The sequence below is a fragment of the Diabrotica virgifera genome, chromosome 3 (assembly GCF_917563875.1).
Source record: "Diabrotica virgifera virgifera chromosome 3, PGI_DIABVI_V3a".
NCBI lineage: Eukaryota > Metazoa > Arthropoda > Insecta > Coleoptera > Chrysomelidae > Diabrotica > Diabrotica virgifera.
The window spans coordinates 34,223,330-34,295,418 of NC_065445.1; the positions used below are offsets into that span (position 1 = coordinate 34,223,330).

Below are 72,089 nucleotides of genomic sequence, written 5' to 3' on the forward strand. Positions count from 1 at the left end.
TACAGTTCGGTCCAGTAATAATAGTAAAGGTATGTATTTTTACAATTTTTATGGATAAGTAACATGATATTACTTACCTCTGCAATATTTTCAATTTGTATTGATTTTTGAAGCGTAAATACACTGAAATTCTCTAAAAACTATGAGGCGTTTATGCCAAAACCAAATATTTACATCGTGGTTGACACGAGCGCCATTCCTCAATGGTATTCTTATGGAGGTTTCTTATTTAAAAATTGCGCAAATAAAAAGTTTATTTTAAAATTTTCTATTGTAACTTTGTACTAGTGTGATGAACAATTCATTTTGTATTACAGCATATAGTCCAAATCAATTTTATATAGCTAAAAATGGCGATCGATTTTTGGCGTTTATGCCATTTTTTTGTTGCAGATGAATAGCAGAAGTAAAAAAATAATGGCCTTAATAAATGACAATAAAACATATACCGAAGCAGTAAAAATGATATACAGACTGACAATAATTCCCCTATATTCCTCTTAGAGGTTTATGATATTTATAATGCCAACATTGCAGAAGATTTTAGCAATGACATTATCATCTTTGAGGAACCACCAGACGTTGCAGTAGAAGAAGAAATATTTAGTCACGATCTCACATCATGTTTCAACTTAGCAGCAGATAATGGTTTGGGTGCCGGTATAAGTAGTGATCAAAATAAGGAAAATACAAGCAATCAAATCAATAATGATGTTGAACCAAATATTGACTGTGATTATGAATTAGAATCCGCTATTATTAGATATCCGCTCCTATTTGCGAATTATTTACTTTTAAGTATTTCATCCTAGCATCAAAAACATGTTTAAAGAATTTAGGGTATTGTTTTTAACTTAGAATGTATTTTTGGTTTAAAAAAATAAAGCCTATCAAAAATCTTCCTAATTTCATAATTTTTCTGGTTGGCATAAACGACAATTTTTAGTTTCCGTTTTTTTTTTTTTCATTAATGGCATATATCCCTTTTAAGCGCCATATTGGCTAACCTTACAACGATGCGATCGACACAAACGCCAGAGGTAAGTTTGGCATATTCACCAATGTTATATCTTGATTGGACATAAGCGCCATTTTCTAGTTTTTAATTTATTTCAGACAGTATTTTCAGCTACATTCATGTTCGCAAAATATTAAAATTTGAAAAAAAAATCATCAATTTTTTTGAGTCACTATGCAGATAAGCAGAATTGGTAAAAATAAAAATAATCAGTTTTTTGTGTTTCCTGAAAAATCAAGTTAATGTCGTTTATGCCGTTTTGGCTTGACAGCGTCGACATATTTTACCTAAAAACAACAAATATGTTTTTAGTTTGTAGATACTTTATATAGTTTCTTAAATTTTTAATTTTTTAATTTTATTTCTGTATTTCATTTATTTTTATAATAGACCTGGATCGCGCGTACCAAAAAAGAGTTGATTAATAGCAAGCTGAAAATTCACGGTGTCTAGTCGGACAAACTTTGATGTATGGGAACACTGTATATATAAAAATATTTATAAAATACTTCTGGTTTTGGTAACACTTTAGAAAAAGTCACGCGTCGCCACTGATAAAGAGGTAAAATTTAGAATTGAGATAGCCCGCACAACATTTTTAAAAATGAGGTCATTCTTCTGTAATGATAACTTGCAACTTCAACTTCGAAAGCCTATGATTAAATGTTACATTTGGTCAGCCCTCTTATACGGTGTCGAAGCATGGGCATTAACAATATCCACCATTAATCGTTTGGAGACCTTTGAAATGTGGCTGTACAAACGTACATTAAAAATACCATGGACAGCTATGCTGACAAATGTAGCAGTCCTTAAGAGAACAAATGCTACTCGCGAGCTGATTGATAATATCAAATGTTGAAATATAGCCTATTTTGAACACGTAGTAAGGTGAGATCGATATAATATTCTTCAACTTATTATGATGCGTAAAATCGAAGGACGTATGTAACAGTGCGCCTGTGGCAGTAATCGTAGTTATTATTAATCGAAGGCAGTAATCGAAGTTAAAACGTGAAGTAACATACAAATTAATAAGATAAATGAAGCAAAACAAACACACAATTGAAGAAAAAAAAGAATGTGTGTGTACTTTGTACGCACGTAAGAAGTTATACTTCTATTATATAATTTTAACGAAGTAATTGTATTCTATTTAAATATTAAACTAACTTTCTTATCTACCAATTTCAAAAAATTTTTATTAAAACAACTAAAAAAAAATGAATCCTAGAGGATTGGAACCCGGGACGTTTCGAACTCTGACCGAACGCTCAACAACTAGACCACCGAGGTCATGTGATTGACACGTACGTTTCGGATATAATTATGAGTGCAGCTGATCTCACTACTACCAACTTTGTTAAATTTCGAAACAGTAATTTCACTTTTATTTAATAGTGGTACGGTAAACAATCCTCATTTTTTAATATATTATTCCTTACAAAAATACCTTTAATCTAAGCACAAATAATTAAAAATCGTAAATTTGGGTCAAAAGTTATTAACTTTTTAAGAATTCCCATAAGAGCCCATGTTAAAACTTAACTTTGACCCTTAATAGTAATTAAACGGCATGGTAAAACATTTTTTAAAAAATCAAGTCTTAGTTTTTTGAAGTAAACTATAACATACTAAAATTTCATGCAAATCCTTAATTCTTTGCCGAAGGTGTAGAACGTCATTAAACTTGTGATATTTTGAAAATTGATCAAATTATTTTAATTTTGAATTGAAATGATTTAAGTGCACTTTACATCAACAATAAATTGAACAAGAAATTGACAAAGTTATTCAAGGCCAAATTTGACGAGTACAAAATGTATGGTTTGTAAAAGAAAATGAAGGAATTTGATGAAATAGAACAATTGGATATGTTTTATTTTGTCAAATTTCTTTATTTTCTTTTTATTCACGGCAAAATTGGATGTCGAATTGTGTTTTGTATAAGCCAAATTTGACCTTGAATAACTTGTTGTCAATTTCTTATTCAATTATTGTTGATGTAAAGTGGACTTTAGAATTGAAAAAATACAACAAAACATATAGTAAGAAAACAATATATTAGGTGAATATTGATGGTAATCAAATTATATAAATAAAAGTATTACATTATTACATACTATGTATTTTGGCAGATCAAACAGGTAGGTTTATACCCATGATACATTAACAATTATTACGTACCTGTTGCTTTTAAAAACTATTTAAAAGTCACTACAATATTATAAACTGTTTTGTTTCTGTCCGCACAACAATAAAACTAATATATTATACATTTGTTTACCTTTACCTTTTCCTCCAAACCACAGCTGTCCTACAGCTGCCATATTGGATAATTTTTGACATGTCATTTGAACACCCAATCAGAACAAAGTTATAATGCGCGTATGCGCCTGGGTGATGCGTATGCGCCTGGTTTTAACATATAAAAATTCACCCTCATCGCGCGTAAAGAAGTATAACTTCAAAAAAATGGTATTATTCTCTGTTTTTTTTTTTTCTTCGAATCTGGGGCCCCAATCACTTCTGCACTATTCCATGCACCAAATCAGCAACTTTAACCAACTATTTTCAATGGGAAATAAGCCACAATTTTACCAATAAAATGATTTTATTAACGTTTCGACGCCCAAGTCGGGTGTCGTTGTGAAAATACAAAATAATACTAGATTAAACAAAAATGTTGTTGCTTAGCAAAAAATTCTTCTAATAATTTATTTAATCTGACTTATTTATATCGGCAATTCAGACAACACTATACTTTAAAATGATATTTCCAATATTATTATTGCCAATATTGCCATTATACAAGTCTTCTACTTTAAAATGATATTGCCAATATTGATGAGTTGCGTTCCTGGGACGACTTTACTAAAAGATAATTCATTCGATTACATGAAATCAACCTCAACTCAAGAATATCCGCCACAAAAAAATCATAGCATGTGATCTGTCTTTAAAAAGACAACCAAATGCAACGGTGGCAGTAAAATTCTCGCGCTAGAGATTCCATAGTAAATCACGAGGGAAAACCAGGAAAAAACCTGTGGTTATTATATTAAAATTGTGGCTTATTTCCCATTGAAAATAGTTGATTATAAAAATGTCACAAGAAAATAGCTTCAGAACAACAGCAACTTTAACGATTTTTGTATCATGCCGATGATTGAATTAGGCGAAATTTTTGATACTCGCGGCGCGTACGATCTATTCTATCTCCATTTTTCCAATGTCTCGTTGGCTGGTACTCTTCGGCTTATGCGCATTAATAGTTATTCCATACCCTGCGCACTGAAATACCATTTGTGTTTTTTAAGTCTAATTTAAATATTTAGCGGCAAAAGTGGTTTGCGCCAACACCCATAACATACAAATATGTAAAAAAAATTTTGAAAAACCTTAAGCCGCTAACAACATCGTTGTTGGGTGTTCATTTCTGTACATTTTCTTAATAGTCTTTTTTTGAAAACCATTTTCAGAGTCATGGTAACGTCAAACATTATTTAAAAATGTAATTTTCATTACAATCAATAATTGTGGCTTAATCCCATATAAACCTTATATTTAAATTAGACATTCCACGATAAAACCCTTTATGGTAAATAATATTTATAAAACGACAGAATAGCATAATGCAATTGCACATAAATATGGAAAATACCATATTATTGGAAAAATCCGTTATAACACTATTCAATAAAAAAGCAGATTAAAAAAAGCTAATAAGCTGGGGGTTTTAACCATCGTGTGTAGCTTTAATAATATCGATCCGTTAATGCACAAATGTACTGCGTTTAATATTGATGTGAGATAATAAGTTTTGAAAATTTAAACGTCTAGTAATCCAGTAGAATTAGAATAAATCTCAGTTTATTTCGTAAAACCTGCCAATTAGTAAAATTCAATTGCTTTAGTTGTTTTTATTTCTAAGCCGTTGGACAACTTTTTTTTAATGTCAATCTCTTTTTCTCTTCAGTCTTCAAAAGTCATCATTTCAGGCAAGATAAATTTAATTTTTTTCTTAAGGCTATGGGTACATAATTCGCAAATATTTTACGTCTATCCCTACTTTTTCTGTCTTTACACGGCAAATTACGTGTAGTAAAATTCTCACTGGTATGGAAACTGCAGATGTAAACATTAGGTTGACAGTGACATTGTCATTAGAAAGGTAGAGATGGCTATTTCGGTTTCGTTCAGTTTTTTAATGTTCTTGGATAACCTTTACTTGTATAAATGATAGGATTATTTTTTCACTAATTATGTATTCAGTGGTTACCAATATTTATATACTATACAAATAGTCGAAAAAGAAAAAAAAGTTGTAAAGTTATTTTAATAATGTCCTGTTACCATGGAAAGCCTAGATAAAGTTTGAACATGTGAAGAACTGCGTTGTATAAATGTAGTATTACTCAATTAATTTATAAAGACTTTATTTATTTCTTTATTTGCGCAAATTAAAATATGGGACGTTGTTACAAGAAACGTGTTACTGAAAAGCGAAGAAATGGACAGTTAGCTCAATTGAAGTAAGTACTTTTTACATAAATCAAATTAATTACTTTTGTATTTTTCAATTTATAGTGAAAATATGATCTATAAAATCTATCGGTAAACCAATAATTTTCGCATTAAATTTTATTCTCGTTTCAAGAAATAAACTACATGTTGGATTGTTGAACGGGTATACTCTCGGCGAAGTTACTTCGCCAAAGTTGACCGAAGTCCGAAGTACCCTCTCTACACACTCGTTCGAAGTGCGATACCGACAAAGATCGGTACGATACTGATAAAGATCCCTTTGACCAGACCGACAGATTTCGGAAGTAGAACGAAGTCAGACAAGGTTACACAAGGTGGCATTCTACACTCTCGTACTTGTTGAACCTCGATCGACTTCGGCGAGAGTGAACTGCGGCGAAGTTTTTGCCGATTGTAGATATGTTTGTGGTCATATCAAATGATCACATCAAATGATTTATTACTATGATCACTACAAAGCGTAGCGCCAGCCGTGTATGCATTACACCAATCGTGATGGATAGTTTTCCATGTGCTTGTGATTTGTGAATTCACATTTTTACGTACCAAATTATTAGAATTGTACATGAGTAAAAATGAGTGACTCAGATCCGAAGCGACAAAAGAGTTACGCGAGGATAAAAATGAACAATTGTTATTTGTTAATCTTCTTCACAATTATTAAATTTTATTTGATAAAAGAATGACCCCAAAAATTAAGAATCATCTTCTTAGTTTGTAAATTTTTCTATGACACACATTCATAAATGCTGCCATATTGTAACAAAAAAATACCTACGCCGAAGACGTCCACCCACCAACTTCACTTAAACTGAAGCAAAATACTACTAAACAAGCACATACTTCAAAAGCGTAGTACATTCTTCTATGTAGGCTGGTAAGTAGTAGCAAATACTACGGAGAAAAGCAAATGCTTTTTAAGTGTAGTGAAATCTTCAAAAATGTAGTACGTACTTGAAGCATTAGCATTTACTACATTTTATGCCGCCATGGGCACTTTACTTTATAGCTAAACTCGTACCTATTTACGGTTATCGGAACAAACTCTTATAAAATAATACTTTTATTTGAACTTTAATGACTTGAAATACTTGGATTTTCCATAAATAATATATAGACAATAAATAACTTTTTATTAATTGTACGCCTTAATCAATTATTATTTTTCAAATACACTATCAATACTATTTAATAAACAACTCTTTGATTGATTTTATTATCATCGTAAAAGCGTTAAAAAGCAGTAGCAGAATGAACTGCTATATCAAAATAGCGGGTCGGACACATCTCTACTTGTCACTGTCTTGAGTCTTGTCATAACATTATATTCCAATGAGTGCATTGTATGACAAAGATAGCGAATGTTCGATTTCCACGGACATGGTTCCATTTTTTCGAATCCTGAAAAAACTAATATATATTTTTAAAAAATTTAAACACAAAATGAAAGACTAAATTATTATCGAGGGCCAAAAGTCCCTTAGAATATATAAGAGGTTTCTTTCGAATGAGATATTTGAAATTAAAAATCACACTAAATTTTCTCTTAGTTTTTCACGCCTGTAACTTATTAAAATAAATAATATAGAAGTTCTCAGGGACTTTCGGCCCTCGCTACTAACGTGATCTTTCATTCTGCGTTTAAATTTTTCAAAAATACTTATTAGTTTTCTCAGGATTCGAAAAAAATGAATTCCCATTTGAATAGCATTGCAGCCGAAAATACGTACCGATCCTCTTAATTGGTTTGAACAATGTGAAAAACTAGCGAAAAAAGCAAGAACTTGTTAAAATCAGGTATTTTTCATTTCTGAAACTGCTTTCTTGTGGCATGTTAAAGTATTATGTTATTATGTGATTAAGCCACAATTATTGGTGTAATGAAAATTATATTCAGCTAATGTTTCAGGTTTAAATTTCCACTCTGGAAATCGTTTTCAAAAAGATTATTTCAAAAATTCTGGGAAGATGTATAACATGTAAGACATACTTGGCCTAGATCTTGTATGCCACAGCAAATGTGTGGTTGAAAATAATATTGTATTTATTTTTATTTAAAAATAGTATTTAAAACATTACACATTTATTTTTATACTTTTCAACCTACACGCATAAAAATATTGAAGTGATTTGATCATGAAATATCTGATAAGGTTACCTACTAAATAATTCATCATCATTAATGGTGCTACAGCCCTATGAAAGAGCTTCGACCTTCCCAAGTCTATTATACCAGTCAGTCCTATCCATTGCCAACCGTTGCCAGTTTTCTGCGCCTATTTTTCTCCCATCCTCATCTACACCATCCTTCCATCTAAGTTTTGGCCTACCCCTATTTCTACTTCCCACATGTTGTGACATAAGGATTCTTCTAGGAGGGTTGTTATGCTGTGATCTTGTTAGATGTCCTGTCCATCTTAGTCTTCCTATTCTTATAAGAGATACTACGTCTTTACCACCAAATATATGTTTATATCTGTGGTATACCTCGTAGTTGTACCTCCTCCTCTAAATAACATTTTCACAGATGCCACCGAATATTCCTCTCAGGATCCTTATTTCAAATATAAGCAGAAGGTTTTCATCTGCCTTGGAGATGGTCCATGTCTCCGATCCATATGTCAACACTGGTTATATAAGGGTTTTGTATATGGTTATTTTTGTTTTTAGGCTTAAGTTTCTGCTTCTCATATGTCTACTCAGTCCAAAATAGCATTTGTTCGCTAGGATTATCCTTCGCTTGATTTCTTCCGTCATGACGTTCTCCTTGGTGATCAGGGAGCCTAAGTATGTGAATTTGTCCACCACTTCAAAGATAGAGTTATCAACAGTGAATTGGTGACCAATGTTTCTGGCTCTATTGTTGGGTGTTGATGCCATCATCTTAGTTTTCTCCTCGTTTACTTTCAGGCCCATATTTTTTGAGGCATTTGAGAAGGTGGTGTACATTTCTTCTAGTTTGCGTGTTGTGCGGGCAACTAGGTCCACGTCATCTATATATGCCAAAATTTGGGATGATTTATTAAAAATATTTCCTCTGTTGTCTATTCGGGCATCTCCAACTGCCTTTTCCAGAGCTATGTTGAAGAGAAGACAAACTAGCGCATCTCCCTGTCGCAGCCCAACATTCGTTTCAAACGCCTGTGATTGTTCGCTCTGTATTTCGACTTTGCAAACGACTTTAAGCATTGTAGCCTTAACCAATCTTATCAGCTTAGCAGGAATGTGGAATTCATCCATGGGTTCATACAATTTATTTCTTAGGACACTATATTATGGGCCGATTTAAAATCTACGAAGAGATGGTATGTGTCGATATTGAATTAATTTGATTTTTCCAGTATGTGCCTTAGCACAAAGATCTGGCCTGTTATTAATCGACCAGGCCTAAAACCACATTGATATTCTCCAAGAAGCTCCTCTGAATGTGCACTTAGGCGACCATATGAGATACTCGAAAATATTTTGTAAGCTGTATTAAGGAGGGTTATTCCCCTAGAGTTTCTACATTTCAATTGATCACCCTATTTGTGTAGCGGGCAAACGATTCCAACACACCACTCTTCCGGGATTTGTTCCTCATTCCAGGCTCTCAGTATTATTTTATATATTTGATTAGTCAGAGTGGCACTTCTATATTTAATAAGTTCCACGGATATACCATCACTTCCTAGAGATTTATTATTTTTTAGGTGTTTTATTACATCCCGTACTTCTTGAATTGATGGAGGCTCTAATGGTGTATTGTTGTTTGCTCCTAGGGGTGGTTGATTTGGATCTTCTACTTCGATGGTAAGTAGTTCTTTATAGTGTTCCACCCACCTTTTCAATATTTCTTCTTTTGTATTGAGTATGTGCCCCTACTTATCTTTACATAGTCTTAGCCTTGGTTTGAATACTTTTCTTGCATTATTCAGAGTTTTATAGAATTTTATTGTTTGATTTTCCTGTTTTACTGCCTCAAGTTCTTCCAGTATTCTATTTTCATAAATTCTCTTTTTTCTTCTATGAATGCACTTCTCTTCTCTCTTAAGGTCTTTATATTTTTGTTGTTTTTCTCGGGTTTTTCTTTGCTGCATCTGTTTATATGCATCGTTCGTTCTTCTTGTAATGTCCTCACACTCAGCATCGAACCAGCCATTGCGTGACGGTGATTTTTCTTGCCCTAAAATATTATTTGCTGCGTCTTTAATATTACTTTTATACATTTCCCATTGTTCGCTGATTGTTAGATTCTCATTAATTATGCAGTTAGTTTCGATACAGTTTAGAAACCTTTCTACCGTTTGCGGATTTTTGAGGAGTTCAATATTAAGGCGCGTTGTTTTGGTACTTCTCTCCTTCTTCGCGTTTGAGATTCTAGCTCGAATTCTTGTGCCAACTAGAAAGTGATCTGAATCAATATTGGCGCCTCGATAGGTCCGGACATCCATCAAGTTTGAGAAGTGTCTAGCATCTATGATCACATGATCAATTTGGTTGTTCGTTAATCCATCGGGCGAGGTCCAAGTTCCCATATAATATGTATTTTTTTGTGTAGAAAACATGTGCTTCCTACGATCATGTTCTTTGCTGCTGCGAAGGTGACTGCTCGGTGTCCATTCGAATTGGTATTTTACCGATGTGCGGTGTAGATATACTTCTTCCTTTTCGATTTTTGCGTTCAGATCACCGATTACTAATTTAATGTCACTTCTGGGACAATTGTCATATTTATGCTGTTTCTAATTCTTCATAGAATTCGTCTTTTCTTTCGTCTTTCTTGTTCTCTGTTGGGGCACGTACATTAATAAGACTGATATTAAAAAACTTGCCCCTGATCCTTAAGCAGCTTATTCGTGGATTAATCGGCTTAAAATCTATAACCAAATGCTTGACTTTATTATTGACTATAAAGGATGTCCCAAATTCATGTCTAGTTCTATGGCAACTATAGTATATGTTGTAGTTTGTTTTTTGGATTATGCTATGATCTGTCCATCGTACTTCTTGTATCGCAGTAATATCGGCGTTATATTGTGCTAATATGTCGCATAGTTTGCGGATGTTTCCAGGTTCGTTGAGTGTGCGATCGTTCCAGGTAAATACTTTAAGATCATTGTCCTTGTTTCGTTGCATAGGTCGTCGTTGAGATTTCCGTCCGGTATCTTTAACTTTGGATTTCGTAACTATGGATTTTTACGGGGTTGGGTAGTTAACCCAACGCCAAACCCCCTTCTCGGAGGGCCATTTCACCCGCTCTTGTCAGTTCTCGACCCAGCTTTCCACCTGGGTTGGATACTGGATCTCCAGATTGGGTTGCTCGGTTGCACTGAATAATTATCTAATTGAAATAATGCCATACAACCAAATTCAAAATTCAGCAGCCCATTTATTCTGCGAAGCACTTAGAGCAGCTGAACATAGAAACCAATGGAGAAAATGTGTTAAAAGTATTAGAGAATATGAAGATCCTTAGTAATGGGGGAACGACAAGAGGGAGAGGTATATACTTATAAGAGGGGTACATATTTTGAAAATTCCGTTGTTTTGAAAAAAAAACATACCGTTCCTGAAAAAAGTTTTATAAAGTTTCCTCCAGTGTCCAAATTTAATAGGGTGTATCTACCGGCAAGTTGGACGACAAACAACGATAGCATTTAGTAATATTGGCAGAAGTTGAGAGACAGTCCCTCTGAAACGGAATGGAATATTAACTGTTTTTATTTTCTTTTTAGTTTTATTGTTATCTGAGTGCAAGGAATCAAAATTAGATGGAATTTTACCTATATGAATTGACGGGACGTGAAATGCAATCTTTGATTCACCCTAGTCTGCTTTATTCATCCTTCGTTTGCTTGTAAATTTTAGAAGGCACCAATTCAGGTTGTCACCGTAATCTTGGTTCCAATGATAAAAGTTTTAGATTTTCAGATCTAAGTCCTCTCATTGTTTTAAATAGATGTGTCTACTGCGTTAAGAGCAAACAGTAGCGATCAACAGGTAGCAGTAAACGCGTTCCAAGATTGCGGCTCTAATTTTGAATATTTTGTCGAGATATTTGGCACACATATTAGTAATATAATAAAGAATGGCGGTACAGAGCCCAATTTCAGAAATATGTCAGTATGTGGAAATTACTCTATAACTAAATAAAATATTGGAAAAAGCAGCCTGTACCGCCATTAAGAAAGACAAAAAAATACACTTTCTTCAAACAAAATTTTTTATCCTGTGCCTAGATTTTGTGTCACATTGGAACTACTAAAAATCGATTTTTTTATAACAAGAAATCGAATGTCACTGGCTTGGCAACATTTCGCGCCTATGTGTATAAAAATTATTGTTTTTGATAGTGTAAACGTCACTGTCAGTATCGAATTTCCCACGCACTGTTGCCTCACTTTTGAAAGTTCCCAGAACTTTCGCAATCTTGGACCGCGTTTGTTGCTACCTGTTGATCGCTACTGTGTGCTCTTAAACAGCAAATTATTTCATATAATTTTGCTTATGGTAGAGGAGCCCAAGCGGAGATTTTTGCAGTTACTCGAGCGCGTCAGATTATCATATGGGGAGAAACCTGGTGCCCTGCAGATGTATCTCTATTACCATAATATATTAGCTCTTAACACAGGGGAGTTCGTTAAGAGGGGCCCGAAAAAAAAATCTATCCTTAAAAATACTCGAAATTGTCAGATTAAGATAAGGTAAGTTAAGGACATGCAAAACAGTGTATATTTCAAAAATCTACAATTTGAGGGGGGCGTAAGGAAATGGGCGAGTTAAAAAGTTTCACAAAAAAATACGAATATTTCGCGAAATAAACGATAGATCGAAAAATTAAAAAATATGTTTTCAATATTTTTCGAAAATCTATCGAATGATACCAAACATGACCCCCACGGAGAGGGGTGGGGGTAAATTTAAAATTTTAAATGCAAATCCCGCAATATTTCGCAAAATAAACATTAGATCGAAAAACTGCAAAATACACTTAATCAATATTTTTGAAAAATCTATCGAATGGTATCAAACACGACCCCCCACGAAGGTGGAGTGGGGGGTTACTTTATAATCTTAAATGGGAGCCCCAAATTTTTATTCCAGATTTGGATTCTTTACTTAAAAATAAGCAACTTTTATTCGAAACATTTTTTCAAATTATGGATAGATGGCGGTATAATGGAAAGTCCCCACTAAAATGGAAAATTTTACTTAACTCTTTTTGGTTTTAGGACCTACTCTTCACAACCCAATAGGTTCCCAAAGCGCTCGAGTGACTACACATTTAGCATACTTCGCTCCCCTACTATAAGACACACGTTATATATTTTTTTTTTATTTAATGGCATAAACATTAGTCATTCAGCCAGTTGCAATAAACAAAATACAATCCTAATCCTAATACAAAATAAACAGAAACAATATAGTAACACAATAAATAATACAATACAATAATAATACAATAAAAACAATAATGGAACTCTGATAAAGTGATAAAACATTTATGACAAAAAAAAAAAGATGCAAATCTGAACGCGTTATATTAAACGCCCAATTTATCAATAGTTACTGAAATTTAATTAAGAAAGTGTTTACACTTATCTACACCAACTATATTAGTAGCTTAGACCAAATTTTATTGAAATTAGATAACGTTACGTTGCGGAACCGTTCCTGAAAAAAGTTTTGTAAAGTTTTCTCCAGTGTCCAGATTTAATAGGGTGTATCGACCGGCAAGTTGGACGACGCGCAACGGTAACACTTGGCAATATTGCCAGAAGTTGTAAGTAGTAACTTGATATCACCGTTTAAATACAGAAACTTCGCCTCTTAAAATATATTCCCGTGTATTTTGTTTTCAGCGCTAGTGTTATTGCACAAACAGTTTTAAAAGTTAATGAAGAATATTGAGGACATAAAATATAGAGAAAAACATGTAACAGGTGTTACAGAAGTAGAATATTTTAGTTTACTTAAAACCGTTATATGGAACAGTATGCAACAAGTTTTAAAGATAAATTTTAGAGTAAAAGTAACAAAGCCTTATTAAAGTTTATAGGGGTTTCAAGCAATATTAATTTTATGAACCTGTTTGCATAATACATGGTTTTCTTTTAAACTTATAAAACAAATTTCTAAGATTTGTAAGTTGATTGAGGGCAAAAATATTTCTCATAAAAACTCATTGAGTCGTTTTTTACATAGTTTAAACATTTAAAAAAAATTGATAAAAAATCGAAGCACCTGCGTAAAACAAAGGTATAAAAGAGGCATCTCTCTCTTCAGTCCTAGCATGGGGAAGTGTAGTGGTCTTCTTGATGATAAAGGTTTGTTCAAAACCTTATTCAACATTCCAAAGCATTTGCGAAGTTATTCATAGGCACTCGTTGACAATTCGTTGACTTAATCCTTCAAAAAGCACGGGTTGTCTTTAGATTTTACTTTAAGGTACTAGTACACTTTAGAAGACCAAAAATAATTATTTTTTTCAAGCATTTTTTTTCTCAGAATCTTTATTAAAAATGACCATAAAACTTTTTACATATTAATATCTAACTCTTAGAGAGTACAAAAAATATATCTCTTTTCATGTATGCACGTACACTAATATTGTAGAGGGCGCAAAATTCGAGGCCTCGAAAAATGATGGCGGACAGTTAATCTCAGGATTGCGATATCTGAAACAAAAAAATCGTACTGCATTTGAAAAAGAAAGGTTCCTTACGTGAGAATTTACCACAATTTGACCAAAAAATAAAAATAAATATTTTTTAACCATGAGAAGCTGAAGAAAAACGGGCGATTTTTTCACAAACATTTTTCAAATTTCCGTAAAATCTTTTTTTGGCAGAATTTTTCACTAACGGTAGTAAATTATCACGTAAGAAATTTTCCTTTTTCAAATTCCGTACGATTTTTTTGTTTCAGAGATCCCAATCCTGAGATTAACTGTCCGCCATCGGAACTACTTTTTTTCGAGGCCTCGACTTTGGCACCCTCTACAATATTAGTGAACGTGCATAAATGAAAGAAGATATGTTTTTTGTATTCTCTAAGAGTTAGATATTATTATGTAAAAGGTTTTATGTTCACTTTTAATAAGGATTCTAAGGAAAAAAAAATTTGGTCTTCTAAAGTGTACTAGTACTTTAAAGTGTCTCCACAAAAAATTCAGGAGATCCAAATCTGGTGACCTAGCATACCATTTGATGCTTCCTCGCCTCAAAATTCAATGCCGTGGAAATTTTTTGACCAAAAATGAAAAATCAAATGAACTTCGCCATATTTCCGATCAGTCAAGGCAGAATTAATCACGTTTCTGTTTCGATTTCGTCCAGACACTCTATACATGTATAAAATATGTACATATATATAAGAAAATTAGAATCCAACAATAAATCACACTGAATAGTCCTCCCTGTAGGACAATTATGGCGATCGTGAAATGGGCGAAACGCAAGGAAGTGTACTGGAAGCGAACACCCGTTTTAATAAAACAATGTTATCATTTGCACGTATAATTGAACACTATATTTATCCCTGACAATTTAGTAACTAGTCCAGAAAGCCACTGCGCATCCGCTAGGAAAAATATTCTGGTTCGGACTTTTTGCACAATCTTACTCAAAAAGGACCTCTTTTAACAAATTTGCATGTTCCAGGTCCAAAAGTGGGTCAAACATTTTTTTAAAAGTTTTTTTTTTTGGTATTTTCCTAAAATTATTTTTTTTTGCATCGAACAATTTTTTTAGGTTCTTTGGATCATTCCAAATAAAAAAGATATTTGTGACTTTTCTCTAGATGGGATAGTTTTCGAGATATAAGCGATTGAAATTTTAAAAATTGCAAAACCGGTCATTTTTAATCCTCAAAAACTATGGGAAAACCCGAAAATTTCAATGTTACCAAGGAACGTAGATATTCTATGAACATCGATTGCTGAAATACCTAAGAGAGCAATACAATATCGAAAAGCGCTTTGTTTTTTAAATGCTAATCAAGCGGGTGCGACACTATTTTCAACCGTTGCATGTATGTAGTCGAAAAACATTTTGAATTTAAAAAAATGTTTAAAAAATTTGTTGACCCATTTTTGAGCCTGGCAACATAAAAATTTGTTAATAGGGAACCTTTTTAAGCAATACGGTGAAAAAAAAATTGATCAGAATATTTTTCCGCACATATACTTACGTATATTACATACAATGTTGTATACATGCAACGGTTGAAAATAGTGTAGCGACCGCTTGATTAACAATTAAAAAACAAAGTGGTTTTCGATATTGTATTGCAAAAAACTCTTCGGGATTTTGTCCATTGATGTGTAAAGAATACCTACTTAACTTGGCAACATTGAAATTTTCAGTTGTTCACATAGTTTTTGAGGGTTAAAAATGGCCGATTTCGCAATTTTTAAATTTTTAATCGCTTATATGTCAAAAACTATCAACTTTAAGAAAATTCACTAAAGACCTTTTCTGTTTGGATTGATTCAAAAAATCTAAAAAATCTTTGTTCTACGTAAAAACAATAATATTGGGAAAAAACAAAAAAAAATCGTTTAAAAAATTTTTTACCCACTTTTGGACCTGCCACCATGCAAATTTGTTAAAAGTGGTCATTTTTGAGTAAGATTGTGCAAAAAATCCGAATCAGAATATTTTTCCTAGCGGATGCGCAGTGGCTATCTGGACTAAACAAATACTATGTAAATTATAGCGAATGCTTCATCAACAATATGACCGCTAGCACTTGTCAACTTTTGGAAATCCCTATTGGAAATCACTGTATAATTTAAAGACCTATGAGCATATATTTATAATTTAATAAGTGAATGTTTGAAATATTTTTACTACATATATATTTTCAGGTTCTTTAGGTTATACTTTTCACGCTCTACTTTTTTAAGAATAATCTTTTCAATTGTGTTTTTTTCATCAATTTTTTTATTATTAAGCTTGTATCATTTTTTATTTGTTCGATGTATCTCAGCTTCGGTCTTTCTATTGTTCTTCTTCCCAGTAGCTCTTATTGGCTAGTGCTAGTCCACAAACTCCAAGTGACTCTGAGCTATGAAGCGGTGAATGCTCAACATTAAGATCAGCGATCTCAAATACAATGAAAAAAATAAGGCGATCAAAAGTGTTGGATGTAAAGAGTGCCATGTTAAAATGGAACCGGGCAGGACAGATAGGATGCATGGAAGACAGTCATTAAACAAAGCCAATTGGGGCTGGAAAAATTATTGAAAAATTTGGATACCAATCCAAATTTTAGAAACTCCAGATCAATCCTAAATTCTAAAAATATATAAACATTCTCAATTTCTTTGCAACATGAAAATACAGCAGCTGCATAATACTATGGTCAAATCTGAGAGTGCAGGAAGAGTCTATACCGGTTTCGGGGTTGTTTCCCCCTCATCAGTAGTCCCATATCCCCCTCTCTCAGATTCTTCCACGTACCACACTTTGGACCTTTCCGAATTGCAAAGAAAGAAATGTCACGGATGAACTAGGGCCATCTACCGAAAAACAAACTAAGTTATCAATCGAAGTAGCACAGAAAACGACAATAAATATCGTCTCCATACCACCAGATTGACAACAGGTGGAATACTTTCTTTGGTTATACCTCCTGAGATTTTCAAAATTTATAAATCATACAGGATGCCGAGGAAATTAAGTTGGGAGAATTCTAAATATTGTTGTCAATCTAGTGGTATGGAGACGATATTTATTGTCGTTATCTGTGCTACTTCGATTGATAACTTACTTTGTTTTTCGGAAGATGGCCCTAGTTCATCCGTGACATTTCTTTCTTTGCAATTTGGAAAGGCCCAAAGTGTGGTACATGGAAGAATCTGAGAGAGGAGGATATGGGACTACTGATGAGGGGGAAACAACCCCCGAAACCGGTATTGACTCTTCCTGCACTCTTAGATTTGACCATAGTAATATGCAGCTGCTGCATTTTCGTGTTGCAAAGAAATTGAGAATGTTTATAAATTTTTAATTCATTTACTCTTTTGTTTGAGTATTAAGGAATCTTTCTTGTTGGAGCTTTTATCAGGCTGAGCAGATGAGTTGTGAATTATTTAAAATTCTCTCATCTTAATTTCCTCGGCATCCTGTATGATTTATAAATTTTGAAAATCTCAGGAGGTGTAACCAAAGAAATATTCCACCTGTTGTGAATCTGGTGGTATGGAGACGATATTTATTATCGTTTTCTGTGCTACTTCGATTGATAACTTACTTCGAAATTCTAAAATTAATTTTCTGCAGATGCAAGGGAACTCTGGAAGTATGTGTGTTTATCGAAAAGCGAGCCTCAAATCATATACAGTGTACCTCAATTGATGTGATCAAACTTGCAAAAACATCATGGAAATATCAAAATTAATCGAAAAATTACAAGAATTCGAAGATGAAATACTCTTAATGACGCCAATTCTAACTCATTTCTTTCACAAACATTCACCTCCGATACTACATTAGAGACTAAATCGCAGTCTGGACCACCGATGAAAATGAAAAACAAAAGCTGGAAAACAACTTTTAAAATATATAATAATTATACTCAATATTACCTCATCTGGAAACTCTCCATGGATTAGGCCTAATGGGGATACCACGTAAAAAACGCGCCTCCAGATTCTATCTCATAGGTGGGCAGGAAAAGGGTCGATAAAACATTAATACTAACATATGAATGTTAACAAAGTGATACATTATGTGAATAAAAAGGTATACAAAGATGAGCGCGCTAATAACCGGCAAAATAAGGCAAAAGATAGAAAACATATTAAGTTGTGAGATCAACAGAAATGAAGCTAGTGGAGGTGCGAAATTTAGCGATAAAAACGTATAAATTTGTATTGTATTTAGTGTTTTTCGCCTTTAGATACATCAGACGAGTTTGGCAACTGCCTTTGTGTATTCAATAACAAATAAATTAAAAAAATTAAACAAATTTGTAGTGAGCATTATTTGAAAAATTATCTTTAATATTGTTTTGATGTGATTATAAAATGACCAAAGAAAAGTTATAAGCCTTAAAAAAATTTGTTGAAATATTTTTAGTTATTGTTTTTTATAATTTTATAATTTTTCATTTTACGCTAAAAAGTAATAGAAATAAAGTTGTAAATAATTGAATTTGCTACAAATAATAGCCAATACAATGTTCTGTAGAGTTACCAACTTACAAAATAGCAAGGGAAAACCCTTTGCACCCCCATTTTCCAAAATGACGGCCGGGGTGGCGACGTCAAAACCTTGAACTGAATATTTACCTTCCAAACACATTTATAAAATTGATTCCTATAAGAAATACACGCTAGGGCATTTACAAAAAATGTAAAATTTCAATGGACTAATAATAAATTTTGTTTACGAGAAAATTAAAAATAAAAATAATATTGAAAAAAAGATATAGAATGAAAAATTAATAAAAAAAATTGAATTTAAAAAAATAAGTAAGATTTTTATGGTAGGGGAGCCCAAGCGGAGATTTTTGCAGTTATCGAGGGCGTCAGATTATGACATGGGGAGAAACCTTGTACCCTGTAAATGTACCCCCACCATATATATTTGATCTTAATACAGGAAAGTTCATTAAAAAAAACTCGAAATTGTCAGATTAAGATAAGGTAAGTTAAGTACATGCAGATCAGTGTATATTTAGAAAATCTGACGGTTTGAGCGGGACGTAATGGTAGGGGAGCCCAAGCGGGGATTTTTGCAGTTACTCGAGCGCGTCAGATTATCATATGGGGAGAAACGTGGTACCCTGCAGATGTACCTCTGCCATATATTGGCTCTTAGCACAGGGGAGTTCGTTTAGGGGGGCCCGAAAAAAAAATCTATCCTTAAAAATACTCGAAATTGTCAGATTAAGATAAGGTAAGTTAAGTACATGCAAAACAGTGTATATTTAAAAAATCTGACGATTTGAGCGGGGCGTAAGGGAATTGGTGAGTCACAAAGTTTCACAAGAAAAAGGCGAATATTTCGCGAAATGAACGTCAGATCGAAAAACTAAAAACTACACGTTCAATATTTTTCAAAAATCTATCGATAGATACCAAACACGACATCTCACAGAGAGGGGTGGGGGGTAAATTTAAAATTTTAAATACAAATCCCGCGATATTTATCAAAATAAACATCAGATCGAAAAACTGCAAAATACACTTATTTAATATTTTTGAAAAATATATCGAATGGTATCAAACGCGACGCACCAAGGAGGTGGGGTGGGAGGTTACTTTAAAATATTAAATGGGAGCCCCCATTTTTTATTGCAGATTTGAATTCTCTGCATAAAAATAAGCAACTTTTATTCGAAACATTTTTTCGAATTATGGATAGATGGCGCTATATTCGGAAAAAACGATTAATGGAAATGGAAAATTAAATTAAAAAATGGCAAGCGCCCGCTAAAATGGAAAATTTTACTTAACTTTTTTTGGTTTTAGGACCTAATAATCACAACCCAATAGGTCCCCAAAGCGCTCGAGTGACTGCACATTTAGCATACTTTGCTCCCCTACCATAAGGAAATGGGTGAGTCACAAAATTTCACAAGGAAAAGCGAATATTTTGAGATATACACGTCAGATCGAAAAACTAAAAAATAAGTGTTCAATATTTTTTAAAAATCTCTCGAATGATACCAAACACGACCCCCCATGGAGAGGGGTGGGGGTAAATTTTAAATTTTAAATAGGAACCCCGCGACATTTCGTGAAATAAACATCAGATCGAAAACTACAAAAACACGTATTCAATATTTTTGAAAAATCTATCGAAAGTAGAAGAGTAAGAAAATAAGTAACTTTTATTCGAGATATGTTTTCGAATCATGGATAGATGCGCTATAATCGGAAAAAACGATTGTTAGAAATGAAAAATTAAATAAAAAAAATGAAAAGTCCCCACTTAAATGGAAAACTTTACTTAACTTTTTTTGGTTTCAGAACCTAATCTTTACAACCCAATAGGTCCCCATAACTCTCGAGTAACTGCAAATTTAGCATACTTTCCTCCCCTACTATTATTTCATTTAATTTTTTTGTTCCTTTGTATAAAAAAAATTAATTAATACAATGATTGATATTTATTTTTCTATTTATTTATTTTTATATTTATTTATTTATATATTTATTTATGGAAGAAATTTTAATTATGTTTAAATTTTTTCAATATAGTTAACTTTATTCGGAATAACATAAAACAAGAAAAATCATTTTAAAATCTTTTAATTTCGATAATTTTTGGACACGTCAAGCAGATAAAAGACTTTGGTCAAATAGCATTTTAGTCAGCTGAGATGTCTTCTTCCAAAAACTCAAACACAATCAACCAAAATTCAATAAAAAATCCGCTTTGGAGTCTGTCCTCAAAAAGTTCCCTTCTGTTTTTCCACATCACCCAACGACACAAAACTGATTGTGTAGATGATCTTGTGGTTTGATGCTGGGTTGGGTGGCGGAGTAGTAGGCCACCCCACCCCTAGGGGAGGCCTCATCCTAATCCGAATCCATCCCTGAATCAATATTTGGCGGCGGGAGAGAGCGTTTTGCTTTCTATCAGTTACGTATCTACAAAGTTTCAAAAAGGGATGATGGGATGAAAAAACGGGCTTTTGAGATTTGTTAATTGAAAGCGGCGTATTGCTTTCGACTGAAACTATGAGGGTCAGGGATTTTTTGCTTTCAAGTTCAAACAGCGACAGATATTGTTGTAAGCAGTCAGTCAAACAGTTTAACAAAGCAACCGTTTTAAAACAAACAATAAAAAGATATAATTTAATTATAATACAGGGTCCAGCACAAAAAACCGACAAAAATAAATTTATTGGTGCTGGAAAATCGCATCAGTTATTAATATTTACAAAAAGAAGTTCGATTCAAACAAGAAAATTAAAAAAATAATAATAAATTCCTAATGCTGGTATAAGTACTAACGAATGTTATTTTTTTTTCACTTAACCATTTTCACATTTTACTCTATGTTTTTATACATTTTTCTCAATCAGTATATAAGCTTACGTGCATATAAATCGGCCCACTTAAAAATTTGGTCATTTTTGATGTCTCATATTTCCTACACTTGTTGGCCAATTTAAATGATTTTTTGAACATGTTATAGCCTGATTATTTAACAATACCACTGTAATAACAATTGTTGCTACACAGGTAAATTTTCATTGTATACCGGGTGTACCAATCAAACTGTGTTTTTTTCTCTGAGTTCGCATCACCCTGTGGAATATTCAAGCATCTACAAAATACTGAAATTAAAACCCAACTATAGTCTCAGGTTTTCTTAACAATATGTTGTATAATAAAAAAGGTAGGTACTTTAATAACTAGACATATTCTTCATCAATACACGGTGTTTCTAAATAAGTGCGACAAACTTTAAGGGGTAATTCTGCATGAAAAAATAATGACAGTTGTCTTTATAAACTTACGTCCACAAATGTTTCGTTTCCGAAATACAGGATGTTGAATTTTTTCTTACAAACTGACAATTTATTTTCTTGCTTTAAAACCGGTTGAGATATGCCAATGAAATTTGGTGGAGTTTAAGACGTAGTTATTGCGGATTTTTCGACATATATTATGAATTTTATATTCACCATTAGCGTGCATACGGGTAATATGATCTGTCATATTACACGTACAGCTGGTTCCTAAAAAAAATGATACGACTCTTAGTAAGATTTGATCATTTTGAGCAGTGTATGATTGGTCTGACATTATATTATATTTATTATGACAGATAAATAATAAAATAAACAAACAGCCATTTTTTGAGGTTGAAGTTATCTGACAAATTTTAAGATTTGGCAGTGACAGTATGTAAATAATAAGTATTTATCCTTCAAAATATAATAAATTAAATATAATTAAACTCATATTCATTATATCACACCTCATCAAAAGCTTTTTACAAGAACATATTCAGCGATTTTTGTATGGCTTAGAGCCAGATTACATCAAGATCGCCTATAAATCGTGCTGGTAATTGCCTTGCAGCGAGACCAAAAACAAAAAGAAGAAGAAGAAGAAAGTACACTGCTCAATTTTCTACAAAATACGCTTTAAGAGTCGTATCAGTTTTTTTGGAACCAGCTGTATGTGCGCTAATGGTGAATATTAATATGTCAAATGCTTAATTATGCTTAATTATAAAATATGCTTAATTATAAAATAATAATGCTTAATTATTAAATAAATATGCTTAATTATTATAATGCTTAATTATAAAATATGCTTAATTGTATGTCAAAAAATGTGCAATAAGTAACTACGTCTTAAAACCCACCAAATTTCATTGGCATATCGCAACCTGTTTTTTTGGCATAGACTTTTAGTCATTCTGTCAGACTTAACATGGTAGAAATGGTTGTCTGAGTTTATATTAAAATCAATATACAAAGCAATAAACAGGTAAACAGGGTCACTCTCTTCTCGCCTAGGGGCCCATCAAGGCATTTTTTTAAGATATACAACACGTTATTCGTTATTCATAAAATCAAAAAAATAAAAATATAAATTATTTTTAAATCAAACATAAAACTTTGAAATCAATGATTTTTAAAATTCCTATATTTTTTTATTTAAGAATAAGCAATCTTACAAATAGAAAATGACATGTATGACAATATTGTATGTAGTAACCCTAATTTGATAAAAGTAAAAAAAATTGAGAATTTTTTAGTTATGTATTAAGTTGGATTTTAGTAAATTAATTATACAAGAGAGTACAAATACAAGTACAGCGCAAATACTTGATTTAATAATATTTAAAATGTTAATACAACACAATAATCTAAACATTATTTTGCAATTATTTTATAAACTAATTACTTAACTCTCGATCAATAATTTTCGCATTAAAGAAAATTTTTAAACAAATTCGTAGACTATTTCATCATTTATAAGCTCATTCAAAGCTTCTTTTTCTATAGCCGTTAGCATAAATGTTTTCAAGTGATCTGGTGTTAAATTACTTCTTAACCGATTTTTTATGCATTTCAACGTTGAAAAGCTTCTTTCGCAAGATACTTGCGTCACTGAAAGAGTTAATAAATGCTTATATACTATTTAAATTTGGATAAGCACACTGATATAAGTTGTACTTATGTAAAACAGCGTAACAGTAAGCTACAGTAGGAAAAATGAAAGAATACCCATGAACGAACATATAAGACACGCTGTATTTTCCTGTCACCGTGTAACACAAAAAAATGACCAGCGCAAGTACATGTAATAATTATTGTTACATGTACTTGCACTGGACAATTTTCTTTGTGACACGGTGACAGGAAAATACAGCGTGTTTTATATGTTCGTTCATGGGTATTCTTTCATTTTTCCGACTGTATACAATCTTTTCACTTTTTAGAACCACACGGAGGTGAAGTTTTCACGATATCCACATTGTCATTTGCTACTTCATGTTCATTACCATTTAGATTAATTATATTATACAGGGTGTCCAGAAACTCTACCGACAAACGAAGACAGGAGATTCCTCAGATAATTTTAAGACAATTTAAACCAATTCACCTAGTCCGAAAATGCTTCCTAATGGAGCTAGAGCTCTTTGAAGATGGCGTCATGTAATTAGTTTTTCTTAAATACCTCCAGAACGCTTCTATTTAGAAAAACAAAAATTGGTATGCTAATTTATTTTTCAGAAATGAATCGATTCCATCCATTGCGAATTTCTAGTACCGGTCATAGGCGTCCGTTTTGGGCAGGGCAACGGTTATTTTATCGCCTAACTTTTTTGTCTTTAATTTTTAAACATTTTTGACGCTGAATTATTAAATTGTTAGGTATTCTAGTACTAAAAGGTACTCTTACTTTAAGTCGATAGGATACACCGTTTTCTAGAAAAATCGATTTGAAAATTTTTCGTTCTTCGAATTAAAAAAAAGATTAAAAAAACTATTTAGAAAGATGAAAACTGTTACATTTATTTATATTCTAGAGATTAATCGATTTCATTAATGACGAATTTCTAGTACCGGTCATAGGCGTCCGTTTTGGGTAGTTCAACAGTTATTTTATAGCATAATTATATTGTCTTTAATTTTTAAATATTTTTGACACTAGATTATTCAATTATGAGATATTCGAGTACTAAAAGATACTTTTGCTTTAAGTTGGTAAAATACATCGTTTTTTTTTTATTTTTTTCAATTTTTTTCAATTTTTTTTTTTTTCAAATTCCCAAATCTAAAAACTTTCAAATCGATTTTTCTAGAAAACGGTGTGTCCTACCGACTTAAAGTAAGAGTACCTTTTAGTACTAGAATATCTCACAATTTGATAATCCAGTATCAAAAATGCTTAAAAGTTGAAGACAAAAAAGTTATACGATAAAATAACCGTTGCCCTACCCAAAACGGACGCCTATGACCGGTACTAGAAATTCGCAATGGATGAAATTGATTCATTTCTGGAAAGTAAAGATGTATGAAAATTTTCGTTTTTCTAGATAGAAGCGTTCTGGAGGTATTTAAGAAAAACGAATTACATGGCGCCATCTTTAAAGAGCTCTAGCTCCCTTAGGAAACATTTTCGGACTAGATGAATTGGGTTAAATTGTCTTAAAATTATCTGAGGAATCTCCTGTCTTCGTTTGTCGGTAGAGTTTCTGGACATCCTGTATATTCAACAGCAAAATAACGGTGATTATGGTCACGGTTAAAACACCGGTATTCAAAATCACGGTCACTGATCACGGGGTGATTTAAAAATCACCATTTTCACCATAACTGAAAAGCATTAATTGTTTATTTGTATTATATAATTTTAAGGCAGCATAAATAGCTGTCTTAGACACGTATATTTTTAAAAAATTAATAAAATAATAGTAATAATTATGCGAGTATTGATTACGGATCATATAAAAGAATAGCTGTAAATAACAAAAAACACCAACTGCGCTACTTACGAGTCGCGAGACTACGCTTCCAATGGACGACCGGCCCAGAGACGCTACAGGATAAGCTCTTAATTTTAAGGAACAGTAGTAAATTAGGTTAAATTAAAATCGCATATTGGTCATTTATGCCCATATTGTAATTATAATTATCATCGTACCAATGATTATGGAAAAAAATAATTCTAAGGCAGCCTAAAGGACGATTTATTTTAAAAAATAAATAAAATAATAGTAATAATTATATGACTATTGATTACATGCCAAATAGAATGGATGTAAATAACAAGAAACACCGATTGCTTTCTTTTCTATAAAAATCCCGAGAAAAAGTGAAATATTTCTCCCCAACTTCGGCAACACGTCTTAATAAAAAACTTTTGCCAGACAAGGGATATTAAGCCATAAAAATCTCTACCACACGGCGGCACTGTCTTATAGTATTGATATCAGATTGCCGCTGTCGGTGTATATTATATTGAAGTTACGTGGTCCCGCGGGCACGGCCAGGATCTATATCTATATCTTCCTTGTAAGGACTTTCAGGTTGTGGTTTACTGTCACACTTTGTCATTGATTTAATGACTTGAGACACCAGCTGTTGTTACATCGACAGAATTCAGACAGTGTTTGTAAATATAATTATTTGAGTCAACCCCATATCTAATAAACTTAATTAACATTATACAGAATAATAATTGTTATAATTAAAAAATAATTGTGTGGAAAGAGTGTATAACATCGGGTTTTTTTAACAATTGTTGTTTTAAAACAATTGAAGAAAAAAAAATCTTGTGTGTAAAAGGTATATTTATTTAAATACCCCAATAAAGGGCTACATTAAAAAACATTAGCTACATTAGCTACATTAGCTGTATTATTGTATATTTCTATTATTATGAATAATTTAATCATATCTTGATGAGACACGTTAGGGTGAAATTAGGACACAATTAATTTCACGACTAGGGTTGCCATGTCTTGTTAGGCTGTGGAGTTGGGGTGTCTACATTTAAAAATGACGTGCACCCTACCCTCCGTGCTATAATATGTTGGAAGAACCATACAGTCTTTAAACTAATAGTCAACACCATAAACTAGGAGAGGGAATACAAAGTGTAATAATACTCATACGTCTTTAATCTTTCCTAGCAGCCTCTATGGTTGTTTCTTCCAACCCAAATGGCTATTAGGTTTCCGAGGGCGGACGGGTCACTAGGTATATTTCCTTTTACTTCACACTCTAGAAAGGCAAGGATCTAGAGCCTAACATTACCAAAAAACAATAATCGAACTGTTTGATGAATTGAAAAAAAGTCCATAAAACAAGAAAAGATGAAAAGCTGTCTTTCACTTCCATAAAAAAAATTTAAAAAGGCATTCTACTAAACGGTTACCGGTAAAACAACAACAACAACAATAGCTGCAAGTTATTATGAACAAAATCACGTAGGTATTACAGTGAAATGAATGTAGTCTGGGCTGATTATCGGAGAATAGGCCATTTTTGGGAAAAGTTATTTACCAGGAATTTTATTGCTGGAATCAAATCTTATGATTGTATATATTAATAATATAGGTCTGCAAAGTCCGCAGATAGTGTGCTACTTTTTTTATAAACAAAATGACGCCCGAAAATCGTGTTTTTTTCAATTTTTTCTCTATAACTTCCAAGATTTCAACTTTACACCAAAAACACTCAAATAAAAATTCACCGCAATTAAATTCTGCATAGAGACGTGTTTTTTTTGATTCACTTTGATGAAAACTTTCCCCGCAAAAAGCGGGTTTTTCCAACAAAATCTTTAATTTTCAACTAAAATTTTAGATAAGTAATTGCTAATCAATAATTAAATAACATGGTAATGTAAAAGCCCTTTTCGCATAGATTATAATTCTAGAAGCCGATGGAAATTTAATGAACAGTTTAGCAACAATTGAATTGTTAATTAAAAATTTACGGTCGCTATAATAACGACAATAATTATGACGCATAAGAATAACTATGATTTTTTTATAAAAAGATACTATATCTATCTAATGTATTTTACAGAATTAAAATTGGACTATTTAAGCGGCCTCAGGAATATTTTAAAATTATAAACAATTTTTTGGCTTATAAACAAATAGAATATCTCGGGAAATATTAAACTAAATTAAATTGTAAAACCGGTATTTGAAAAACAGCGACAGGACGCTTCTTTTAAAAGAAAAAACGTTTAGTTATGACGAGTGGTTTCTGAGATACAACCGGTCAAAATTGACCGGAATTTACGGCAAAGATATAAACAATAGGATCATAATTTCTAACCATCACCTTTTTACTTTTGTTCTCTTTCTCCACACCAATTTTCATATCTTTAAGATACTCATAACATATATTATTATAATAAAAACTCTCGATAATACGTGTGAAAATTGACAAAAATAGCAAAATTCCAATCAAAAATTTGGTTGGAGAAAATGTAACCCTCAAAGTTCAAAATCGGTATGCGTTAAAAAATGCATTTTCTCGGCTTCCCATGGAGCAATTTCCTTCATTCTTTTTTTGTTCCAAAGTAACTCGAGTAGAGCCATCGGACTAATGTATTATTAAATGTCAAACTTGCTTTTGTTTTGTTATAATAAATTAATTTATTTAACAATAAAACACTGAAAACGCTTGTTTTCTATACTTCCACAAAATTTATTATAACTAAGTGACTACAGTTGTTTCGGCGGAGTGCCTTTCTCAAGTGATATAGTTTACAATGTGTTTGCCTTTTTAAGTCTTCAACTGAAGAGGTTGAGGAGTGGGGAGCTGTTTGTCTCGAGTTGGTCATTCAGAATTATATCTGTATTTTTCAGTTTATTAATTTCCATAGATTCTAAAAAAGATAGCTTAAGGCCTTTATTTTGAATATGTAGAATTTGAAACTCTTCATTGAAAGAATGATTATGATCTAGAAGGTGAAGTGCGTATGTAGAAGTGTCTGTTTTTCTATTGTTGAATGCCCTTTTGTGTTCTGCAATCCGTTTGTCAAAAGTTCTGCCAGTTTGACCGATGTACATTTTCGGACAGTCACCACAAGTTAGTTTGTACACACCACTCTGTAGTTGCTTTCTCTTTCGACTTTTATTGTTCTTAATATATTTGCTTAAGTTGTTGTTAGTTCTGAAAGCTGGTGTTATTCCTTTCTTTTTTATGTATCTGGCTATTTTTGTTGTTATCTTGCCAGTATATGTGAGAGAGCAGAAGGTACTGGGTTCTTTCTGTGGTGGTGGATACACTAATTTCAGGGCTTTCTTATGGAGTTTTTGGTTTAAAATTTTGTTAACTGTTTGTTCGTTATAGCCGTTGTTTACTGCTATTTGTTTAATGATGTTTAGTTCTATCTCGAAGTTATTTTTTGTCATGAGAATTTCTGTCAGTCTATGTATCATGCTATGGTAGGCTGCTAATTTGTGTTGTGTAGGATGGGATGATGAATTGTGTATAGTTGTGTCAGTATGGGTAGGTTTATGATATACGGAGAACTCAAGGAGTACATCGGTCAAACTGGCAGAACTTTTGACAAACGGATAACAGAACACAAAAGGGCATTCAACAATAGAAAAACAGACACTTCTACATACGCATTTCACCTTCTAGATCATAATCATTCTTTCAATGAAGAGTTTTAAATTCTACATATTCAAAATAAAGGCCTTAAGCTATCTTTTTTAGAATCTATGGAAATTAATAAACTGAAAAATACAGATATAATTCTGAATGACCAACTCGAGACAAACAGCTCCCCACTCCTCAACCTCTTCAGTTGAAGACTTAAAAAGGCAAACACATTGTAAACTATATCACTTGAGAAAGACACTCCGCCGAAACAGCTGTAGTCACTTAGTTATAATAAATTTTGTGGAAGTATAGAAAACAAACGTTTTCAGTGTTCTATTGTTAGATAAAATGAACTTCCATCAAGTAACGGTCGAATCCATCAATTAATTAATTTATTTATTATAACACAAAAATTTAATTTGTTTAAATAAAAATTGTTTAAATAATTATACAGCTTTCAAATGAGAATATTTATGTTTTTAACTTTAAAAGGTACACTTGTAGTAAGTTTATCTAAAAAAAAAGCCTACAACTGGAAAAAATGTGTAGTTTTCTGTTCTTATAAATAAATTAATCTATTATAAAAAAAAACAAAAGCAAGTTTGACATTTAATAATGCGTTAGTTCGATGGCTCTACTCGAGTTATTAGGGAACAAAAAAGAATGAAGGAAATTGCTCCATGGGAAGCCGAGAAAATGCATTTTATTAACGCATACCGATTTTGAACTTTGAGGGTTACATTTTCTCCAACCTAATTTTTGATTGGAATTTTGCTATTTTTGGCAATGTTCACACGTATTATCGAGAGTTTTTATTATAATAATATATGTTATGAGTATTTTAAAGATATGAAAATTGGTGTGGAGAAAGAGGACAAAAATAAAGAGGTGATGGTTTAAAAATTATGATCCTATTGTTTATATCTTTGCCGTAAATTCTGGTCAATTTTGACCGGTTGTATCTCAGAAACTACTCGTCGTAATTAAACGTTTTTTCTTTTAAAAGAAGCGTTCTGCCGCTGTTTTTCGAATACCGTTTTCAAAATTTAATGTTCTTTAATATCTCCCGAGATATTCTATTTGTTTATAAGCCAAAAAATTGTTTAAAATTTTAAAATATTCCTGAGGCCGCTTAAATAGTCCAATTTCAATTCTGTAAAGTACATTAGATAGGTATAGTCTCTTTTTATGAAAAAATCATAGTTATTCTTATGCATCATAATTATTGTCGTTATTATAGCGACCGTAAATTTTTAATTAACAATTCAATTGTTGCTAAACTTTTTATTCAATTTCCATCGGCTTCTGGAATTACAATATATATGAGAAGGGCTTTTAGAGTACCAAGTTATTTAATAATTTATTAACAATTACTTATCTAAAATTTTAGTTAAAAATTAAAGATTTTGTTGGAAAAACCCGCTTTTTCCGGGGAAAGTTTTCATCAAAGTGAATCGGGAAAAACACGTCTCTATGCATAATTTAATTGCGGTGAATTTTTATTTGAGTGTTTTTGGTGTAAAGTTAAAATCTTTGGAGTTATATAGCAAACGTTGAAAAAAACACGATTTTCGGGCGCCATTTTGTTTATAAAAAAAGTAGCACACTATCTGCGGACTTTGCATACCTATATTATTAATACGTACAATAATAAGATTCGATTCCAGCAATAAAATTGCTGGTAAATAACTTTTCCTTGTATTTTGCTAATTAGCCCAGAGGAATACGACAATAGGCTATCCCAGCTAATTGAAAATAATATTTCAACCAACTAAGATAGCTATCGTTCACCCTAAGCTTAGCTCATTATCTCTAGGTGTGTGTTCGTCTTGTCCTAATCTTAGAATATGAACTCTGAAAATTTAGAATGAAAGCAAACAAAACAGTATTTTTAACTAATCATGTTTATTTGTTGCATATGTAAATGCAATAACAAATATATTCAAATTCTTGTCAAAAACTAACAATTCTGGATTATACTTATGGCTTTTGGTATCTGGTTCGAGGATAACTTCTTGATGTCGAATGGTTCTGCTGTAGACTTCCTGTAGACCTAGGCAGATGTTCGGCCCTAGGCCCCTGCAGCTGGAGATGGTAGTCGTTGCAGTCTAGATGTCATGGTTTCATTGCTGTCAGCCTAAGTGTCATCACTGGTGATAGGCTTTATGCTGGAGGCTCCCGAATAGAGAAAAGTTTGATTTCTTTTCAAAAATTAAAAGATAAAAATATATATTAAGCATCAAGAAGTGAAAACCAAATTGTACCTTTGCCAAATAGTATTCAAAAACTAGTAGATAGCAAGAGTAAATTAAATAAAATCAAGATTGATACTACTAGTTAAAATTTGATTTACACGTACATATATGAAAATTAGAAAGAAATAGGTATTTAAAATGGACCATGTGCTCGCAGACATGGAAGGTTAGGTTAGATACGTAAAAATGATTATAAAAAGCTAGGTATGAAAAACTCACCCCAAGAGAATATTAAAGTTGATGGAAAATAAATCTAATATTCGAATTTCATGCCTTTAAATAAATTAATTCTTCCCTTCCATTTTCATTTTGTGTCAGGGAGTAGGGATAAAGTGTCACTGTCATATCAGCGAAACACACAACACAGAACATGACATTTGAAATAACGACTATGGAACACAAGATTATATCAGATGCTAGAATGTAAGATCATGAAGTATGTTCAGTTGATGATTTAAATCTAACAATAAAACACTGAAAACGTTTGTTTTCTATAGTTACTTCCACAAAATTTATTATAACTAAGTGACTACAGCTGTTTCGGCGAAGTGCCTTTCTCAAGTGATATAGTTTACGATGTGTTTGCCTTTTTAAGTCTTCAACTGAAGAGGTTGAGGAGTGGGGAGCTGTTTGTCTCGAGTTGGTCATTCAGAATTATATCTGTATTTTTCAGTTTATTAATTTCCATAGATTCTAAAAAAGATAGCTTAAGGCCTTTATTTTGAATATGTAGAATTTGAAACTCTTCATTGAAAGAATGATTATGATCTAGAAGGTGAAGTGCGTATGTAGAACTGTCTGTTTTTCTATTGTTGAATGCCCTTTTGTGTTCTGCTATCCGTTTGTCAAAAGTTCTGCCAGTTTGACCGATGTACGTTTTCGGACAGTCACCACAAGTTAGTTTGTACACACCACTCTGTAGTTGCTTTCTATTTCGGCTTTTATTGTTCTTAATATATTTGCTTAAGTTGTTGCTAGTTCTGAAAGCTGGTGTTATTCCTTTCTTTTTTATGTATCTGGCTATCTTTGTTGTTATCTTGCCAGTATATGTGAGAGAGCAGAAGGTACTGGGTTCTTTCTGTGGTGGTGGATACACTAATTTCAGGGCTTTCTTATGGAGTTTTTGGTTTAAAATTTTTGTTAACTGTTTGTTCGTTATAGCCGTTGTTTACTGCTATTTGTTTAATGATGTTTAGTTCTATCTCGAAGTTATTTTTTGTCATGGGAATTTCTGTCAGTCTATGTATCATGCTATGGTAGGCTGCTAATTTGTGTTGTGTAGGATGGGATGATGAATTGTGTATAGTTGTGTCAGTATGGGTAGGTTTATGATATACGGAGAACTCATGTTTGTTGTGTAGTCTGGAAATCGTTACATCTAGTAAGTTTATGGAGTTATTCTGTTCTGTTTCTATTGTAAACTCAATATTATTATGAAGTGAATTAATATATGATAGAAATTGGTCAAGTTGTCTGTTAGTTCCTGTAAAGCATACTAGTATATCATCCACGTATCTCCACCAATATAAGAACTGTTTAAATACGGGATGTTTAGAAATTGTTGTTTCAAGTTGGTTCATAAATATATCTGATAGCAATGGGCTTAGAGGATTACCCATAATAAGTCCTGCACTGTTGTTTGTGTATATTTGATTATTGAATTCAAAATACATATTCAAAATAAAGGCCTTAAGCTATCTTTTTTAGAATCTATGGAAATTAATAAACTGAAAAATACAGATATAATTCTGAATGACCAACTCGAGACAAACAGCTCCCCACTCCTCAACCTCTTCAGTTGAAGACTTAAAAAGGCAAACACATCGTAAACTATATCACTTGAGAAAGGCACTTCGCCGAAACAGCTGTAGTCACTTAGTTATAATAAATTTTGTGGAAGTATAGAAAACAAACGTTTTCAGTGTTTTATTGTTAGATAAAATGAACTTCCATCAAGTAACGGTCGAATCCATCGATGATTTAAATGTTAGATGAAAAGAGAGTTGCCTATAGGACGGGCGTCAAACAAGTTTTTAACGAAAAATCAAGTTTAAACGATTACAGAGGATAATTAATAATCAAATATTAAAGAAAATAAAGTAAAATAATTATTTAAAAATAAAATAGCGAAGATGTGATGTTTGTAACGTTACAACAGTCAACAATATCGACTCAGAATAAACGTAAAGACGACAAAGTTCATGATAATTAGCAAGAAAAAGATAACAAAAGGTCAAATTTACTTTAACCAAACCCCAGTGGAAAGAGTGACCCACTACAACTATCTTGGCACCATAATAAATGAAGGGTGGACCAACAAGTAGCAGATAAGAGTGTGCATCGGAAAAGCTAGATTATTAATCGGATATAGATGTTGGAATGAATGCCACTATTTATTTATTTATTTTTGTATTTCTTTACTACATAATACGTAAGTTTGGTTACTGAATATTTTTTTTTTTTTTTTTGGTGAAATAACCTCAGACTTACAACATTTGTGCAGCTTTTCCGCATCAATACAAGCAAAATAAATATTGCCAAGACTATCGCTAATATTTGTCACGGATAGGCACATCAAAAAGGAGACTCAATATTTTAAAACTCATCCAATAACGCCTTCTTTTGCTTACTTTTTTAATCAGAGAGATGCAAAATTATGCAAACTATTAGCAAAGAAATTTTGTCCTAAGCAGTACCATAATTGACTACCAAATTAATTTACGTCAACGGTTCTATAAATTATTCAAGACAACGCTGAATTTTACACACGTGATATTAAAAATTATACAAAAACTTAAATCGAATACGCAGTTTGATGATACTTCTAGTTTAGTGTTCCATTTATGAGGCAGGATTTTAGCACCAATTACTGGCCGAGACGCATGGATATCGGGTTTTATGCTAAAAGACAATTATACCAAAACTACTAAATTTTATTACCGTCCATCATCTGAACTACGCCATAATAAGCACTGTGCCTTAGCTCGTTTTGTCTTGTTATTACAGTAACATTTAGGCAATTATTGAAATAGAACAATTCTAATTAAGGGGATCAGTAGAAACTTTCGGCCTCAATGCTATTTAAAAGGGATTCATTTTTTTTTTCGAATCCTGAGAAAACTAATAAATAATTTGGAAAAATTTAAACGCAAAATGAAAGATTACGTTATTACCAAGGGCCGGAAGTCCCTGACAACTTCTAAAATGTTTATTTTAATAAGTTACAGGGGTGAAAAACTAAGAAAAAATTTAGTGTGATTTCAAATATCTCATTCAAAAGAAACTTTTTATTTATTCTAAGGGACTTTTGGCTCTTAAAGTAAACTAAAAGTACTAATAAAGTAATATTTCATTCTGCGTTTAAATTTTTAAAAAATACTTATTAGTGTTCTCAGGATTAAAAAAAAATGAATACATTTAAAATGCATTGAAAATTTTGACAGACGTAAAAATTTTGCATTTTGCTCCTTTCTCCTTCTTCTTCTTCTTCAGGTGCCATCTCCGCTACGGAGGTTGGCAATCATCATAGCTATTTTAATTTTTGAGGCAGTAGCTCTAAATAGTTGTTTCGAGCTGCATCCAAACCACTCTCTCAGGTTCTTCAACCATGAAATTCGTCTTCTTCCGATGCTTCTTCTGCCATCTATCTTTCCCTGCATTATGAGTCGTAGGATACCATACTTCTCGCCCCGCATCACATGTCCGAGATACTGTAGCTTCTTTTCTTTAATTGTAAGTTTCTCCTTAAGCTAGTTTAATTTATGCTTTTTAAACGTCGAAATTTTTACATGAATTAGAAGTAAATGAATATAACCAAAATAGTGACAATTTGGAATAGTGCGGTGCTGCGTTAAGTACTGGATCTCATTTGAAGATTGACTTTATTGTCACACTTATAACTGAAGTGCTTTGAAATTCTAGTTAGCCGGGACAGTACTAATTATGATTTTTGCTACCACTGTCTTGTATAGTTCAGCTTGTTTGAGCTGACAGGACCTTTGCTATTAAAGCTCATATTTAGTTGAGTGGTTTATGATATTCAATAGCTAAGACAAAAGTATTTTGATATAGCCTGATGATTGTGGTATTTATTATCCGAGTTCTAGATACAGCATTCTTACAATCCTTCATAATAATATAAGCCGTACAATGTAAAAGCAACATAATAATACAATATGAAGGCTAGATATCGAGGGAAAACCAGTAGAAGGAGTGAATAACTACAAATATCTGGGAACCTGGGTAAACAAAAGAAAAACAAAGGTAGAGAAATCAGGAAATGCATTGAAATTGCAAGACAAGCATTTATAGAAATGAAAAAAATGTTTGTTAATCGAGACTGCCTCCTTTGGAGCTGAGGATAAGAGCCTTAAGACGTTATGTGTCCACGACTTTGTTGTATGGAATGAAAAGCTGGATACTAAAAGTAGATAATATTAAGAAGTCGGAAGCATTTGAGATGTGGTACTATAGAAGGATTTTGAAAATACCATGGATCCAACGAGTTACAAATGCAGAAGTGTTAAAAAGGCTGCAAAAGAATATCAGAGTTCATAAAGAATATCAGACCAAGAAAGCTGGAATATTTAGGCCACATTACAAGAGGTGCGAAATATGAGATATTAAGGTTTTAACCTTTGTTTTAACTAAATTGTTTATTTACCCTCCTTTCCCCTATTTATACTAATGTCTTAAACACAATCTCGATAGGTTTTTGGTCGATATTGTTTTAAGAATTCTTATGAGGTTTTTTTTTTAATTTGACTCTAATGACCTGTTTGCATTAGCAATTAATATTATAGATAGACACTTCTTAATTTAGTATTAAGTAAATTAGAATATTAATACGTATTTTAATAATTTGTTTTAGCTTTAATAATATTTTGTATTAGTATTAATTATTACCAACATGTATCTGGCTAAATAGCTGAGTGCTAAAGGCACAAAATAAAAAAAGACTCATAATGCAAGGGGTAAACTCAAAATTAAGAGTAAAAGATCTATAGGAAGACGGACAATTTCCTGGCTGAGAATCCTAAGAGAGTGATATAGTTTCAGCTCACTAGATCTTTTCACACCAGCCGCCAATAGGGTGCGGATAGCTAGTCTTATATGACTCTGTTGTGTCCTCTCAGTGGTACCATTATTGTCATATCCTTATTGCTGTGTATAAGTAGGTCTACTGTAAATTTGTTGAGATATATTATATTGAGATAAAATAAAATTCCTGTATACCATAAATCACAAAAAATATAGGATCCTTTGTAAAAGGTATATTTAAAAGACCTTAATAAGGGTTACATCACAAAACAAAACGTCTTCGGATTAACAAGTAATCCGTCATCAGTGTTAAGCCCTAAAATGATAAGTGTAACCTAATTAATAAAAGACACTGTTGTTAAAGTTGACTAAGGTTAAAAATTGACAGAGGCCATATACCTACAATAGCATGCATGCGTGAGCCACCAAAAAGTTATGGGTAAAAACCGTTTAAAAGTTGTAAGATCTTAAATGATACTACTTATTATGATTAAAATAGATGGATGTTGTAAATATTCCTGGATATTACCCAAAGGCATAATTATAACACATGACTCTAACCCACGTGGATGTGATATGAAAGGGATGAACCTCTTGCTTGCACCGGTATGACCTATGTTTCTTTATTACAGTTACTTAACTGACAGCATATCAGAAATTTGAAAAATTAGCTATGCCAAAGCTAGAATGCTGCCAATTGGATTGGAGTGTTGTCTGGAATATAGTAAAAGAAACATTTAAAGTTAACGAAATCCAGTTTGTTGCAATCCACTTCTTTATCGATGCGGAGCCAAACCGTCCCTGGCCATTTTTATACAACTGAGAGTTGTAAAATAGGCTTCAGTTGTTGATCTCAAAATCCAGTTCCAATTCCAACAAGAAATAACCGTAGCTTAAAGAGGGGGCAATGTTATGCCAGCCTTGATATGCCTCTGATCGAATGTACTAGATCGACCATTTGAGTTGCAGGTGTTTCCTAGCGGCATTCTATAAAGGTCTACGGTGTTTTGAGGTAACGAGGGGTCTAGAAACCTTTCGAAATTTCGACGATGGAAGCGGGCCCTAACGCCTACGAGAAATTCGAGGTTAGGGGAGAAGAGCGATTGAAATTCAAACAAGTTAGTCAAGGGTAATATAAATTTGTACAGTAAGTAAATAAATAATTAAATTGTGTTTCTAATGGTAGTGTTACAAGGCAGTTGTAAGGAAAAGGTAGTGTTACAAGGCAGTTATAAGGCAGTTAATGGAAAAATACAGGAGTAAAGAAACAAACGCTCATGTGGTATTCATTAATCTTGAGAAAGCATATGATAGAGTTCCTCGAGAGATTTTGTGGTGGGCACTCAATAAGAAAGGAGTCCCTGGTGAATATGTAAAGATTGTGAGGGATATGTATGAGGGAGTAATGACTAGTGTTAGGACAGGTGTGGGAGAAACTAATAAATTTCATTTGAAAGTAGGATTGCACCAAGGCTCTGTGCTTAGTCCGTATTTATTCTCATTAGTATTGGACCAGATAACAGCGAAACTACAGGGTAACATTCCATGGTGCTTAATGTATGCTGATGATGTCGTGTTAGTAGGAAATAGTGAAAGAGACTTAGAGCAAAAACTAGAACAGTGGAGGCAAGCTCTGGAGGAAAAAGGTTTAAAACTTAGTAGGACAAAAACAGAGTATTTGGAATGTTCATTTAAAGATGGAGTAACTACAAATAAAATGGTATTTTTGTATGGTGAACTGATTGTAAAAAGAAATAGTTTTAAGTACCTGGGATCGGTATTACAGAGTAATGGAGAAATAGATGGAGATGCATGTAGCAGAATTAGGGCTGGGTGGATGAAGTGAAAAGAAGCGAGTGATGTGATGTGTGACAGAAAAATTCCAATCAAGCTGAAGGGAAATTCTATAAAACAACTATAAGACCGGCTATGTTGTACGGAACTGAATGTTGGGCAATGAAGAAGAAAGAGGAACAACAAATGCATGTGGCGGAAATGAGAATGTTTAGATGGATAAGTGGAGTGACAAAGAAGGATAAAATTAGAAATGAGTATATTAGGGGAAGTCTAGGTGTGGCACCAATTGATGCCAAAATGAGAGAGCATAGGTTAAGATGGTTTGGTCATGTTCAATGTCGAGACGGTAATCACCCAATACGAAGAATAGCTGAAGTACAGATTCCTGGAAGAAGTAGGAGAAGAAGACCAAAGAAGACCTGGGGGGAGACGATAAGGGAGGACATGTTGGTAAAGGGGATTGACATTGATATGACCCAAGATAGAATTGTGTGGGAATACAATTAGGGAAGCCGACCCCGCATAGGGATAAGGCAAAGAGAATGATGATGAATGGTAGTGTTACAAGACTGTAAATTAACATAATAAGCATAACATTTTTTTCTTCCATCCAGAATAAAAGTTAAGGTATTTTGTCAATTTTTCTATTTTACATGTATTATTTTTTTCTATTTACATGTATTTTAACAGTATTATTTAAAATGACCTGTTTTAGAAAGTGATTCAAACTGTTAAATAAAATATACCGCTTTTTTGTACAACAGAAAAGTTACGATACTCGCTGAAACGTGAAAACTGAACAATCCTTGCAATCCCTTGTATTTCCTGTATCGTGTTTCAATTAATCGCTCTTATATGAATATTCCAAATGTTTCACGGGAAAACCGCTACCCCTAAACACAAAATTAATGTTAGTGGACGGAGATTCGTTATCCCGTGAAATAAATCAGCACCATTTGTCTGCTCACTAATTACAATTAATGAACGCTTCATAATTTTAGTTCGGAACGAACCGTTTCTGGAATCTTTATTCCTTATGACCAGGATATACAAAGGAGGCGATCTGCTGATGAGATGGAATTAGTAGAGTGGAAAATGAAGGGTCGAGATCAACACTGCCAACGGAGTTCGATTGATTTTTCAAACAAAGTCAAATTTCGGCGATATTTTACACAGACTTTAGAAAGTTGGGGCTGGTACATTTTTAAATTTAGATTTTGTTGTAGGTGTATGAAAATATCATTTGTTTGGGGTGAATAATTCTCAGAGTTATAAGGGCAGATATAAATAAATAAAATCACCAAGAAAATAATTTACTGTAGTCGTCTGTATTTCATACATCACAAAAATTAATTGAAAATCATTTATAAAATGTACTTCTTCTTCTTAAAGTTCTATCTGCTAGCGGAGGTTGGATATCATAATGGCTATGGTCACTGTGTTGGCTGTTGCTCTGAACAGTTGTAATGAACTACAGTTAAACCATTCTCTAAGGTTCCTCAGCCAGGAGATGCGTCTTCTTCCTATGCTTCTTCTTCCTTGGATCCTTCCTTGCATAATAACTCTCAGCAGCTCATATTTCTCTCCTCTGGTAATGTGACCCAAATATTCTAGTTTTCTTGTTTTTATACTGTTAAAAATTTCTAACTCCTTATTTAAACGTCGTAGCACTTCAACATTGGTAATCCTTTGAAGCCATTGAATTTTCAACATTTTTCTGTAACACCACATTACGAACGCTTCTATTTTTCTTATGTGTTGCCTTTTCAATGCCCAAGCCATTCCGTATAGTAATATAGAAAATATGTAGCATCTTAGAGTAGTGTCTTCATTTTTATAAATGCTTGCCTTGCAGTTTCAATTCGGACTTTAATTTCTTTGCTTTGGTCATTTTTGTCATCAGCCCAGGTTCCCAGATATTTGTATGTCTTTACTTTTTCTATTTGAGTTTGCTCTAGTATTAACCTTTCATTTCCATGTTGTGTTTTTGAGACAATCATAAATTCAGTTTTTTTCTTTTTTATTTTGAGTCCATATCGAATTCAATAATCGTTAATTCTATTTAACAATTCTTGTAGCGACTCCAGGGTGTCTGCCATTATAACGGTGTCATCAGCGAATCTTATGTCTTATGTTATTTACTATTCTTCCGTTTATAGAGATTCCATCACTTAGTTCCGCTATCGCTTCCTGAAATATGGCTTCACTGTACACGTTAAACAGTAGCGGCGACAGTACACAACCCTGTCTTACCCCTCTCTTTATATCAATATTCTCGGACTCTTGTTCGTCTATCTTTATATTGGCCTTTTGATTCCAATACAGATTGATGATAATTCGTAAGTCTCGTCTGTCTATATCTCTGTTTTTCAATAATTCTATTAGTTTTTCATGTCGGACTCTGTCGAACGCTTTTTCGAAGTCGATGAAACAGGAATAAATATCCAGGTTCATATCTAAGCATCTTTGAGAGAGGACATTAAATGCAAACAATGCCTCTCTTGTTCCAAGTCCTTTGCGGAAGCCAAATTGGGTATCATCCATATCATTTTCTAGCTTTCTGTATAATCTTCCATGAATCACCTTTAGAAATATTTTGAGGGTATGGCTTATTAGTGATATTGTCCTATAGTCTGAACAATCTTTGGCATACATTGTTTTAGGTATTGTTACAAAGGTGGACACCAACCATTCCTGAGGTATTTTTCCGGTTTTATATACTTCATTAAACAGATCCAGTAGTACAGGTAGAGTTTCATCGTCTAGACATTTCAGTAATTCTGCAGGTATTTCGTCTGGACCTACAGTTTTAAATATAAGCGTACCAGTAAAAGGTACGCTTATATTTAAAAAAAAACCCTTTTGGGCTACATCTTCTTCTTCTTGTAGTGCCTATCCCTTTCGGATATTGGCGACCATCATGGCAATCTGTACTTTGCACACTGCTGCTCTAAAAAGATTTGTAGTTGTTGTGTTGAACCACGTACATAGATTTTTCAGTCAAGAAATCCTTCGCCTTCCTGGTACTCGCTTTTCTTCCACTTTTCCTTGCAAGATTAGTTGCAGCAGTCCATATATTTCACTGTTCCTCATGATGTGACCGAGGTATTCGATTTTGGCTGTTTTTATTGTGATTAACAGCTCTTTTTCGTTTTGCATTCTCAGCAAAACACCCTGATTAGTAATGTGGTCGGTATGAGATATCTTCAGGATTCGACGATAAAGCCACATTTCAAAATCCACAATTTTCTTGTAGGTGGCGTCTGTGAGAGTCCACGACTCAACTCAGTACAATAGTAAAGGAAAGATATAACATCGTAGTAACCTGACTTTTATGGGTATCGACAAATCATGACATTTGAGTAACTTTGCCATTTTTTTAAATGCAGATCTTACTTTCTCTATCCTACATTTGATTTCTATGGAATGGTCCGAATTTTCATTGACGTTCGTACCAAGGTAGGTGTATGTTTTTACTCTTTCTATTTGTTGACCATTCATACTGATTCGTCCAAATTGCTGTTCATTCTTAGAGATCATCATACATTTTGTTTTCTTAGTGTTTAGTGAAAGTCCGTATCTCTGACTGACCTCTGCGAGTCTGTTCATTATCTCCTGGGGGGCTTCAGAACTGTGAGCGAATACCACCGTGTCGTCTGAGCATTTCATGTTATTGATACATTCTCCGTTCGATCAATTTTTATTTTTAAATTATGATTTTTTGGCGTATATATCATACTAGTGACGTCGTCCATCTGGGCGTTATGACGTAATCGATCATTTTTTTAAATAATAATAATCGTCGTGTGATAGTTCGTTTGAAAGGTTATTCAATTATCTTTTCAGTAATATAAACATTACCATAATAGTTAATTTAGGGAAGCCAAAAAATAATTTTTAAATTAAATTAATTGACAGAAAAAGAAAAATGTATGTAATTTATATAATTCAAAATCCATTTTACTACTGTCAGAAAATAGAAAAAAAATATTTATGACAAATAAACATTGCTTGTCGCTTAAATCAGATGTTCAAACTGCCAAGAAGCAGGTGGGTGGTACTGAATTTAAGCGAAAAAATAATGTTTATTTAAAAATCCTAAGGATATACAAAGGACTAAAATACAAATGATTTTTTTTCCAATTTTGTAATGTTTATTTGTGAAATATAGTTATTTTCCTAACTAGTGCGGAAAGTCATACTTTTCCGCACCCGATTGCAGTTTGCCGAACGACGCGACAGCGGAGTTCGACAAGCAGTCGAGTGCGAAAAAGAGACTTTCCACAAGAGTTAGGAACAATATTTTTTCTACCAGCGTTTAAAAAATGACCAAATCTTAATCAATTAATTGAATTAAAAAATAACTAACGCTAATAAATAATAATCCCGAATTATAGTCAATATGCGGTGCCTAAATAACTGTTATGCAGTAATGAATGGTGTATATCAATACAAGTTTTAATATTTTAAAGTCATAGCAACCGTGTCAAACAAAGCAATTATTGTCAAAAAGCACGTCACACACTTTAAAAATTTCCACGCATCTTTACTTACGAATTTTAAAGTAATTCAGTGATTTGAGTGGCATCAATTGACGAAGAACTACCCCCATCTATTCTCGACGTTGTCAATAATCTTGATCTGTTACCGGAAAAATCAGCAAACAGGTACAAAAAAGAATACAACATTCTTAATGTAGTAAAATATCATTTTGATTTTATTTTACATAATATGTATGTAAACTCAGTGAGGAAAAGTAATGCGGAAAAGTAAAACTTTCCAAACTAAAACGCGTGCGGAAAAGTAGACTTTTTTGCACGCTCGTAGAAAATAGTATATTGTGCAACAAGTGCAGAAAGATACTAATTTCTCACGGGTTTGAAAAGTTGCGGTACGAGCGCAAGCGAGTGCCGCAATTCAAACGAGTGAGAAATTATCTTTCTGCACGTATTTCACACTATACTTTTTCTACAAGCACAGTTTTTCCTAAAAATAAAAATCACAATTTCCAAACGACCATTAATTATAATAGGTACCTATGTGATAAATTTTAAACTGTATTTAATTAATACCTACTATTCAAATTAAATTCCTTAGACCGAAATAAATTACACAGAAATCAGTTAAAAAATTAATGCACTGCCTTAATTTGTTTACATTTAAACAATTATTACACATTATTGACATTATATTTATGCAGTCACGGATTTACACAAAACCTACTTCATTCGACGTCTCTTGCACAGGTTGCTAAATCCTTATTGGTTATTTGATAATTATAAAATGTTTAATAAGAATAAAATTGTAAAATAAAACAGTTGTAACATCCATAATTTAGTTTCTATGCTATAGTTAAATATAATAATTGCCTTATAGGTTATATATTTGTCGAAAGTTTAACCACGGATGTAAACAGAATATAACGTTACTCAGAATGCGGTAGTCCACGGATGTAAACAGAATATAACGTTACTCAGAATGAGGTAGTCAACTGTGCAGAAAAGAACTTTGCGGCACAGAAACGTCACTTTTCTGCACACTAATGTCAAATATCTTATACTGTGAGAAAATATCAAGTTTGCTAACATAAAACCGTGCAGAAAAGTGCACTTTGAATAGTGGTTGTAGAAAATAGTTATTTTCCTAACAATTGCAGAAAGTCAGTCTTTTCCGCACGCGACTGCAGTTTGCCGAACGACGCGAAGCGGGAGTTCGGCAAGCAGTCGAGTGCGGAAAAGAGACTTTCTGCAAGAGTTAGGAACAATATTTTTTCTAAGAGTCTTTAAAAAATTACCAAATCTTAATCAATTAATTTAATTAATATGAAAATACATACACAAATTAATTCTTTGACAAGGTTGTCAAAACCAAAGTTTCAATATAATTAGTTAGCATGACGACGATCTTGGTTTCCATGACGATGATTCAAAACGACTGTTATTGTCTACCGATTTGACTTTCGAATATTATGTCAAAATAATTTTGTTTCATCGAATTGTCGCTTCAATTTCATTAAAACCGGAACACAATAAGATATATTTGAAATAAATTAGTAAATAATATCTAAATATTAGTTTATTGCATGTATTATAATTACTTTAAGGCCATATTAACATATCTAAATTAACACGCGTGCGGAAAAGTAAAAACCGCGTGCGGAAAAGTAACACGCGTGCGGAAAATTAACACGCGTGCGGAAAAGTGAAACTTTCTAAACTAAAATGCGTGCGCGAAAGTAGACATTTTTGCACGCTCGTAGAAAAAAACATTTTTTGTATCTTCTGAAGACAGTAAAATGTATTTTGAATTAAATAAATTACATACATTCTTTTTGGGTGAAATAATTTAATTTGAAAATTATCTTTTTTCCACCCTGTATAAACTATTATGGTAATGTTTATATTACTTAATAGAGGATTGAATAACCTTTTAAATGAGCTACCGCACGACTCCTATTCGTGTTTATAAAAATTATCGATTACGTCATCACGCTCAGATGCATGATGTCACTAGAATGATACATAATATGCCAAAAAATCATAATTTAAAAGTAAAAATCGACCTGCTGTGGCAGCACGCTAAATAAAATTATATTTTAGTGACGTCACGTTGCCTAGCAACCGTAGATTCTCCCATTATGAAATTCTATTTTGTGACGTCAGCAAAATAGAATTCTATTTGGCGTGCTCTGGGCCCTGTATCAAGATTTATCTCCAAAATCGTCCATTTTCGAAAAAATGAATTTATTCCATAATTTTGCTCCTATCTGTATACACCTATGTAATATGTTTTGCGCAATACTTGTCTAGAAAGCTACTTCCAGAACAATATTTTCATATTCACTGTGTATTCGTGTAGGTTTTAAAAATGATTTCTAGTTTTTCATAGGAGAGGATATAATAAAGAAGAGAAAATAAATGAAGTGAGTCGAGATTTAAATCGAAATAATATTTCGCTACCTTCCACTATCTATAGTGTCACTAAATTCCGTATCCACCTACTCTACTCTGCTCGGAAAACTTTCTACTCAATTCGTCTGCGACAGACTTTACTTTGCTCACCGTACCGCACCGATTCAAATTCATCGACCACTGCTTTTGATATGAATTCCATATCCTTTGACTTCACCACGGACAGAGCACAGCAGGCAGTTGTTTTCGAAAGCAAAGGTGACTTTATTAGTGCCTTCGTAAATGCGATGCACGCGAGAAATGGGAATTCTCCTCGAATACTTTATGATTCAGTCAACAGCGGAAAAGTTTAAAGAATAATTCAAAAATTTTAAAATTTGAGGTTTACAAAATCGTTCTGTAGACTTTTGACTATTTTTTTTTTTGAAAATGTGTATGGACACACAACATAAGGGTTGTTACCGCATGTTACTACGTGTCCGGACAAATAATATTTACAGCCATGATAAGTTTGATCGCATGAGCACTAATATTGTATGTCCCAAAACATACTATGTTTGTGCACTGTGTTAATGGACATAAAATATCTGTGCAAGTCGGTTTTTAGTACAAATGGGAAATACTATATTTTGGCAAGGCGGTTTAACCCATTTACAATCATTCTGGACTTACAATAATTATGCAAAACATTCATATGACCCTACTGAATATTCTTATAATGTTATCTTAAAATCGATAAACATTGCAAATTATTTGCTCCGCTATTTTCTCCGTATTTCGGATAGTAACGAGCTTTTTAATTTACAAAAGTGTTTTAGGGAAAAAGTTAATATTAATACTTAACAGTGAGAGTGTTAGTGAACAAATAAACCATCGAATAAGGACGAAAAGATAACAAATTGTGGGAATATAAGGTGTTGTGACGTCGATTGGTAGAAATTACCCATCCGCAAGGTTGAATTGTGGGTAATTTTTGGCGCCGGTCGATAGGCAACACATTTTACACTAGACCTGTACAGTAATTTGCATACATATTCCAAAGGCCTCATTTGCGAGTATATTTAGCACCAATTGATAGACAACATATTATACATTAGACACTAGGAATTCTGGCGCTGGGTGACTGATAATCCACAAAAACAACTAAACAACTAATCGATACCCAACAAAATAAAAAGTAAACAATCAGATTTTTATCTACATAATTGTTGATAAATAAATTCACAAATTAATATAATCCTTAAAAATGGCCAGTGGTGGAGGTGGAGCAATTAAGAAGACGGGACCGGCAAGAGTGGAGTATGAAAGCAGCAGTGAAGAGAACGGGAATAAGAGAAGTAGGGATGGTTACGATGCGGAAGATTTATTCAGAAAAAGCAAGGTAACGAGGAGAACTCCGACTAAGAGTGATAACCAAAATGAACAGATGATACAAATGATGCAGACAATTATGTCAAGAAATGAAGATATGATGATTGAACTAAAAAACTTGCGCAGAGAGCAACAAGAAACCTTGGATTGCGTCAGACAGCTGGAGAAAAAGAATAAGGAGTTAGAAAAACGACTCAATGAAGCAAATGACAAAATAGAACGAATTGAGAAGGATAAAAGAAAAAAGAACATAATAATTAAAGGATTAACTCTCGATAGCAATGATAACAGGTCTACTAAACAAAAACTAGAACAGTTTATTGAAGCAAATCTGCAAATAAAGGTTAAACTGAGGGAAGGAAATAAAATTGGTGATAAATCATTTCTGGCAGAAATGGAAAATATGACGGATAAAATCTCGGTATTAAGGAACAAAAGTAAACTTAGAAACATAACAGGACAAGGAGTATATATAGAGTCTGACATGACAAAAATGGAAAGAGAGATACAGGCTATAATTAGGAAAATAGCGAAGGAGGAAAAAGATAAGGGTAATACAACAAAAATAGGGTATATGAAGCTAAATATTAATGGAAAAGATATGAAATGGGATAAGGATAATGGTAAACTGACAGAGAGCACACAGAACAGCCAGAGAGGACTCCCAAAAAACTAAAAAGGAATGCAGAAACGACTACAAAAAGTATAACGACTAAAGCAACGGACAAGTACATGAGATTGGAAAATGATAATACGAAGTATAAACAAGATAACGAGGCAAAACAAAACCATAAGTCAGAAAAGCCAAGAGATCAAAACTCTGACTACGTAGAGAATGATGAAAAAGGTAAAGAAATGGGTGAAGAAAAAAGAAGAGTGGAAAAAGGGAAAAAAGAGAAAATAAGAATGGCAACATGGAATGTACGCGGCACCTATGAGGAAGGAGCCATGAAGGAATTAGTAAAAGAAGTAGGGAGATATAAATTGGATATTGTAGCGGTACAAGAAACAAAACAATTGAGGTCAGAAATATCGGAATTAGAAAATGTGGTTTTTTTCAAAAGTGGAGGAGCAGATAGGATGTTGGGAACAGGTTTTATTATAAGAAAAGGTCTAAAAGAAAAGATTATGAGTTTTAATCCCATATCGGAAAGGATGTGTTATATACGAATAAAAGGGGAAAAAAGAAATATAAGCATTTTAAATGTACACGCCCCTACCGAAGAAAAAGATGAAGAGATAAAAGACATATATTATGAAAAAATGGAGATGGAATATGAAAAGATACCGAAACATGACGTCAAAATTATAATGGGAGATGTAAATGCAAAAGTGGGGAAAGAGGCAATCTACAGAAATACAGTAGGAAAGCATAGCAAACACGACGAGTCAAATGACAACGGACAGAGACTGATAAGTTTTGCAATGGAAAAAAATATGGTGGTAAGAAGTACACAGCTACAGCGGAAAGAGATACATAAGGGTACGTGGACATCTCCGGACGGAAAAACCGTTAACCAAATTGATCATGTAATGATAGAAAAACGACACGCGGAATTTATTACAAATGTCAGAAGTATGAGAGGAGCAGACTGCAGTTCAGACCATTTTTTAGTAAAAATTGAATGTAAAAGTAAAGTAGAAGAAAAAATAGTTGTAAAAAAGGATGCAAAAAGAACAAAATCACACGAAGTAGCTGAACTGAAAAAAGAAACAACCAGGCAAAATTATCAAGAAGAAATAGAAAAAATGTTTTTGGAAACAAAGAATGAAGCCACAGATGTAGAAGAAAGATGGGAACAAATAAAACACATTACAAAAGAAGTAAGCAGAAAATTGATACCCAGAATTAAAAAACAGACAAGAACTAAGGAGTGGTTTGATAGGGAGTGTGCAGAGCTGTCAGAAGAGAAGAAAAAGTTAAGAATACGTATGTTGACCAACCCTAACGACAAAAACAGAGAAGAGTATAACCACGTACGAAAACAGTTAAAGAAAAGTTGCAGGAAGAAAAAGAGAGAATCCAATGAAAGAAAGTTGCAGGAGATAGAAGAAAAATTTAAAAACAATGAAATAAGATCATTTTATCAAGAGGTAAAAAAAGTAGAAAAAGGTTACCAAAGCAAAACAAGCTTCATAAAGACCAGAGAAGGAGAGCTAGTAAGTGAGCCGGGAAAAGTTATGAAAGAATGGAAAATGTATTTCGAAACGTTACTAAACAGTGATGATGAAGATCAGGGAGAGGACGAAGACAGAACAGAGGGTGCAGATATAAGAATAGCCGAACCATCCAAAGACGAAGTGCAAAGAGTTGTAAGCAAATTGAAAAACAATAAAAGTCCAGGGCCAAACGAAATAAGTGCAGAAATGCTGAAAGCAGGGGGAAGAAAACTACTGGAAAAGGTGTATGAACTGATAGAACTTACATGGAAAGAAGAAAAGATGCCTGAAGAGTGGGCCAAAGCCTGGATAATCCCATTACATAAAAAAGGGGATGCAACGATGTTGCAGAATTACAGGGGTATTGCTTTGCTGGACGTGTGCTATAAGATATTTGCTAGGATTGTAAGAGAAAGATTAGAGGTATACGCAGAGAAACTAATAGGAGAATACCAAGCAGGCTTTAGAAACAATAGATCGACGACAGAGCAAATATTTAACATAAAAGAAATCCAAACAAGCTGCTACGAACATAAAATGGTTTTATATGCACTATTCATAGATTTTAAGCAGGCCTATGACAAAATTAATAGGAAAAAAATGTATGAAGCCCTACGGCAAATGGAAATACCAGAAAAGCTAATCAAGTTAATAAGAATTACCTTAAATATGACATCTAACGAAATAGTGTGGAACAGTCACAAATCGGAAGAGTTTATAGTCAAAAAAGGACTTAGACAAGGTGACCCTCTATCAACTGTGTTATTTAACCTAGTTTTGGAAACAATTGTAAGGAACAGCAGAATAGAAACACAAGAAACGATCTACCGTAACGAACATCAATGCATGGCCTACGCCGACGACCTTACACTGCTAGCAAAAACTAATACCGAATTAAAGAAAATCATGAGAAGATTAGTCAGAGAGGCAAAAAAATTCGGCCTAGAAATAAATGAAGAAAAGACGAAGTATATGGTGCTAGGCAACACAGAAAGAGAACCTGTAGATATGCTAAAGTTAACAGCGTTCGATGGAAAAGAATATAAATTTAAACGAGTAAATCACTTTACATATCTAGGTGCCATTATAGATGAAAAAGGACACGAGCAAAACGAACTAAAGCACAGGATAGCTAAAGGTAACCGAAAGGTCGGCAGTTTAAAAAAATTATTAAAGTCAAATTACGTATCAAGAAAGACGAAAATTAGAATATACCAAACTGTAATAAGAGCAACAGTCACCTACGGATGTGAAACATGGGTACTAAACAAAACAGAAGAAGAAATGATAGAGAGATGGGAACGCAAGGTACTGAGGACTATTTTCGGGGGAAAAAATACGGCAGATGGTTGGCAAAGAAGAACTAATGAAGAATTAAGGATGCTTTACAAGGAACCAACTATAACAAGATACACAAAGGCACAAAGAATCAGGTGGGCAGGTCATGTCGAGAGGATGGATAGGTCAAGAATGCCAAAGAAGATACTATTAAGAAAACCAGTTGGGACAAGGAGACGAGGTAGACCAAGAAAAAGATGGCACGAAAAGTTTCAAGAAGATATAGGATCGATGGAAATTACAGACTGGAAAGAGAAAGCGAAAAACAGGATACAGTGGAGAAACATAGTGCAGCAATTTTTACATAGTCATTAAATCAAATTACATAATAAATATAAGACATTAGTATATATTGTTATTTGTATTATGTAAAATTGTTATTGTTAAGTTGTAAAGCCCTAGGCCTCCAAGGTCTGTAGAGCATGTTAAATAAATATCTTAAAATCAGCAAAAAGTGGACATACTATATCTGCGCTCTTAACCATCGATGTATGAGTGTGGATATTCGTCTACAGAATATCTTTTTTTTTTTCAAACAAGTGAGAATTGAAGTTAATATGACACAGTTAACAAATTATGTAATAGATCTATCTATTTTTGTGTTTAATGTAGCTGTTAGATTTCTGGATCATCACAACTTCTAAATATTTGTCAGAAAACTAAACCGAAAGAATAACAAGAGACCCTATGTCATTTTAGTGAAGTAAATACTTATAAAACAAGGATATTATCTTATAGTTACATAGCTGCAACACAACATAGTTAATAATTTACGCATTCGCGGTGTGCAAGTACTTGGAAGGGAAACGAGAAACGACCGTGCGCGAGTCGCGTAGAAATATTGCAACTATCTTAAATAATTCATATTGTCAATTGAAATTGTCAAATTGACGTATATTTCATACCTTCTGTCATTAAAGCAGAAAAATTATATATTGCTCCACAATATTGATATGATATGCAATTATTATATAAAGGTAAATTTAATTAATTTTATTTTGCTTGCAGTACTGCATTTTAATAACTAATTTTATTTACTACATACAATTGTTTACGTTTGCACAACATAACCTGCATATTATTTTTTCTTCTTATTATTTTGTTGGACCATGGCCTTGACAATTATCCAGCAACCAGGACTAATATAATTGGCCAATATAATTAAAAGTGCGAATAAAAGTACAGAGCGTAGAAATAGAGGTCGCTTTGCCGAACTTGCACGGTCCCAATACTGAATTCGCTCAGCCCAGACACAACTATCTAGTGACGTTAGTAATTTATTTTTTGGGAAGTTAGGTTGCTAGACGTGACTGACAATTACTAGACAACCAAATATACCTGCTCAGAATCAATATTAATAATAGTAAACAGACATAAATAACATAAACCTTACGCCAATCAATAATTATTTAAAACAAAATAAGTTATCAATCGAAGTATCACAGAAAACGACAATAAATATCGTTTCCATACCACAGATTGACAACAGGTAGAATACTTTCTTTAGAAAAAGAAAATAATCGTTTTCGTTTTGATTCAATTCGAGTCTCTTGCCATCCTCTGACACAGTGTTTCTGGGTCTCTACCCTTTATCGAAGAGGCTATTGCAAGTAGACTGAATTGAATCAACTCGAGACGAAGAAGAACTGCATCTATTAAAAAATCTGCAGTATATTGCGGTTAGACTGTCCTCTAACGGGGAATGACAAAATAAATAAAATAAATTTCGACCAAGAGTCAGGATTCTGTTAACCGAGATACGATAGTATCAAGCGGCGCCGCTAGGAGGAGCTTCTCCAACAATGCGTCTCAGAATACCTTAAGAACACTTGGTCATTTTGTACTCTAAACCGAGTAAAGCATGAAAAAGAAAAAGAGAATAATCGTTTTCGTTTTGATTCAATTCGAGTCTCTTGCCATCCTCTGACACAGTGTTTCTGGGTCTCTACCCTTTATCGAAGAGGCTATTATTGCAAGTAGACTGAATTGAATCAACTCGAGACGAAGAAGAACTGCATCTATTAAAATATCTGCAGTATATTGTGGTTAGACTGTCCTCTAACGGGGAATGACAAAATAAATAAAATAAATTTCGACCAAGAGTCAGGATTCTGTTAACCGAGATACGATAGTATCAAGCGGCGCCGCTAGGAGGAGCTTCTCCAACAATGCGTCTCAGAATACCTTAAGAACACTTGGTCATTTTGTACTCTGCGAGTAAAGCATGAAAAAGAAAAAGAAAATAATCGTTTTCGTTTTGATTCAATTCGAGTCTCTTGCCATCCTCTGACACAGTGTTTCTGGGTCTCTACCCTTTATCGAAGAGGCAGCCTGGGGAAATCGGAGAGAAGAGGATATGGGACTACTGATGAGGAGGAAAAAACCTCCGAAACCGGTATAGACTCTTCCTGCACTCTCAGATTTAACCAGAGTATTATGCAGCTGCTGCATTTTTGTGTTGCAAAGAAATTGAAAATTTTTATACATTAATAATTATTTATTTACACCATTATAATGTATTGATAACAAATGAGAAAACTATTTACTGTTCAAAATAAAAATATTTTGTAGAAATAATTTCCACATAATTGCTTGGATTTAGTATACATACACTGCCATTATTTCCAATAATTCTTCTTTTTTTTTTGATGATTTGAGCAGTTAATAGTGTGAGGTAGAAATTTTTGTGCTGTATGTTTCCTATTCTGAATGTGTCAAAATGAATCTCGACTGAGCGAATTCAATATATATAAAAATTTTCTAAATAAGGACTTTTACCTACGGAAACCGGACTAAAATTTAAGGAATTTTAGGTGTTATGCTGCGGATCGAAACGTTCCATATTTGAAGTATTGTCTACTTTAATAAAGTGAAGTTTTATAGAAATGAAAATATTTACACAAAGCACAAAAATTAATTAAATATAAACGAGTTTCAACATGTTTTTTGCAAATAACAAAATTAAAATATGACGACTAAATAACAAAGCTTTGAACATTAACAAGCAGTTTTTTTTTATAAACTGAAATAAACTTTAAAATAATTACATTGCTTGTTATAATATCAAATTTAATTAAAAATTAAATATTATTTTTATATGATGTTAAGTCACAATAATTGTAATGAAAACATTAATTTTATAATAATTATTGAAAGTTTCGGTTTCTACTCTGGAAATCGTTTTCAAAAAATTTAATTTTAAATTTTACTGTACTGTTATTACAACCAAGTTGTTTGGCGGTTTTTGTTTTCCAAAGGCTATAGCGGGAAAAGATGGTCAAAAATGCCTCCGCACCGATCAGTCCTGCCACTTATGTTTTCGATAAAGGATATAAAATTATTCCCTCATGCAAATTTTTAGCTTCCCAGAGGTCCTAGAACCTCCTAAACCGTGAAAAGAGGAATTATAGGTTTTATTTTTTTGTGAGCGCAATTTTACTTTAAAAAACCTGAAAAAATTCATGAGGATGTATCTTTTGAATTCAAAACAGCATGATTTTTTCAAATTTTTGTAATGAAAAATGAGCACTGGAAAATTTTTAAAATTAAAAAAAAAATTTAGGTTGTGATAATATGATTTGGCCAACTTTTAAATAGTATTTTTTGTGTCTTTTTTGTCGTTGTTTGGAATGACAGAGGCAGAATTTTTAGTATCTGAGTGGAAAGAACGAAAAAATCGAAAAAAACCGTTTTTTGGCTATCTCGAGATGCATCTCGGGACAGCCAATTTTAGGATTTAGGATACTGGCTATAACAACTGAAAAAAATTAAAAGTGTGAATTTTGTCATAGAATTTGGTATGTAGGGTTATAATAATATTTGGAACAACTTTTCCAAATAACTTTTTTCGATATCTCTAACGCGAAGCAAATCGAATCAACATATTGAAAATTCACCCTGTTTGTGGATTCGCAGTAGGCCGCGTTTAAAATTTAAAGTTCAGTAATTGACTATTTTAATTGTTAACCATCACCCTGTATGACTGTGCAAAATTTCAAATCTGTATATATTTTGATAGCCGAAACATAGGGGTGTCTTCATCTTAAATGCGACACACTGTATCGTAACAATTTGATAATTTATTGCAACTTATATATTCGTATTTTCTATAGATTCAAAATAGACAATCAAATTACTCACTAATTCGCTAATTTTATCATAAAAAGTTCAAATTAATTGCATTGAAGTATTGAACGAATTAATGTGAAATAATATAATATAATATAATATAATATAATATAATATAATATAATATAATATAATATAATATAATATAATATAATATAATATAATATAATATAATATAATATAATATAATATAAAATAATATAATATAATATAATATAATACAATATAACATAATATAATATAATATAATATAATATAATATAATATAATATAATATTATAGATATAATGTATAATGATAATAATAATAGAATTTTTTATGATAAAATTAGTGAATTAGTCAGTATGTTGAATCTATATTTTGAATATCTAGGTGTAAAAAATATGACTATATTAGTTGCAATAAATTATCAAATTGATAATATTATAGTGTGTCGCATTTAAGATGAAGACACCCCTACATTTCGGCTATCAAAATATATACAGATTTGAAATTTGGCACAGTCATACAGGTTGATGGTTCACAATTTTAAAAATAGTCAACTGAAAATTAAATTATAAATGCAGCCTACTGTGAATCCACAGATGCTAGGAACAAGGTGAATTTTCGATATGTGATTCGATTTGCTTCTCGTTAGCGATATCAAAAAAAGTTATTTGGAAAAACTGTTCAAAATATTATTATAACCCCACATACCAAATTCTATAACAAAATAATTCACACTTTTAGTTTTTTTTTCAGTTGTAGTCAGGATCCTAATTCCTAAAATTGGCTGTCCCGAAATGCATTTCGAGACAGCCAAAACACGGTCTTTTCAATTTTTTCGTTCTTTCCCCTCAGATATTAAAAATTCTGCCTCTGCCATTCAAAAGAACGACAAAAAATACACAAAAAATACTATTTAAAAGTTGGCCAAATCATATCATAACCTAAAAATTTTTCGAAAAGTTCAAAAATTTTTCCTGAGCTCATTAAAAAAAAATAAAACCTAAAAATTCTTTTTTTCTCGATTTAGGAGGTTCTAGGACCTCCGAAAAGCTAAAAATTTGCACGAGGGCATAATTTTCTATCCTTTGGCGATCGGTGGGGGATATTTTGGCGGTGGGGGACATTTTGACCATCTTATCCCACTATAGCCTTTATGGTTGACTTACTTGGCCTCGATCTTGTAGGCATATGTGTTTAAATTGACTATAGGGCTTTTCATCGATTGTCATTTGTTTCGAGCTTCTGTCAAATATCATATAATCCGTGTATAATATTAATATACACGGATTATACAACATTATGACAGAAGCTCGAAACAAATGACTGTGAATGAAAAGCCGTATTGGACAATATAAGGTTCGAATTGTTTTCCGTGTCCGTGACAGATACTTAATTATTACACCACAGATGTTAGTTAGGAAAAATGTTATAAGAGACTGCCCTAAATTGACAGCTACTGATAATTACACTCGGCGTAACTTAAAACAACTACTTACGCACTAGAGTTGTTAATGAGGTAACTATTCTAAATAGACTGCGACTTAAAATAGTCCCGAAAGCTAATTTATAATCTCACCAAAATGCTATAACTCATCAATAAGTTTTAGTGCCTTTTTTCAGAGTAACAAAAGTTTGAACTTTGAATACTTTTAAAACTTAGAACTACAATTTAATCGAGGACGCAATTGCAACACTTGGAAGCACAATTAGAATAACAACTATTTGGCAATTTATTTATATTACAGGAAATTGAATGGACTCTAATATTTAAGCTACTAATCAATATATTTCACAATTATACACGGTGAAACTATAAAAATTTAAAAACTCATACAGAAGTAAAAACTTCAGATTGTATTCTAGTATGAAATCGTTTATTAAAATCTATCTAAAATGTCATCCAAATGGATTGCAAAACGTTTTCGTTCTAATTCAGAACATCTTCAGTGCCTAGAATGAAGTATTTCCACGTTAAATTAAAGCAAAAAAGTTAAAATTGTGACTATTAGAAAGAAAAAACATGTGGGAATACTTACATTCTGCAGAGTAGTTTGAAACTAGCACACTATTTAAAGTGATAACCCCATAATATATGGTTTACATATTATATATTAATGAAATACGTTGACTACAAGTCGATGTTGTTAGACATAATAGAATACATGCCTAAAGGGCAACATGTTTCCCTGCTCGAAAATGCTAGGTACTTGCCAGTTCAATGGGCAAAAACCAACTGAGAAAATAGGAAATGGACATTCAATATGACAAGAGTGAAATGATAATAAAAATTAAGGAAGTTAAGATTAATTTGCGATTGCCCAACTATAAATATATGGTAGGGGAGCCCAAGAGGGGATTTTTGCAGTTACTCGAGCGCGTCAGATTATTACATGGGGAGAAACCTTGTACCCTGAAAATGTACCTCTACCATATATTGGCTCTTAATGCAGGGGAGTTCGTTAAGGGGGGGGGCGAAAAAAATCTACTCAAAATCGTCAGATTAAGATTAGGTAAGTTAAGTATAGTCGGTTCGCTAAACTCAGACACAACTGCCTAGTAATTTTAGTAGGTAATTTTTTTGTTTTTTGCCAATATAGCCAAAATTGGCAAAATTACTAACTATTAAGTAATTATTTTTTTTTTTGCCAATTTTACCAAATTGGCAAAATTACTTACTAAAATAACTAGCCAGTTGTGTCTGAGTTTAGCGAACCGACTATCATACATGCAAAACAGTGTATATTTCAAAAATTTGACTATTTGAGCGGGGCGTACGGAAATGGGTGAGTCCCAAAGTTTCAAATATTTTGCGAAATGAATGAGAGATCGAAAAACTAAAATATACGTGCTCAATACTTTTCAAAAATCTATCGAATGATACAAAACACGATTTCCCACGGAGAGGGGTGGGGGTAAATTTAAAATTTTAAATACGAATCCCGCGATATTTCGCGAAATAAATATCAGATCGAAAAACTGAAAAATAGATTTATTCAATATTTTTGAAAAATCTACTGAATGGCACCAAACACGACCCCCCACGGAGCCGGGGTGAGGGGTTACTTTAAAATATTTTATTGCAGATTTTAATTCCATGCGTAAAAATAAGTAACTTTTATTAGAGACATTTTTTCGAATTATGGATATATGGCGCTATAATCTAAAAAAAACTATTGTTGGAAATAGAAAATTAAATTAAAAATGGAAAGTCCGCACTCAAATGGAAAACTTTACTTAACTTTTTTTGGTTTTAGGACCTACTGTTCACAACCCAAAAGGTCCCCATAACGCTCAAGTGAGTGCACATTTAGCATACTTTGCTCCCCTACCAATACAATAGCAATCAGTATTCATTACACGTTTGAAAAGTACAATTGCGACTAGCGTTTTATCGATAGTTAAGTTAAGCATATTCATTGTAAGATCACCATATGTTCATTTTTTTGTTCTCGGAAGGGATTGAAAGTTTTCTTTAAAATTCGAAGTGTGAAGTTGATAAGAAGCAATATGCTAATTTGTTTGAAAGTTTATATAGTTTATTGTATGCATATAATCGTGCCTTAAATATTATAATAAAAAGTATGAATTTTTAAAATTTGCCAACACTAAGATTAACAAATAAAGCAATAATGAAAATATTAACATATCAATAAACTCATAATAAAGCAGTATAAGTTTTCATGGCATGGAAAGTTTTAATTGAACTACTTTTAACTATCTGAGTTATTCGAGATTCTGCAGTCTGCAATTCTGAGTTTGCAGGTTATTAAATATTTTATAGGTGGATCATGTTACCTGCCATTGAAGTTTTATTAAAGAGAACAATAATTAAAGTTATAGAAGAGAAAATCAATTAAAATACAATAAAAAGCATTTTTTTGGAAAAATGACTTTTTTAATTGTTTGACCAAATTACAGTGATTATTTACTAATATTACTATTAAAATATTTCATAGATGTAATGTATGCAAAAAGTATTTTAAAGTTGTTTCTAATTTTTGAACGCTTGAATGTTTAGTTTCTTTCTGCAAACAGTTCGACATCGTCAGTTCAGCCCCATATTTTAACACTCAGAGATAATGCTATATAAGTTTGTTTTTTCTAATTTGTATTAAAACACTTAACACACAAATATATGTATAAATATATTCACTACGCCCCAGGTAATAGACCAGGGGATTTAGCACAAAATAAATCGATTTTTAAATAGAGCACCTAGAGACTTGCAACTTTTGCATTGTGTTTAGGATGCTATTTGGAAAAAGCCTAGGTACTATTAAAAAATGGGTGGAAATACATAGTTGCATTTTAGAGTGCATAAAATGTATCCAAGAGTGCATAAACATGTCAAAATAAGCGTATCAAGGACCAGATTTTGTTACTCAATGATTTTTGGGGTCGCCGAGGACGAATACGCCATCAGAACTGACCACCGGGGCACCTGGTGCCCAGGTTCACTGCTAAAGCACGCTATATGAAGTTTCGGCGGTTTTTAGCACGAACTTGATGCAAACAGATTATTTTGGGGGGTTTTAGGGTTGCTGAACAAGAATACACCATCAGAACCGACCCCTCTATGCACCTGGTGCCCAAAAATCCTCCAATCGCCAGAATATAACATGCCTTAGCAGTGAACTTCGGTACCAGGTGGTCCTGGTGTCACGTCTGATGGCATATTCGTACTCAGTGACCCCAAAAGCTACCTAGTTATCTATTTGCATGCATTCAAGACCGAAAACCTTCGAAACTCCTGAAGATGACATACCTTAGCATTGACTGTGGACACCAGGTGCTCCGGGGGTGAGTACTGATGACATATTCGTGTTAAGTAACTCTTAAAAACCCTCGTGTAATCTGTTTCCATCAATTTATTGCCGAAATCGCTGGAAACTTCAAAAGATGACGTGACTCTAGACACCAGGTGCTGCGGGTGTCGGTTTAGATGCTGTATTAATGTTCAGCGACTCCAAAAACCTCAAAGTAGTCTGTTTTTATCAATTTAGTGCCGATAACCTTCGAACCTCCAAATGACGTGCCTTAGTAGTGACCCTGGGTACTAGGGACTTCGGAGGTCGGTTCTGATAGCGTAGTCGTCGTCAGCGACCCCAAAAACCTTCGACTAACAAAATCTGGCTCTTAATATGCTTATTTTGGCATACCTATGCACTTTTGGATGCATTTTATAAACTTTAAAATATAATTATGCATTTCCACCCCTTTTTCTGTAGTAAACTTTTTTCCCGACATCATCCTGAACACAATGCAAAAAGTTGCAAGTCTCTATTTGCTGTATTTAAACATCGGTCTATTCCGGTATTTTTAGTGCTAACTAAATGCTCTGGTCTATAATAAAGAAAGCCTGAAGTGTTGGGATAAGGGAAAGAACACTGGAGAGAGCAACTAGATCAGATTTCTGCAATCATTATAGAGAGTTAATGGGACTCGGAGTTGACATGGGTTATATGAGGGATGAGGTGAGTTTTAATGATATAATACAATACAATACAATACAAAAAGTTTATTTTGCCAAAAAAACAGAATATTACAATATACAACAGAGAATATACAAAACTTTTTAGACAAAAAAGGATCTTCTCACGATTATAAAACCGATTACAAAAAGTCCACCACAAAGGTAGACCTTTGCGAAAAGACCCCAATGAGAAGTAATATTTAATATAAGACAAAAGAAAAAATTAATAAACTAAACCAAAACTGAGCTGTGTTGAAGGACAAGGGCATTAACAAATAAAAATACGATAATATTTATAATATAACTTCTAGACCTAACGAAAAAGTGCCAAGGACGAGAAGCCGGACAGTGTGCAGATTCTCGACAGCTGGATCGATGGTAGAAAAATAGTTGTTAATAATTTAATTTAGTTAAGTTGTTCTTGTAATAACATGTTTCTTATATACTTTCTAAATTTAACCAGAGACAAGTTTTTTGTTCTTTTTGACAGCCCGTTCCACATTTTGACAGCTAGATAAGAAAATGATTTTTGGAAAGCCGCAGTTCTGTGACGCGGAAGAAGAAATGTTCCAGTGTTCCGTGTAGTATGTATTCTAGACAAATCTGAAAATTTTTCATTTAAATATGGAGGTTTCCCAGTCTTAACAATTTTGTATATAAAATTATACATATGTTGCCTCCTTCGATAAACCATTTTGAGGATGTTATGTTGATTAAGGTAAGGTGTTATATGGCGATTATACGGAATTCTATATGAAAATCTTACACAACTATTTTGGATTTTTTGGATTGACTTTTTAAGTAACCAAGATATAGAGTCGCCATAAACAACGTCACCATAATCAAACAGGGACAAGACAAGAGTATTGCAAAGATAATATTTTTGTTTAGATGTTAAGTATTTTTTTATTTTATATAAATTTTTTAATCTGAGATATCCTGCAGTTAACTTTTTCTTTACATGTTTTTGGAAAGAAAGTTCATTATCAAAGATAATACCCAAATTTTTTGCATGTTTTACAATGGGGATTGGATTGTTATTAATGTTAATTTGTAATGTATTTTCGATAAGCTCTCTGGCATTTTTCTTTTTATTTATAATTATTATTTGCGATTTGGATGCATTTAATTGTAAATTGTGATTTTCTGCATATGAAGATATACATTTAAGGTCCGCATTTAATTTATTTTGAGTGTCTATTATAGTTTGTCTATTTATAGGTATTTTTAACTGGGAGTCATCAGCAAACTGCTTAAATTTGCAGAATTTAATGCAGTTTTTCATGTCAGCAACATAAATGGAAAATAACAGAGGTGAAATTACCGAACCTTGTGGGACGCCATTTTTAACTAATTTAAATTCTGACTTATCAACACTTGAGTCTTTTTTAACAAGAACACAACTAAATCTATTCGTCAGTAGGTTTTGCATGAGATTGACTGCACTGTTGGAAAAGCCAAAGTAATGAAGTTTGGCCAACAGCATCTCGTGACCAATAGTATCAAATGCTTTACTAAAATCCAAAAGTGTCATGCAAGTACTATTTTGTTTTTCTTCATTTTCTCTGATGTCATTCAAAATGCTGACAAGTGTTGTAGTGGTACTAAAATTTTTCCGGAAACCCGACTGGCAATCAGGTATTATTTTGTTAATTTCAACAAATGACTCAATTTGATTATATAAGTGCTTTTCAAAAATTTTAGATAAGACAGGAAGTATACTTATTGGTCTCAGATCTTTCAGCTCCTTTGGTTCAGGTATTTTAGGTAATGGTTTAATTATAGCTTTTTTCCAGCCAGATGGATAGAATGAATTCAAAATACACGAATTAATTATATTCAATAATGCATCTGCACAAAAAGGGTAGCATAATTTTATATCTTTTATTGTTAACCCATCATCACCAGCTGCATTAGACGATATTTTGGAGACGATTTTATTTAAATTTTCCCTGTCCAATAGTGTAAAATTAAACTCGTCAGTGTTGTCTGTAAGCCTGTTGCTTTTATAAAATTCTATCAAATCTGTAGAAACTGTGTTGTTTTTATCATCGATTTCTGAAAAAAAGTTGTGTATATTTGTCGCATTGTTAAGATTATCTGGTATATAGAATTGATTTTCGTTATAAGTAAGATTGAGTTTTTTTGCTGTTTTCCAAAATTCCTTCCCTTTACTCTGTCCAAATGTATTAAAAAATGTGATTTTTTCCCGTATTATAGCATGTTTGGTAAAATTCCTCAATTGTCTGTAGTACTGTAGAGACCCTTCCGTTTTTGTTCTCATATATTTTTTATGTGCTTTATCTCTAAGCTTAATCAACTGCTTTATGTTGGTAGTTATCCATGGCAAATAAGGTTTTTCGGAAATTTTCCTGGTTTTCACTGGAGCATGCTTATTTAAAATTTTATTTATGTGAGACGTGAAAATCTCCACTTTTTCTTCAATACTATCAGTCACGAAAAGCTGCTGCCAATCGAGCATTCTTCCTTCTTCCATTAATAAATCATAAATGATGTTACTGTAGTCTCTGGACGTTACAGTTTTTTTGTGGCAGGTTATTTTAGGCAGATTCAGTATTGTATAGACCAGGTTATGATCCGTCACACATTGAGATATTGCCAATGATCCTGATTTTATGCATTGTATGTTTTGACTAGTAATAATTATATCGATTAAACTAGATGTGTTATTTGTAAAATTAAACCTCGTGGGCTCTGTAATATGTTGATCAAATTGTAAAGTTTGTAACAAGTTTTTTAGTCTGTTTGGATATGTTGTATTACTTAAAAAGTTGATATTTAAATCGCCCACAATAATAATGTTCTTATGTGCAACGGTTACATAACCCAGTAAATCCTCAAACTGGTCTAGAAAAACAGATTCGCTTACAGAAGGTGGCCTGTAAATATTAATAAGTATATAGTTTATATTTTTTACAGTGAATTCTATGGCAATGTGTTCAAAAAAGGGAAAGTTTAAATTAATCAAAGAAAATTTTATATTATTTTTAATATAAAGTGCAACGCCACCCCCTCTTGCTAATCTGTCCTTTCTTACAAACCTATATCCCGGAAGTCTGTAGGTGAAACTTGGCATGTCGGAGTTTAGCCAAGTCTCAGTCAACCCCAACATGTCAATGTCCAATTCCATCATATAGTTTGTAAACTCGTCAAAACCAGTATTTAAAGATCGTACATTTAAATGGCCTACTGAAAAATTACTCAAATTGCTTATTAAAAAATCGTCGTTATTATTTTCCAACTGTCGAGTGCCCAAATAATTAGCCATATCCCATAATAGCTCCTCTCCCCGCACCAATGTAGGTCAAATTACCTCTTCCCAGATTACACAGTTCAGTTTTGCCCAAAAGATTATTTAAAAAAGTTTTAATAACTATAAAAATTGCCCTAACTAAATATTTCATATTTTTCAATTTTATCTCACAACCCGCCTATTTAACTTTATCTAAGTAGTTACTAATGTCCCGGAAAAAAAGAAAGAAAAAAAATATATACAAAAAAGAAAATCTACTAATAGATAATAACATTTTTTAAAGAGTTTCTGTTTGTTTTGTTATTGTTTACAATTTTACAAAGTAAGTATGCGTATACATATACATAAATTTTTCGACTTTTTGAATAAGATGGAACGATAAGCCTACCCATTATTATATTATTATAATGTAAGTTTGCTACTAGGCTATTAATATTAGTTAACGAAAAGTTTTGATATTTTTTGATATCGATTCGGAAGAAAAAAATGATAAAAAATGAAGACATGAATAATAAACAGTATAGAAAAAAGCCAGTTTTTAAATGTTAGAAAGGTACCTAGTCTTATAATGTAATAATTTTATTATTAAATATTGTATTATTATAGACACATATCACTTATCTACACAAACAATCAACATAAAACACAGCATACAAGGTTACCTTCAGCAAAGAAGAGATGTAAATAACTTTAATCCATACCATAATTCGGTGTTTTATTAATTCATAGCATAGTGGTTAGTTTCCATGATAAATTTTTTCCAATTCGGGCTCACTGTGAATGCGAAAAACTTTGTTAATTTTATTTTTCACGAAAACATTGCCGTTAAGCACCCACGCACTATTTTTTGAGAAAAGCTGTATGGCCTTCCTAAACAAACTAAGACGTAATTTTGTTAAATCTTCTTTGATTTGCACTCCCGAATTTTTGAGATTTTTTCGGTTTCTCAAAATCGACTCTCTCACTTGGCACGTCGTAAACCTGACTAAAATTCCGCTTGGCAAATTGTTATCATTTTGGTTTTTATTAGGTATACGATGGCATTTTAATAGTTCACTTTTTTCCACGTTTATTTTCAATTTGTTTTTAAACAGTTTCTTTTGCTTCAAGGTTTTCTTCATTTTCACTATTTAGACCGAAGATTCTGATGTTTTGATTTCTCGATGTTTGTTCATGGTCGACTGACATTTTCAGGAGTCGTTTGTTTTCTTCAACCAATGTGTTTACTTGGGATTGAAGGGCATCAATTGCCGCCGACTGCTGATTAAGCCTTTCCTCCAGCTTGCTCGCTACAATTCCTGCTACTTTTTCAGCGATTTCTTGCAAGTATTTATCATTAAAAATACTTATTATGGCACCTTTGATTTCGCGCATGTCTGTCGTTGATATTACCATAATGGCGACTGAACCACTTTAGATTTTGTAATATTCACCAAATTTTGCAAACAAATAATAGCGAATCTCACTGAAAATGTATTGTAAACACAAAACAATAGTTTATACTACACTTTATACTAACTTTTGTAATTAAAAACTGTATGCAATTAACTATATCGGGAAAAATTTGAAGAGCGGTTGCAAAACTACAACGTACTACTCGTGCGCCATCTACCTCTCCAAGGTATAAGGTGGATATTCAAGATTAAATGTGGAGTATTGTATCTCAATGATAGACCTGGTAGGGCTGATGATAGGAAAAAGTGTGCTTTGTGTAATGATAGGGAGGTGGAAGATATTTTTCCACCTACCTCTACCGAAAGTATACTTTTCCGGACCTGATTGTAGGGAGCAAAGTTGTACTTTTCCTCCCTAGGGAGGAAAATATTTTTCCTCCCTAGGGAGGAAAAGTAAAAGTGACGTCATAATATTTCATTCATGAAATATAACTTATTGACGCCCTGTATAATATCTATTTTCTATTACGGAGTATCTATACATTTTAACGTTTATTTATAAAACATCCTGTATTTTGCAGAATGGTAAAAAACAGTAAATTGTTATTTTTATTTAACAATGTTTACATTAATAATTTGACTTATATTTGACAGCTGACAGTTATATTGTACCTACTTGTTGTTTTAGTTCTAATAAATTTTGTTGGTTAGTTACATAAATAAATTAAGTAAAAATGACAAAATGACTTGTTATTTGAGGAAGGTGGAAAAACCATATGTATAACATGGGAGTAAAGTGCCTTTTCCTCCCTTGAATGATTACTGCCCTCCGCTACGCGTCGGGCAGTAAACTTCATTCTCGGGAGGAAAAGTTACACTTTCCTCCCTTGTTATACAAATAGCTATTGCATTTCATGGGACGATGTCCGATACTACGTGAATACAGAATGAAGTGGTTCAGAAAAAGTAGAATAGATAGGGAAGAATTGTTGGAATTTATGAGAGGTTTGGGCTGGAGGGAACTGGTTGGATATGCAAGGGATGCATGGAAGTATAGATACAATCTGGTGTTAGAATATAACTATGTATTAGACTCATGATATTCTACTCTTTTTCTTCATGTATTGTGCCTCTTCACCAGTTCTTAACCGATTTTGAGCTTATATTCACGACATTCTAATAGGTAAAATTTAATCTATACTTCTATTAAATCTTAATTAATATTTAATTTAATTGTGTTTATATGTTTATTTTAGTACATAATACTTTATAACATTTCATTATGTATTCTGGTGCCTGGTTTAAGCTTATCCCAGCAAGGGAATTTCACTGGAAACTATGATAGTTATCATTTTTTTCATACTCATTAGTTATATTTTTTATTATTAATTGTTAATTTTATTGTTACTTATAGAAAAACAATGTTGATTTATATTTTGGCCAACCCCCCAGACGACCAATGGTCATGGGGGAAAATGTTTTATTAGGTGAGCTATTATGTTACTTTAAGCATTACTCTAGTTAAAAGCAATAAACATTCTGAATCTGAATCTGAATCTGAAAAAAGCCTGAAAAAAAATATACTTAAGTTCTTTAAACATGGAATAGTTATTTTCCTAACAAGTGCAGAAAGTCATTCTTTTCCGCACGCGACTGCAGTTTGCCGAACGACGCGAAGCGGGAGTTCGGCAAGCAGTCGAGTGCGGAAAAGAGACTTTCTGCAAGAGTTAGGAACAACATTTTTTCTAAAAGTCTTTAAAAAATTACCAAATCTTAATTAATTAATTTAATTAATATGAAAATACATACACAAATTAATTCTTTGACAAGGTTGTCAAAACCAAACTTTCAATATAATTAGTTAGCATGACGACGATCTTGGTTTCCATGACGATGATTCAAAACGACTGTTATTGTCTACCGATTTGACTTTCGAATATTATGTCAAAATAATTTTATTTCATCGAATTGTCGCGTTAATTTCATTAAAACAGGAACACAATAAGATATATTTGAAACAAATTAGTAAATAATATCTAAATATTAGTTTATTGCATGTATTATAATTACTTTAAGGCCATATTAACATACCTAAATTAACACGCGTGCGGAAATGTAAAAACCGCGTGCGGAAAAGTAACACGCGTGCGGAAAAGTGAAACTTTCTAAACTAAAATGCGTGCGCGAAAGTAGACATTTTTGCACGCTCGTAGAAAAAAGCGTTTTTTGATTCAATCGAACGAAAAACACTAAACAGAGTGTTCCAACGAAAATGTGACCCACCCCCTGTAACTCAGAAACCATGAGTTTCTTCAGAATTTAAAAAAAAAACATGTCAATTTGAATTGAAAGGAGGGCGAATTTTCATGCAAAATTCATCCCCCTATCCCTGCCCCGCATCAACCATCAGTATTTTTAATAGCAAGTGTGGTCAAGTGGCACATCATTTGAAAGGTATTTTTTATTTCTATACAGAACCCTCTAATCTTTTTAATTTGCGGATTAACTTTAAAGACAATTTTAGACTTAGCTGATTTATAAAATATTTCTTAAGTCCAAAATTATCTTCAAATTTTACGTAAATTAAAAAAATAGAGCGTCGTTTAGAGAAAAAAATAACCTTTCAAATAATGTGCCACTCGACCACACTTGCTATTTAAAAAAAAGTGGGGGTCGATGCGGGGCAGTAGGGGGTTACATTTGAGGGCATAAATTTAACATGAAAATTCGTCCCTCTCTCATTAAAAATTGACGTGATTTTTTAAATTTTGAAGAAGCTGTTGGTTTCTGAGTTTCTGGGGGTCAAATTTTCGTTGGAACAGACTGTACAAGAGCCTGATAAAGAAATAAGTAAGCGAAGATCTGATATAGGCAACTGAAATACTTATATATACGAAAAAAATATACAATAAGAACCTACAATAAGCAGTTCGTTGCTATTTTTCGGTTTTTGTAAATAATGTAATATTAGTACCACTTTAAATTTTCGTTCCTCTATATATACCACATAATTTATGCACATCTCGTACAATAATACAAAAAGCAGTCCACATCATAAATTTAATTAAATTTATTGTGTAAAGTGCCTAATACAGAGTATAGAAAAGGATGCATATGCAATAATGTATTCGCGTCATTATACAGATATGTATCCGATTTTAATTAGTGAATCGAAAAAACTGTGAAGCTCATTGTTTGGCTGGGGATATTTTTGGTTAGTTTTCCGGGGGTATTTATAATTACACGAATGTTATTGCAGTCCCTGGCTTGTTAAATAAACCATGATATATGAATCTTTTATAAGTAAATAAATATATAGCTGACTAGATAATGTTGGTATTTTATATACATAGGTAATTAAATTTACCTAAAAGCAAATAATGTTTTTAGCTAGCGAATGGACCATTAATTGATAATTGGAAAATTAAATAAGCAACAGCAGAGGTTTAGACCAGGCCTAATCTGTAAAAAAACGTCTATTTTTGGATGTGAGAGGTGGCATTCGGATGTTTGCAGATAAAGTTAGGTGACACCTTCAGTAATAATAATTGGCTTATGCTCCTTCACAAATCTGCCCCGAACATTAATAAAAAAATTAAATGTATTTAAAAATTTCGAAAAACATCGATTTTCTGCTTTCTTTGCTTATAACTTTAAAACGGTTCGTTTTGGAACAAAGTGAAATAAAATAAAGATAATTGAATTTTTTATGACATACGACTGGTCAAAAATGTCTTAAGGTATTACCTTTTCTGCAATATAGCAATAAATACAAACTAAGGGGACAAAATACGCCTGTTGTTATTCAATGTTTTTTAACCACTTTGGTGGCTTAGAACCTTAGAAATTCGCTTAGAAAATTCTTATAACTTACTTAAATGGTCTACCAAATTTCATTAAAATCGACCTAATAGATTTTGCATAATAAATTTGCAATGTAAATGTTTTTAAAAAAGTTCAAATTTTTAAAAATCTTTCTGAACAAAAAGTAGACCATTTAGAAGTTGGCTAATTTTTTAACATAATATAAAAAAATGCTCTTCTTATCTAATACACTTTACAGAATTAAAATCGGATTATTTAAGGGGCCTCAGCAATGTTTTAAAGTTATAAGAAATTTTTTGACTTATAAACAAATAGCTTTGCTTAATAGTTCAGAGAAATAAGGAAAAAAATAGCCTGTTGGTGACACAACCCCCTCCAGGCCGAAACCAAATTTTTTGAGTAATATGGACATCTATAATAATAACCTATATATTTCCTGCAGCCGATTTCTATGATATACATAGTTATAAACAAATGAAGATCAAAAAACGGTAAATTTTCGCTTTTTTCGTCTATTACTAAGAAAATAGGTATTTTAAACAAATTTGAGAGTAAGAAACTCATAAACGGTATAAAAAACTTCAATATGGCGTTTGCTTAATATGTCTATCCTTATTGGTTCCTTAGAAAATTGCAAAATAAATCATACATTTTGAGTTTTTATAAATATTTATAACTTATGTAAAAATTAACTTAAAACCTTCTTATTACACGGAATGCTGAGACTTATGGTGCTTAATTCATACTCTAAATTTCGAAGAAATTGGTCAAATAGTTTAAAAGTTATTTAATTTGTTTTTCCCAAATTTATTTTTTTTGCAACACTGTAAGTCAGAAAATGATGAAGCTACAGTAATACTTTGGATAGTTTATGAAAGAAGGAAATTTACAGTATTAATTTAATTAAAAAAAATTACAAAAAATAATTATAAATATTGCAAAATTATTTTGCAAAAACATGTGAATTAAATAAATGGGGGGGATAACTTTGTCCCTAATTGTCCTAGAACAGTTGTTTTTCTTTCTAAATGTGTATAAAAATTCAGTCTTTCTAAATATGAAAAAATAATTTTTCTACAGGTAACGGTTAAAAAGTTATTCTAATTGTTTATAAGTAAGCAAAAAATCAACATGTTTTTTCAAAATAATGTTACACTGTTTAAAATTATTTTTTGTCATTTATTTTTAATAATGGTAATAGTATAAATGTTCTTCTTTCATAAACTGTCCGAAGTATGATTGTAGCCTCATAATTTTCTGACTTGTAGTGTTGCAAAAAAAATGAATTTGGGATAAACAAATTAAATAACTTTTAAACTATTTGACCAATTGCTTTGAAATTTAAAATATAATTTAAGTACAAGAAGTATCAGCATTCCGTGTAATAAGAAGGTTCTGAGTTAATTTTTACATAAGTTATGAATATTTTAAAAACTCAAAATGTATTATTTATTTTGCAATTTTCTAAGCAACCAATAAGGATGGACATATTTAGCGAACGCCATATTGAAGTTTTTTATACGATTTATGAGTTTCTTACACTCAAATTTGTTTAAAGTGCTTAACTTTTTGGTAATAGACGATAAAAGCAAAAATTTAGCGTTTTTTGATCTTCATTTGTTTATAACTATGTATATCATCAAAATCGGCTGCAGGAAACATAATAGGTTAATAATATAGATTTCCATACTACTCAAAAAATTTGGTTTCGGCCTGGAGGGGGATGTGTCACAAGAAAAATCTTATTTCTCTGGACTATGATGATAAAAAAATTAATTTTTAGCAATGAAAATAATTAAAACCGGTATAATTTGACTTAAACTTTCAAATGCTGTTAGCAGAATTGCTATTTTATTTTTTAATCAAAAGTTATTCTCGTTCAAAAATTGCAATTTTTCGATTTTTTGAATGTTCCACCGCGTTTATCTCGAAAACTATGCATCCTAAGAACAAACTTGTAAGAACATTTTTGGCTTAGAATAACCCAAGAAATACAAAAAAATGTTTTATTTTGCGAAAAATCGATGTTATGTAATTCCTCAAGTTCTTTGTTTATAACAATCTTATCGACATCCGGATCAACATCCGGATCCGGTTATTCAAACAATTCGTGTTCTACGGGACAAAATACATAAAAACACTTGGGTAAGTCCATCTACATAAAGGAGCCCGTAGCACCCCCTCCTGGACACAGTACTAATTTGTTTATCAGCTAAAAAATTGTTTATAAATTTAAAACATTGCTGAGGCTGCCTAAATAATCCGATTTCAATTATGTAAAGTGCATTAGATAGGTGGAGTGCTTCTTTATATGTAAAAAAATTGACAAATCTTTGTATAGTCTAGTTTTTGTTGTGCAAGATTTTAAAAAAATTTTATTTTTTAAAAAAGTTTAGATTGCAAAATTATTATGCAAAATCTAGTAAGTCAATTTTAATGAAATTTGGTGTACGGTTTTAGCACATTACAAAAATTTTCTAGGCGAATTAGGAAGGTTCCAAGTGTAACCTAAGTGATGGTAAAACATTGAATAAAAACAGGCTTGTTTTGCCCCCTTATTTTATATTTATTGCTATTTTGCAGTGTTAAATTAAGACATTTTAACCAATCGTATCTGATAGAAAATTTAATTATCTTTGTTTTATTCCTTTACGACTTTGTTCCAAAATGAATTGTTGTAAAGTTATAAGCAGAAAAAAGTAGAAAAAAAAACGAAAATTTTTGAAATTTTTAAATATTTAGTTTTTTTTTATTAATGTTCCGGGCATATTTCGAGGGTTTAGTGTCAAACAACGTTATCTACATTTTTTGTGAAATTAAGATAGATCTATATTCGAGTTCACCGTTTTCGACTTCATTTAGTAACAAAAACCTGTATCTCTATCTGCAGCAGATTACAAAACGTTAACTACCAATTGTGAAAAAATTGTTCATGTCAAAAACATCTAAGAGGTGATAACGTTATTTTACAGTGAATTTCGTGATATATCAAAAACAGTTATCGACTGTTAACGTTTATTGACACTAATATTTTAAGCTGTAATTGTAGACAGCGTTATTATTATAATTCGTATTTTTTTGAAAAACGTCATTTTGATACTGGATAGCTAAATATATTTTTTTATTTTCGATATTGTTCGATTCTACCATCTGATTACTCATTACATGATTACAATAATCTGATTACTCATTATATTTTTTAGTTTTGCCGAAGTTAAAAGAAAACATATATATGTTATTTTCTTATTGCCGATTACGTATATATTTGTCGTAATTATTTAATATTTTGATTTTGTCAGTATTTAACAGAAAAATGTCCAGTCGTAGCACAAAACTTTGTATGACACGAAGCACTAGCGGGTCGTGGATCTTCTGAGGTAGCCTCTTGCCTTACAAATACAATGAAAAGTGAAGTTACTGGGAAATACTTCGCTTTTATGTCTGAAAGTTGTTCGGGCCAAAATGTTTCTGTTTGCTGTTAACACTAAATATTTCAAAAATCGACCAGTTATTTTTTGAGCCCGGATATTCCCAAATGGAACGTGATATGGTCCATGCCCACATCGAAAACGCGAGTAAAGGCTTGGAAATTTATGATCCATCGGGATGGTATATGTACAGTGATTAAAATGGCTTTAGAAATCAAAATACGAAGTAGTTGAAATAGATCAGGAAGATTTTATAGAACTTCAAATTCAAATGATTAAAAATAAAAAAACTGACATTGAAGGAAATGTTGTCAAATGGTTGAACATAGTTTGGCTACAATATACATATTATAAAAGAAGACACTGCACACAGTTATTTTAAATATAATTTTAAATCAGACTTTACGAAATTAAAAATACAGAGAAGGCAACTTCGAACATTTTCAATTAACAAACTTGTGCCAAGAAGAAAATATGACAAACCGTTAACGATTAATAATAAAAAGTTAAAAGGTTTAGTAGAACTCTGTGAGCAAAAATTAAAGACCAATATCACTTCTTTTGCTAAAATCTTGAAGGAAGGGGTGATGATCATAA

The 72,089-nt window shown here is 32.4% G+C and overlaps 1 long non-coding RNA gene across 1 annotated transcript in view; it reads left to right on the forward strand.

Annotated features, from left to right (window-relative positions):
• LOC126881823 (uncharacterized) overlaps positions 1-899 on the forward strand; it is a 1,121-nt gene extending 222 nt beyond the window's left edge. The window contains exons 1-2 of the long non-coding RNA XR_007697015.1: positions 1-29; positions 394-899. The exon at positions 1-29 is cut by the window's left edge and continues 222 nt beyond it. This is a non-coding gene — a long non-coding RNA (uncharacterized LOC126881823). The remainder of the gene's footprint in view (positions 30-393) is intronic.
• The last annotated feature ends 71,190 nt before the right edge of the window (positions 900-72,089 follow it).